This window comes from Glycine soja, chromosome 4, assembly GCF_004193775.1.
Source record: "Glycine soja cultivar W05 chromosome 4, ASM419377v2, whole genome shotgun sequence".
NCBI classification, from domain to species: Eukaryota; Viridiplantae; Streptophyta; class Magnoliopsida; order Fabales; family Fabaceae; genus Glycine; species Glycine soja.
In genome coordinates this window covers 10,205,801-10,277,889 of record NC_041005.1, presented here as the reverse complement: position 1 = coordinate 10,277,889, position 72,089 = coordinate 10,205,801, and the positions used below count along the sequence as shown (strand labels likewise).

Genomic DNA, 72,089 nt, shown 5'->3' with positions numbered 1-72,089 from the left:
CTCTCCAAATCCCTTTTCTTCAATTGGTACACAACCATCTTCCAGAAAATGTTCATAACTAATATTTTGCTTGCTCTCAAAAGGGATTTCAATCAAATTACAGATATTGAGTTATTGTAAGATAAAATTGATTTTGACTTCAAATCTCAATTTAACTAGTGACATTGTGCGTGTGCACGCGTCCGCGTGAGTGTGTGTGTAAAATAAATTGAGAAAATGGTGAAATATTATTTTCCTTTTCGGGCATGTCATGTCCCATAAAACCAATAAAAGGATGGATTTGACAATTAGATCCTTATTCATATTTTTTCAATGAAACAAGATTTCTTCATATGCTGTATTTATCTTGAAATTCGGGCTGCCGTCCCTTTTGCGTCAACCAAAGGGGGAAAATTACTTGTGTTAAGAATTTCAAACCTAGAAAATAGATGTGCCGATTTTAACATTGTAAACAAGAATACTCGTAAATAAGTTAAGAAAAATATGTGCGACTCAACATTAAAAAAATGTACAAATTTGGCGATCAAAATTGATAAAATGATAATGAGACGTCGGAATCCCTCTTCAGCATATCATGTCTCTCAATAGGGGGTAGCATTTTCACTATTGTCGTTGATAACAATATAAGAATAGTTAATATCGACATAAATTTCCCATCCTGAAAATCAACAAACTCAGAATACAAAAATAATCTTGTTTTTGTAAATAGAAATGAACTTGGTAAAGAGGTTGTGATACCATTGCTATAAGTTTTCCACCTTTCCCCTCTCAAGGAAAGTAAAAGATTTTAGATGCCTTTATAATTAAAAAAATATATATGCAAAAGTAAGAAGTGGTCAGAAGAACAAACAAATATAACTCCAATCAAGAGATACAGAAGGAGCTTACGAAAGATATTGCAATATTAAACATATGATTATGGGAGCTCAAGCTGCACAAAACTTTTACAATGAGAGTTTGGGGTGTGGAGTCCTTGAATCCTGTCCTTTATTTAAAACAAAATAATGCGCAAAATGACCACTAGTATAAAGGCTTAATCCAACTCCTATTGTGTTCATGTAACACTTTTTAGATATCAAATTAGAAAAGAAAGTGACTAAAAATATCCTAGCTTTAGTCACGTTACCTATAACGGTATAACCTGTATTGAAAAATATTATTCTGTTAATTGGGATTTCAACGTGGACTGAGACAAGTAGTTAAAAGTTTAATATGAGCTTATATTAATTTTATGGGTGTGTGTGTGTGAATTTCTCATAAATAAGTTAAGAAAATATGTGCGACTCAACACCAAAAAAATGTTCAAATGTGGCGATCAAAATTGATAAAATGATAATGAGACGTCGGAATCCCTTTTTGGCATATCATGTCTCTCAATAGGTGGGAGCGTTGTAACTATAGTTGTTGATAAGAAGATAAGAATAATTAATATGGACATAAATTTCAAACCCTGAAAATAAACACGCTCAGAAAATAAAAATACCCTTGCTTTTGTAAATAGAATTGAAGTTGGTAAAGAGGTTGTGTTACCAATACTGTAAGTTTTGCAGCTTTCCCCTCTCAATGAAAGTAAAACATTTTAGATGTCTTTATCAATAAAAAATATATATGAAGGCACGAAGTGATCAGAAGAACAAACAAATATAACTCCAATCAAGAGATATACGAACAATATAGGAATATTAACCTTATGACTATGGGAGCTCAAGCAATACCAAACTTATACGTTGAGAGTTTGGGGTGTGAAGTCCTTGAATCCTGTCCTGTATTTACAACACAATAATGCCAAAAACGACCAATAATCCAACTCATATTTTGTTCAAGGACTTCACACCAATCAAGAGATATACAAACAATATAGGAAAATTAAACTTACGACGATTGGAGCTCAAGCAGCACAAAACTTATACATTGAAAGTTTGAGGGTGTGAAGTCCTTGAATCCTGTCCTGTATTTAAAACAAAATAATGCGAAAAACAACCACTAGTATAAAGGCTTAATCCAACTAATTTTGTTCATGTAAGACTATTTAGATAGGAAATTAGGAAAGAAAGTGCATAAAAATATGCTAGCTTTAGTCACGTTACCTATAATGGCATAACTTGTATAAAAAATATTATTCTGTTAAATGGGATTTCAACGTGGATTGACACAAGTAGTTGAAAGTTTAATATGAGCTTATATTAATTTTATGGGTGTGTGTGTTAATTTCTCATAAATAAGTTAAGAAAAATATGAGCGACTCAACATTAAAAAAATGTAAAAATGTGGCGATCAAAATTGGTAAAATGATAATGAGACGTCAGAATCCTTTTTGAGCATATCATGTCTCTCAATAGGTGAGGGAGTTTTCACTATAGTCGTTGATATCAAGATAAGAATAATTAATATGGACATAAATTTCCAACCATGAAAATCAACAAACCCAGAAAATAAAAATAATCTTGCCTTTGTAAATTGAATTGAAGTTGGTAAAGAGGTTGTGATACCATTCCTATAAGTTTTCCAACTTTCCCCTCTCAATGAAAGTAAAACATTTTAGATGTCTTTATCAATAAAAAATATATATGAAGGTACAAAATGATCAGAAGAACAAACAAATATAACTCCAATCAAGAGATATACGACCAATATAGGAAAATTAAGCTTATGACTATGGGAGTTCAAGCTGCACAAAACTTATACAATGAGAGTTTGGGGTGTGATGTCTTGGAATCCTGTCCTCTATTTAAAACACAATAATGCGAAAAACGACCACTAATCCAACTCATATTTTGTTCAAGCACTTCACACCAATCATGAGATATTCGAACAATATAGGAAAATTAAACTTACAACTATGGGAGCTCAAGCTGCACAAAACTTATACGCTGAGAGTTTGGGGTGTGAAACCCTTGAATCCTGTCCTGTATTTAAAACAAAATAATGCGAAAAATGACCACTAGTATAAAGGCTTAATCCAACTCATATTTTGTTCATGTAAGACTGTTTAGTTAGGAAATTAGGAAAGAAAGTGCATAAATATAGGCTAGCTTTAGTCATGTTACCTATAAGGGTATAACTTGTAATAAAAAATATTATTCTGTTAAATGGGTTTCAACATGGATTGAGACAAGTAGTAAAAATTTAATATGAGCTGATATTAAATTTTATGGGTGTGTGTGTGAATTTCTCATAAATAAGTTAAGAAAAATATGTGCGACTCAACATTAAAAAAATGTACAAATGTGGCGATCAAAATTGATAAAATGATAATGAGAAGTCGGAATCCCTTTTGAGCATATCATGTCTCTCAATAGGGGGGAGCATTTTCACTATAGTCGTTGATAACAAGATAAGAATAATTAATATGGACATAAATTTCCAACCATGAAAATCAACAAACTCAGAAAATAAAAATAATCTTGCCTTTGTAAATAGAATTGAAGTTGGTAAAGAGGTTGTGATACCATTCCTGTAAGTTTTCCCCCTTTCCCCTCTCAATGAAAGTAAAACATTGTAGATGTCTTTATCAATAAAAAATATATATGAATGTACGAAGTGATCAGAAGAACAAACATATATACCTCCAATCAAGAGATATACGAACAATATTGAAAAATTTAGCTTATGACTATGGGACTTCAAGCTACACAAAACTTATACAATGAGAGTTTAGGGTGGGAAGTCCTTGAATCCTGTCCTGTATTTAAAACACTAATGCGAGAAACGACCACTAAACCAACTCATATTTTTTTCAAGGACTTCACACCAATGAAGAGATATACGAACAATATAGGAAAATTAAACTTACGACTATGGGAGCTCAAGCTGCACAAAACTTAAACGTTGAGAGTTTAGGGTGTGAAACCCTTGAATCCTGTCCGGAATTTAAAACAAAATAATGCAAAAAATGACCACTAGTATAAAGGCTTAATCCAACTCATATTTTGTTCATGTAAGACTGTTTAGTTAGGAAATTAGGAAAGAAAGTGCATAAATATAGGCTAGCTTTAGTCATGTTACCTATAAGGGTATAACTTGTAATAAAAAATATTATTCTGTTAAATGGGATTTCAACATGGATTGAGACAAGTAGTAAAAATTTAATATGAGCTGATATTAATTTTATGGGTGTGTGTGTGAATTTCTCATAAATATGTTAAGAAAAATATGTGCGACTTAACATTAAAAAAATGTAAAAATGTGGCGATCAAAATTGAGAAAATGATAATGAGACGTCGAATATCTTTTGAGCATATCATGTCTCTCAATAGGGGGGCGCATTTTAACTATAGTCATTGATAAGAAGATAAGAATAATTAATATGGACATAAATTTCCAACCATGAAAATCAACAAACCCAGAAAATAAAAATAATCTTGCCTTTGTAAATAGAATTGAAGTTGGTAAAGAGGTTGTGATACCATTCCTGTAAGTTTTCCACCTTTCCCCTCTCAATGAAAGTAAAACATTTTAGATGTCTTTATCAATAAAAAATATATATGAATGTACGAAGTGATCAGAAGAACAAACTTATATAACTCCAATCAAGAGATATAAGAACAATATAGGAAAATTAAGCTTGTGACGATGGGAGTTCAAGTTGCACAAAACTTATACAATGTTAGTTTGGGGTGTGAAGTCCTGGAATCCTGTCCTGTATTTAAAACACAATAATGCGAAAAACGACCACTAATCCAACACATATTTTGTTCAAGGACTTCACACCAATCAAGAGATATACGAACAATATAGGAAAATTTAACTTATGACTATGGGAGCTCAAGCTGCACAAAACTTAAACGTTGAGAGTTTGGGGTGTGAAGTCCTTGAATCCTGTCCTGTATTTAAAGAAAAATAATGCGAATAATGACCACAAGTATAAAGGCTTAATCCAACTCATATTTTGTTCATGTAAGACTATTTAGATAGGAAATTAGGAAATAAAGTGCATAAAAATATGCTAGCTTTAGTCACGTTACCAATAAGGGTATAACTTCTAATAAAAAATATTATTCTGTTAAATGGGATTTCAACGTGGATTGAGACAAGTAGTTAAAAATTTAATATGACCTTATATTAATTTTATGGGTGTGTGTGTGAATTTCTAATAAATAAGTAAAGAAAAATATGTGCGACTCAACATTAAAAAAATTTACAAATGTGGCGATCAAAATTGATAAAATGATAATGAGACATCGGAATCCCTTTTGAGCATATCATGTCTCTCAGTAGGGGGGAGCATTTTCACTATAGTCGTCGTTGATAAGAAGATAAGAATAATTAAAATGGACATAAATATCCAACCCTGAAAATCAACAAACTCTGTAAATAAAAATAATCTTGCCTTTGTCAATAGAATTGAACTTGGTAAAGAGGTTGTGATACCATTGCTGTAATTTTTCCACCTTTCCTCTCTCAATGAAAATAAAACATTTTAGATGTCTTTATCAATAAAAAAATATATACGAATGTACGAAGTGATAAGAAGAAGAAATATATATAACTCCAATCAAGAGATATACGAACAATATTGGAAAATTTAGCTTATGACTATGGGAGTTCAAGCTGCACAAAACTTATACAATGAGAATTTGGGGTGTGAAGTCCTTGAATTCTGTCGTGTATTTAAAACACAATAATGCAAAAAACGCCCACTAATCCAACTCATATTTTGTTCAAGGACTTCACACCAATCAAGAGATATACGAACAATATAGGAAAGTTAAACATATGAATATAGGAGCTCAAGCAGCACAAAACTTATACGTTGAGAGTTTGGGGTGTGAAGTCCTTGAATCCTGTCCTATATTTAAAACACAATAATGCGAAAAATGACCACTAGTATAAAGGCTTAATCCAACTCATATTTTGTTCATGTAAGACTATTTAGATAGGAAATTAGGAAAGAATGTGCATAAAAATATGCTAGCTTTAGTCACGTTACCAATAAGGGTATAACTTGTAATAAAAAATATTATTCTCTTAAATGGGATTTCAATGTGGATTGAGACAAGTAGTTAAAAATTTAATATGACCTTATATTAATTTTAAGGGTGTGTGTGTGAATTTCTAATAAATAAGTAAAGAAAAATATGTGCGACTCAACATTAAAAAAATGTACAAATGTGGTGATCAAAATTAATAAAATGATAATGTGACGTCGGAATCCCTTTTGAGCATGTCATGTCTCTAAATAGGGGGGAGCATTTTCACTATAGTTGTCGTTGATAAGAAGATAAGAATAATTAAAATGGACATAAATTTCCAACCCTGAAAATCAACAAACTCAGAAAATAAAAACAATCTTGCCTTTGTCAATAGAATTGAACTTGGTAAAGAGGTTGTGATACCATTGCTGTAAGTTTTCCACCTTTCCCCTCTCAAAGAAAATAAAACATTTTAGATGTCTTTATCAATAAAAAATATATACAAATGTACGTAGTGATAAGAAGAAGAAATATATATAACTCCTATCAAGAGATATACGAACAATATTGGAAAATTTAGCTTATGACTATGGGACTTCAAGCTACACAAAACTTATACAATGAGAGTTTGGGGTGGGAAGTCCTTGAATCCTGTCCTGTATTTAAAACACTAATGTGAAAAACGACCACTAATCCAACTCATATTTTATTCAAGGACTTCACACCAATCATGTGATATACGAACAATATAGGAAAATTAAACTTATGACTATGGGAGTTCAAGTTGCACAAAACTTATACAATGTGAGTTTGGGGTGTGAAGTCCTGGAATCCTATCCTGTATTTAAAACACAATAATGCGAAAAACGACCACTAAACCAACACATATTTTGTTCAAGGACTTCACACCAATCAAGAGATATACGAACAATGTTGGAAAATTAAACTTATGACTATCGGACTTCAAGCTGCACAAAACTTATACGTTGAGAGTTTGGGGTGTGAAGTCCTTGAATCCTGTCCTGTATTTAAAACAAAATAATGCGAAAAATGACCACTAGTATAAAGGCTTAATCCAACTCATATTTTGTTCATGTAAGACTATTTAGATAGGAAATTAGGAAAGAAAGTGCATAAAAATATGCTAGCTTTAGTCACGTTACACTACTAAAAAAAAGCTTTCAACATCGCCGAATTAACATCGATTATAGCTAAAACCGATGTTAACGAAAGCGCGGTGGCATTTTTGTAAATAAGTAGACTTAGTTAACATCGGTTTTTCCAAAACTGATGTTAACTACTCCATAGTAACATCATGTTACTATGGAGTAGTTAACATTGATTTTGGAAAAACCGATGTTAGTATGCCTTTGTTAACATCGGTTTTGTAAAAACCGATGTTATCGAGTCGATGTTAACATCGGTTTTATTATAACCGATGTTATGTAGTTTATGTTAACATCGGTTATTTTTAAAAAACCGATGTTGTTATCATTATATATTAAAGTTTTGAAATTGCACAACCCGCGCGCTTGAACCCTATCGTTCTTCTTCTTTCTCCTTGCGCTTGAACCCTATCGTTCTTCTTCTTTCTCCTTGCGCTTGAACCATATCGTTCTTCTTCTTTCTCCTTGTGTCGAAGTCGCCTGTGCTTCCGTGACCGCAACCACATTGTGGAGATCGTGTTTGTGGAGATCGTCTTTGGAACTTATCCATTGAGGTACATCCTTTCGTTTTAACATTAGGCGTTCGTCGTTTTAACATTAGGCGTTCGTCGTTTTAACCCAGGGCTTTATTGTTGTTTCTCCTTCTACCTGAGTTCGTGTTTGTTGCAAACTGGGCTGCGCTTCTGTGATTGCAACCACATTGTCGAGTTCGCGTTTGTGGAGTTCGTGTCTGCGCTTCCATCGAAGGTATGTCTCTGTTGTATTTTAATGATGAAAATCCATTGTTCAATGGTCTGTCTCTGTTGTGATGTTTCGAAACCCTAGTTAGGCACAAAGGGTTAATCGTAACTGAATGTGTAGTGATTTAGGACCATATGTAACTACCTTAAGCAGTTATTGTAGAATAAATTATGGAGTAACAACAGGGGGGTTAGGCAGTTTTTAGTGGGTTTTCAGGAAGGGAGACATGAGGCTGTCAAATTTACATAGCGGGTTTCAGGGACAAAGCTTTGATTTACACAGAGGGTTTCAGGGACAAAGCTTTGATTTACATATTGAATTTCATCCAAATTTTTGACAAGTCATTGTTACTTCCATGAATATTGATATTGTATCATGCTTAATTATATGCATTTGCTTATTCTGATCATTGTGTGTTGTGTGATTATTTCTTCCATGCAGGTACATGATTCGTATTTGTTGTGAGAGTGAAATGATGGGCATCAGCACCAACTGAGGTGAGTTTATATTTCCTTTTTTTTTGTCTTTATCTTCGTTAGTTTGTTATATAGTTTTTATTTTATATGTTTGAGTTTTAAATGTGTAAAAAATAGAAATAGAAAGGTCTGCTAATTGCTTAGGAATTCCTTGCTGTTTCAATGCATTCCTTTTGAACCTCAAAAGGTGCTTATGATGGCCTTTGGTTAAATTTCTGATTATATGTATTGGGGTCCTTGTGCTGGGTTATTGTTGGGTTTATTTTGCTTTTTGGAAGGTGGCACTTTTGTGTCTTGTATCTTTTATTTTCAGTACCTGTGGTACTGTTCTGTTTAATATTTTTTTTAACTGCAAAGATAATTTTTATTGATAATTAGTAGTGGTACTACAGATTACAAAGAGACATTTATTTTTGCACAGCAAAAATCAATATATTATATATGAAATTCAGTACTAGGTGTACTGAAGATACAAAGTTAAAAAGCAAGACAATTACAGTCTGCATCCCATTAGGAGAGACCGAATATAGCCCACAAAAATACAAACCCATCCCCTCTAAGAAAGAACATCCTTTAGATTGGTTGACCAGAAATTAAAGTGCATTTGGAAGTCCTTCTCCACACATTTTATCCAGGACCAGGTGTGGAACAAGGCATCATCCATGACCTTTTCAGGAGTGAACGGCTGGTTCTTGAATATCTTGGCATTTCTATGGTACCAAATGGAGAAGGACAGGGCTAGCCACAGAAATTCCCATCTTTTGTTGGTACTATCTTTGCTATTCCACTGGGTGAATTGTAAAAAATGATTCTTTGGATCTATGGAATAGGAACCCACTCTATTAACCCATCTCATTGTCTCCCACCAAAGACTCCTAGTCTTTTCACAGTTGATCTCCAATTCCAAACTGCAGATTTGATCTCCAATTCATTAAATCTGGACACAAGGCTTTCCTTTTTTTTTTTTTTGCACTGCAAAAATATGATTGTATTAATATACACTTCAGTACTAGATGTACTGAAGGTTAAGAATTACAAAGGTAGAATCTGCCAAACCCCAGCTACAAAAAGAATCACATAAGATAACAACCCTATCCTCACACATCCTAGGACAATTCTGCCTGTATCCTAGATGTACTGAAGGTTAAGAATTACAAATAGTGGGTTTTTTTTCTATTCACTCACTCACTCCACCTTTCTTCTTATTTTCTTCTGCCTCTCAAAACTCACTAACTCAGTGTCCTTTTTCTAGCTAAGGCTTAAACTAATTTCTTCCCAAGAGATGAGCTTGTATTGCAAATAGTACCAATGCATGTGAGTGCTTTATATACTCTATGACCTTGATGGAAGGAAACTAATGAGTTTTACCATCCTTCATCTGCCTAGCTAAGTCACCTAACTCTTTTCCTGCCTTTATAATTATGCAGTCAATGTGGAAACCAAAGTCAGCGAGTGAGTGAGTGAGTGAGAGAGAGAGAGAGAGAGGTTTCAGCGTTTCTCTCTCTTTTCCCTATGATGATGGGTCACGTGGCACCCTCTCACCAAAAAGTTAATAAAATTTAATTGAATCTTACTAAACAGATCCTTAAGACATTGATTAAAACATTAAAGAAAAAAAATATTGATTGTAAAAATCATAAATAATATAATTTTGTTCATTCTAATAAAAAAATTGTTTTAATCTCTTAACCAATAATCAAATTATAGTAAATATCATGACCAACTTAATAATTTGCTTGCTACCCTTTTCTTTAATTTCCCTTCATATCGTTAGCACACTAATCCATCACCCATGTTACATTTCTTACATGTAAAATTGGTCGACATCTAATAAATTGAGGTTCTAGAGAAGTGTATATTTTTTTCTTCTAATCTATTCTTTTGATTTGTTAAAATTGAAGTCAGTCACTATCCAAACATAAAATTCAAAGCAAACTTAATTATGGCATTAATGATTTTCCAACGAATAGATATTGATATATTTATTTTAATTTTCAATTACCCTCTGCAAAATTGAATGTATGATGGTACTGCCAAAATTTAGCGGACAACTAACAATAAATGAAATTTTCACAGAGAGGAACAGAAAATGTTGTAAGGATAGCCAGAGGGGTTAGAGATTTTGGTAAGGTTGTTGCTGGCTTTTGGGGGAATGTTGAGAGAATCTGAAACAAATGAATAATGATTTGTGGTTACTTGTCTGTTATATTGTGCAGGATTATAAATATTTAATTTGTACTTGTTAGATTGTAAAGATGATGATGAATTCAACTCCTGAATCAATAGTTATATATGCATATGAAAATGAAATTGTTATATATCATTATATCAAAGTCATGTGACATGTAACTATGTTCTATATGGTTCCATATGGAGCAATGCTTTTACTTTTGAGTGGTGTCAAATTTCAGCCTCTTGTGTCATCTTTTCGGCTTTTTTGGGCTGATGGGACTACTTTAGAGCAATGGAACGCAACATAATAATCAAAGGGTAGCTTGAAAAGTGGTTATTAGTAATGAAAAAAGGTTCGATTTTCTTTGAAGAAACATAGCTGGTTCATGATTTCATGAGAACTAACTTTCTTTTTCATGGTCTAATTATATTTTTTTTTGTGGGCTGTGATCTAATTATATTATTTGCAGAGAGAGAGAGAGAGAGAGAGAGAGAGTGAGTGAGTGAGTGTTTGCTTCTTTATGAGGAGCAGCGAGCAGTTCCTCTTAACCATGTGTCCAAGCTGTGCTATGTACTGAAATAGTGTGTTAGTACTTAGGTTCTGCCATCTATTGACCCAACTCATAGTCTCCCACCAAAGAGTCCTAGTTTTTATACATGAGTACAAGATATGACCAGTTATTTCCTCCTCCTCATCACACAGCGGGCAGTTATAGGAAGGCAGCTCCACATGTCTCCTCCTTAAGTTAACCTTGGTAGGGATTCAGTTCTTGAATAATCTCCAAGAAAAAGCACTTGCTCTAGGTGGAATTTTGAGATTCCAGATTGACTTGAAGTCACTATCTTCAGTAACCTGGCTGTCACCATCCTTCAAGAAGCTATAAGCTGCCTTTGTGGAATATGGTCCACCAGTATCAAGCCCCCATAGCAGAAGGTCCCTGCTTGTTGGTTGAATTTGAAACTCAGCAATGTCTGCCATAAAAGCTGCTGCCATATCAACTTCATGGTCAAAAAGGTTTCTCCTCCATTGAAACTTCCACTCCCATCTATTATCCACTAAGATACCCATTGAGTTGATTAAATGGTTCTGTTGAGTACTAACGTTGTACAAGCTTGGGTATTTATCCTTTAGGCTCAAGTCACCCTCCCTCCATTTATCTTTCCAAAACTTGGGTGTTGACCCATCACCCACCTTCCATCTGAAATTGTTAATGAGGCTATTGCTGTGATGTTGTTGAAAAACAGACCTCAAGTCCTTCCACCATTGAGAAAAATGAGCACTGTCCCTACCAGAACATAGGGTATTCCACCCTCCATATTTAGATAGCAAGACTCTAGCCCAATGCTGATTATGGTTGTTTGCCAATGCCCAACCCCATTTACCAAGCAAGGCTTCATTGAACTTGGTTAGGTCTTTAATCCCTAGCCCTCCTTTGCTCTTGGGAAGACACACAGTGTCCCAATTTACCCATGCAATCCTGGCTGCCTCAACACCCCCTCCCCATAGAAAATTCCTCTGGATAGATACTGCTTTTTGGACCACTTTTTTGGGAATTTTAAAGAAAGACAATAGATAAATAGGCATGGCTGATAGGACAGAATTGATAAGGGATATCCTGCCCCCCATAGATAAACATCTCTGCTTCCACTTAGCCAATCTAGATTCAAACTTGCTAATAAGAGGTTGCCAAACATTCCAGCTTTTAGAGGATGAACCCACTGGAATTCCAAGATAGGAAAAAGGAAAACCCAACTGGCCACAGTTAAGGTAATTAGCTGCTTCCCTACACCAACTCACAGATTTACCCAAGCACCCAAATTTGCTTTTAGCATAATTGATCTTGAGCCCTGAAGCCAGCTCAAAAATTCTGAGGATAGACTTCATAGCTCGAACATTGGCTGTAGTCGCAGTTCCAAAAAACAAGGTATCGTCTGCATATTGCAGTATGTTGATCTCTTCCTTGTGCCTCCCTACTTGATAACTGCTGAAAATGTTTTTTGAAACAGCTGTCCTCATCAAACCAGTAAGGCCCTCGGCTATTATGTCAAAGAGGAAAGGTGCAAGAGGGTCGCCTTGCCTAAGCCCCCTCTTAGGCACAAACTCTCTAGTAGGGCTGCCATTTATCAAGATTGATATAGTTGCACTAGACAAGCATCCATAGATCCACTTTCTCCATCTATCACAAAATCCCATCCTTTTCATCATGTAGTTTAGAAATCCCCAAGATACCGAGTCATAGGCTTTTTCAAAATCAACTTTGAAAATCATGCAAGGGTTATTGTTGCATTTGGCTTCAGCTAAGACTTCATTAGCAATCATCACACCATGGAGAATATGCATTCCTCTGCCCTTGATCAAGAGAATTAAACTGAATCCCATCCAGAGTTGGTCTGCACTGATTCTGTTCTGAAAATCTTTCTTTGAAGTGCTGAAAAACTGCAGACTTGACATTATCAGGCACTTCACACCTTCCTTGCTTGGCCGACACATCTGGTCAAGTCTTTAACACAGCAGGTACTTATTGTCCTTACTATATGTTTCTTCTTTTCAAATTAGGCTATTTAACTTTGTTTCACGAACAGGTAGCTGTGTCTCCGCCAAAACCACCTCCGAAGCCCGATCCGGAGGTCGATGATCCGCTTTATCTGATGACATTGACCATCCCAGAGCTTTTCTTGAGGCCTTATCAGGTTAGATGGGATGCCACCGTGTTCGGGGTCGTTAATCCAAATTTCCCCCTGTACATAAAGCACGAAGACCTCTCCGAAATCGCACACGGTGGTCAATGTCTCAGCATATCAGTGTTACAGTTGTGGATTCTGTAAATCTTTATATAAAAGGCTTTTATTTACCTAAGTTATGGCTTTCAATTCATAAATATTTAACTTTGACTTAACATAAACAGGCATCTCACTGAAACATGTATGCGAGCGGGGAATTCTGATATCTATGGATTCCTCGAGCCTCAGTCCATTCAAAGGTCTGGGCAATCGCAGTTTGAATCTGAAAGTTACATAAAGAGTTGGATGCAGAGTTCACAACGCGATGTGTATCTTGGAGCCTACCTAAATGGGTAAGTCACAAAATAACAAAATTTAATTAATGTATACTAATGTACTAACCCATTTTAGGTTCCACTGCAGCGGACACTGGCAGATGGTGGTCATCCTGCCCAAGGAACACTTAGTTGTCTGGTTTTGTTCATTGCATAAGAGGCTATACAACTACCTTAAGGGGATTATTAATAGGTTAGTGTTGTTTTCAATACATTTGCATTGTAATACCTCAACGTACAACACCAGTTTTTAATTGTTACTTATATGAAACTGTGCTATCAAGGATCTTGATGATGCTCCACAGCCTAAATCAAAGGCTCCTGCTAGGTGGATCGTCGTCAAGGTACGTCATTTACATAAAACTTCTACTTATATATATTTCTTTATGTGTCTGTACACTAGTTGTTTAATTAATATCCAAATTTCATTATGTATTTAGTGTAATAGACAAAAAGGAACTACTGAGTGCGGCTACTATGTCATGCACTGGATGTCCACCATCATTTTAGGAACTTTTACAAATAATTGGGAAGCGGTAAGTTTATTTCAAAGAAAATTGATTTATTTATAATTTGTATTACATTATTAACTTAATATGATTTATTTAATCATGCAGTATTTTAACGACCCTAGACCATTGGAGCCTGAGAGATTAAAAGCATTGTGGATCCAGTGGGCATAGTTTTATCTCCGAATTAGAGATCAGGCCTAGGATTTAGGGACATTTTTTACATTTTCTATGTAACATGAACATTCAACTCATTTGTTGATAGTTCTTTATAATATATAAATCAATTATTTGATGTTTATTATCATTAAAACTGCTTGAAAGCAGAATAAAATGTTTATTTGCTGTGAATTGGACCTTCTGAAATTGCATTTGACAGGTACAATTTTGGGTTTACTGTAAAAACAGAAAGTATATATAAAAAAAAATATTTGAAAACAACATCGGTTATTAACAAAAACCGATGTTAATATCATAACCAACATCGGTTATAATATAAAACCGATGTTAACGTTTGTATATTAACATCGGTTTTTTGTGTATAACCGATGTCAGCGTTTGTAATTTAACATCGGTTATCTGTAGAAAACCGATGTTAACTAGTGTACATTAACATCGGTTAATTATCAATAACCGATGTGAATATTTGAATATTAACATCGGTTATTTATAATTAACCGATGTTATACACAAAGAACTACACCAAATAAGTGTATGCATCATCAACGTTGACATCGGTTTTCTAGCAAAACCGATGTTAAGGGCATATGTTAACATCGGTTTTTCTAGAAAATCGATGTTAAACTAACATATTTACATCGGTTTTACTGGAAAACTGATGTCAACGTTCATCATGCATACACTTTTTTTGCTGTTGTTCATTGTGTTTAACATCGGGTATTTGGAGAACCGATGTTGTCATATGTATGTTAACATCAGTTCTCCAAAACCGATGTTAACATTCATACATTCAACATCTCCACTTTCAACATCGGTTTTAGAACCGATGTAGAATGTTCTAAATAACCGATGTTGAAAGTGTATTTTCTAGTTGTGTTACCAAGAAGGGTATAACTTGTAATAAAAAATGTTATACTGTTAAATGGGATTTTAATGTGGATTGAGACAAGTAGTGAAAAATTTAATATGAGCTTATATTAATTTTATGGGTGTGTGTGTGAATTTCTAATAAATAAGTTAAGAAAAATATGTGCGACTCAACATTAAAAAAATGTACAAATGTGGCGATCGAAATTGATAAAATGATAATGAGACGTCGGAATCCCTTTTGAGCATATCATGTCTCTCAATAGGGGGGAGCATTTTCACTATAGTCGTTAATAAGAAGATAAGAATAATTATTATGGACATAAATTTCCAACTCTGAAAATCAACAAACTCAGAAAATAAAAATAATCTTGCTTTTGTAAATAGAATTGATGTTGGTAAAGTGGTTGTTATACCATTACTGTAAGTTTTCCACCTTTCCCCTCTCAATGAAAGTAAAACATTTTAGATGTCTTAATCAATAAAAAATATATATGAAAGTACGAAGTGATCAGAAGAACATACAAATATACCTCCAATCAAGAGATATACGAACAATATAGGAAAATTAAGCTTGTTACACTACTACAATTTTTACATATAACAACGGACCTTTAACATCGGTTATTACCGATGTTAACAAAAGCACGGTGGCATTTTTGTAAATAAGTAGACTTAGTTAACATCTGTTTTGGAAAAACCGGTGTTAGTATGCCGTTGTTAACATCAGTTTTGTAAAAACCGATGTTATCGAGTAGATGTTAACATCAGTTTTATTATAACCAATGTTACGTAGTTGATGTTAACATCGGTTATTTTTAAAAAAACCGGTGTTGTTATCATTATATATTAAACTTATGAAATTGCACAACCCGCGCGCCTGAACGCTATCGTTCTTCTTCTTTCTCCTTCTGCCTGAGATCGTCTTTTTGTCAAACTGGCCTGCGCTTCCGTGACTACAACCACATTGTGGATATCGTGTTTGTGGACATCGCCTTTGCCACTTATCCATTGAGGTACGTCCTTTCATTTTAACATTAGGCGTTCGTCGTTTTAACATTTGCTCACTTTCGCATGTCAAAGAAAAGTAGGAAAGGAAAGAGTCCCGGAAAGGGTACTCCCAGGGCGTTATTGTTGTTTCTCCTTCTGTCTGAGTTCGTGTTTGTCGCAAACTGGGCTGCGCTTCTGTGATTGCAACCACATTGTCGAGTTCGCGTTTGTGGAGTTCGTGTCTGCGCTTCCATCGAAGGTATGTCTCTGTTGTATGTTAATGATGAAAATCCATTGTTCAATGGTCTGTCTCTGTTGTGATGTTTCGAAACCCTAGTTAGGCACAAAGGGTTAATCGTAACTGAATCTGTAGTGATTTAGGACCATATGTAACTGCCTTAAGCAGTTATTGCAGAATAAATTATGGAGTAACAGCAGGGGGGTTAGGCAGTTTTTAGTGGGTTTTCAGGAAGGGAGAGACGAGACTGTCAAATTTACATAGAGGGTTTTAGGGACATAGCTTTGATTTACACAGAGGGTTTTAGGGACAAAGCTTTGATTTACATATTGAATTTCATCCAAATTTTTGACAAGTCATTGTTACTACCATCAATATTGATATTGTATCATGCTTAATTATATGCATTTGCTTATTCTGATCATTGTGTGTTGTGTGATTATTTCTTTCATGCAGGTACATGATTCCTATTTGTTGTGAGAGTGAAATGATGGGCAGCAGCACCAACTGAGGTGAGTTTATATTTCCTTTTTTTTGTCTTTATCTTTGTTAGTTTGTTATATATTTTTTATTTTATATGTTTGAGTTTTAAATGTGTAAAAAATAGAAATAGAAAGGTCTGCTGATTGCTTAGGAATTCCTTTTTGTTTCATGGCATTCCTTTTGAACCTCAAAAGGTGTTGGATGATGCCTTAATTCTACCTTGGTCCTGGCTAAAATGTGGAGAAAAAGGTTTCAATACATCATTTAACCATTGGTCTACCAATCTTATGATGGCCTATGGTTAAATTTCTGATTATATGTATTGGGGTCCTTGTGCTGGGTTATTGATGGGCTTGTTTTGCTTTTTGGAAGGTGGCACTTTTGTGTCTTGTATGTTTTATTTTCAGTACCTCTGGTACTATTCTGTTTAATATTAATATACATATTTTTGCCTTCCAAAAAAAAAATATATAATCCAGTTGTCTGCAATGCAGGATAGTAGCTGCTTCCAGAGCCCAATTGACTCCACCACCTATAATCCCAAACTGACTTTTGCCAAAATTAATGTTTAGACCAGAAGCTAATTCAAATACTCTTAGTAAAGCCTTTAGAAGTAGAACTGATTTTAACATATCAAACTTTTTAAAAGTAGAACACATTCTCAAACTTAAATGAAATCAAAGGTTAAAAAGGAAAGACCAATAGAAAACATAATATAAATGGAAGCATGAGCTATACAAGCAAGCTGAAAAAAAAACCTGGACAAGGAAGCATTTCAAACTTTACAGTGACTGGGTAATTAGGTTAATGGGTGGACAGGCAGGTTGCGGTTTTACTAGTTCTGTTGCTATCCATGTGATGGTATTAAGATGGGCATGGTTATTGTCTATAATTGAAATATAGTATAATTGTTTTTTTTTCTTCTTAAAATTTGAACCGACGCTATCATTCTTTGAATGCCATCATCTACCTTTAATGATTCACATCTAAATTGCTGACGACGTTCATGCTAATCGAAATGATCATGATGAAAGAGAATTGATTAACATCGTCTAATGTAATTTTCTGCAGAGACAGAGGTCACCAAAGCAAGTAAGTGACAACTACATTTTTCTCTGATTGAGGCATCAGTTTTTTGTTTCAATTTGCCTCCTTAGGACTTCATCCAGCTGATGTTTGTCGCCAGTTTCATCATCCACCACCCTTTTAGTCTCTGTCTTCTCACGTTTATTGTTGTTAAACCCATATTTAAGCTTTCTTCCCTTCATGTCTTGTTTTATCACAACTTTAGCTGAATCTCCCATCTTCAGCATAGTTGAATCTCCTGTCTTATTCTCCAATGACACACTTTGATGGCCTGTATCTCTTTTCTTCGTATGTTCTAGTGCTTCAGTTTTAGAATGCATAGAGCAATCAGACTTTTCCAGTGATCACCAAAGGCTTCTGCATCATCATTGACACTCTCCACCCTCTTTGGTTTATGCTTCTGTGTTTTCTTTCGTGCCTCCTCGTTATAAATCTCAGCTTTATTCGAGGTTGCACTAGAACGATCAGCACCAATTTGTGCTTCTTCCTCGTCTACCAGGTCAATATCTTTCCTTTCAACTTTTGTTTTGTAAATTACAATGTAGTTTACAAAAGCAAAGGTGAAAGGAAAGATATTGAGCTAGTAGAGGAGGAATAGGCATGGATTGGTGCTGATCCTTCTAGTGAGACCTAAAATAAATCTGAGAATTATAAGGAGGAAGCACGGAAGAAAACACAGAAGCATAAACCAAAGAGGGTGGAGAGTGTCAATGCTGATGCAGAAGCCTTTGGTGATGACTGGAAAATTCTGATTGCTCTATGCATTCTAAAACTGAAGCACTAGAACATACGAAGAAAAGAGATACAGGCCATCAAAGTGTGTCATTGGAGAATAAGACAGGAGATTCAACTATGCTGAAGATGGGAGATTCAGCTAAAGTTGTGATAAAACAAGACATGAAGGGAATAAGGCATAAATATGGGTTTAACAACAATAAACGTGAGAAGGCACAAAAGAAAAGGGTGGTGGATGATGAAACTGGCGACAAACATCAGCTAGATGAAGTCTTATAAATATCCTCTTCCTTCTCAAAGAGGGGAACGAGCAACGATTTGAAGGTTGTACATTCAAGAACTAAAGAATTCAAAATAGCTAGTAATAAGAGGGATTTGTTTTTGGGATTTTCTGAGCAGCTAGAGCGCCTACGCAAGAAGCTTGCACTTGAGGAGGGAAGGATATTTGCAGCTAATGAACAACTATCTAAACTATTTGTCCTTAAGATTTTACTGTTTGTTTTTGCTAATATGTAAATATAAATGGTATAAGGGTATCGCGTAAAAACATGGTCTATATTTACTTCTAAGATTGTTAGGGGTAAAAATGACCATGTCCATAAGCCATAGCCTTATATTATTTATATTTACATATTAGAGAAAAGAACAGTAAAATCTGAAGGACAAATAGTTAAGAAAGTTGTTCATTAGCTGCAAATATCTTTCCCTCCTCAAGTGCAAGCTTTTTGCGTAGCCGCTGTTGGTGCTCAGAAAATCCCAAAAACAAATCCCTCATATTACTAGCTATTTTGAATTCTTTAGTTCCTGAATGTACAACCTTCAAATTGTTGCTCTTTCCCCTCTTTCTTTTCTACAAAAAAGAAAATCAATATCAAAGAAAACATGGATGAAGTCCTAAGGATGCCATGTACATGTGTATTTCTGAAGATATAGTATTTATATTCCATCAAACATACATTGACTGATGATTACATGTAATATACTTTTTAAAACATGGTTGCCCCAAATCACAATTAAAAAGCACAACTACCAATCTTTCAGAGTCCTTTGGTTAATTTGTCTTGTCTCCTTATGTGGTGGGGTTTTGGTTAATAATATTATAGTTTTGCCTTCCAAAAATAACTTATGACTGATCCTTGATCTTTTCATTAATCTTATTTTGTATGCTATTGTATAAAAGATCATGGGTTCTCCACCTGCCTCCACTCCTACTCCTCCTCCTTCTCCTCCTTCTCCTCCTTCTCCTCCTCCTCCTCCTACTTCGGACGCATTGGCTTCGACGTCTGCCGTGAAGCGGACACGCAAAGCCTCACGTCTACGATCGTTGTCCACTAGACCACCTGGTGTTGAGAGACCAGTGGTGCATGCTGATCCTGTTACCGGGAAGGCCGAAGGTCCCCATAGGAAGAAATTAAGAACATATTTGGGGATTGTGGCACGTGATAAGGTGGACATCACCTACGAGAACTGGAAGGAGGTTCCTACTGCTCAGAAGGACCTGATTTGGGAGGATATTCGGGTATTTCTCTTTTCTTATTTGATTTTGTGTAATTAATAGCCAAAAAATACATTATTGTAACAAATAAACTTTGTTTGATGTTGTCAGGAGGAATTTGATGTCCTAGAGAGGCTTCTGACAGTAGGACAAAAAGGAAGTTACTATAGACCGTGGGGGAGAGATGGAGGCAGTTTAAATCAGACCTCACGAAGAAATGGGCCCTTGCAGCCGATCAGGATGGTGTCGAGGACACTGTCTGTGACAAATACGACATCAGCAAGGAAAAGTGGGCCCAGTTTTGCCAGACTCGCAGAGACCCTTCTTGGGAGGTATGTTCCTTGCCATTTAAGTTGTTTTTCATATTAAACATGATGTTGTTATACTTCATTCTACCCATTTCAAACATTATTGTTTAATTTTTTCAGGATGTGCGCATCAAGGCAGAGGCCATCCAAAAGCAGAATACTGCCCCCCACGTTTTGTCTCGTGGGGGTTATGATTGTTTGAAGCAGAAGCTCCTGGCTGAGAAGACAAAGAAGAAGCTGCAGGAAGCTGCACAGTCAGGAAGCGTTGATGGCGTCATCGACCCTCCATCCCCGGTCAGATGCCACGTGAAGTGGAAGATGGCCCGCACGAAGAAGACAGGGGAGATGACGACTGAGGCCGCAAAGGAAATCGCTGAGAAAATTGTAAGTCATTTTCAACTAACCATTACGATTATGTTTGAATATTTTGAGAATTCCATGTATCACTGTGTGTTTTCTGTGCAGGATTCGTTTGAGGAGCAGGCCACACAGGGATCGTTCGTCCCCCATTGACATCAGGATGTTCTGGTCGCTGCTATTGGACGTCCAGAGCACCCTGGGCGTGTCCGTGCTGCTGGAGCCGGTGTCACCATCAAGCAACCATCTTCCAGATCCCTTTTCTTCAATTGGTACACAACCATCTTCCAGAAAATGTTCATAACTAATATTTTGCTTGCTCTCAAAAGGGATTGCAATCAAATTACAGATATTGAGTTATTGTAAGATAAAACTGATTTTGACTACAAATCTCAATTTAACTAGTGACATTGTGCGTGTGCACGCGTCCGCGTGAGTGTGTGTGTAAAATAAAGTGAGAAAATGGTGAAATATTATTTTCCTTTTCGGGCATGTCATATCCCATAAAACCAATAAAAGGATGGATTTGACAATTAGATCCTTATTCATATGTTTTTCAATGAAACAAGATTTCTTCATATGCTGTATTTATCTTGAAATTCGGGCTGCCGTCCCTTTTGCGTCAACCAAAGGGGAAAAATTACTTGTGTTAAGAATTTCAAACCTAGAAAATAGATGTGCCGATTTTAACATTGTAAACAAGAATACTCGTAAATAAGTTAAGAAAAATATGTGCGACTCAACATTAAAAAAATGTACAAATTTGGCGATCAAAATTGATAAAATGATAATGAGACGCGGAATCCCTCTTCAGCATATCATGTCTCTCAATAGGGGGTAGCATTTTCACTATTGTCGTTGATAACAATATAAGAATAATTAATATCGACATAAATTTCCCATCCTGAAAATCAACAAACTCAGAATACAAAAATAATCTTAATTTTGTAAATAGAAATGAAGTTGGTAAAGAGGTTTTGTGATACCATTGCTGTAAGTTTTCCACCTTTCCCCTCTCAAGGAAAGTAAAAGATTTTAGATGCCTTTATCAATAAAAAAAAATATATGCAAAAGTAAGAAGTGGTCAGAAGAACAAACAAATATAACTCCAATCAAGAGATACAGAAGGAGCTTACGAAAGATATTGCAATATTAAACTTATGATTATGGGAGCTCAAGCTGCACAAAACTTTTACAATGAGAGTTTGGGGTGTGGAGTCCTTGAATCCTGTCCTTTATTTAAAACAAAATAATGCGCAAAATGACCACTATTATAAAGGCTTAATCCAACTCCTATTGTGTTCATGTAACACTTTTTAGATAGCAAATTAGGAAAGAAAGTGACTAAAAATATGCTAGCTTTAGTCACGTTACCTATAACGGTATAACTTGTATTGAAAAATATTATTCTGTTAATTGGGATTTCAACGTGGACTGAGACAAGTAGTTAAAAGTTTAACATGAGCTTATATTAATTTTATGGGTGTGTGTGTGAATTTCTCATAAATAAGTTAAGAAAATATGTGCGACTCAACATTAAAAAAATGTACAAATGTGGCGATCAAAATTGATAAAATGATAATGAGACGTCGGAATCCCTTTTTGGCATATCATGTCTCTCAATAGGTGGGAGCGTTGTAACTATAGTTGTTGATAACAAGATAAGAAGAATTAATATGGCCATAAATTTCCAACCCTGAAAATCAACACACTCAGAAAATAAAAATACTCTTGCTTTTGTAAATAGAATTGAAGTTGGTAAAGAGGTTGTGTTACCAATACTGTAAGTTTTGCAGCTTTCCCCTCTCAATGAAAGTAAAACATTTTAGATGTCTTTATCAATAAAAAATATATATGAAGGTACGAAGTGATCAGAAGAACAAACAAATATAACTCCAATCAAGAGATATACGAACAATATAGGAAAATTAAGCTTATGACTATGGCAGTTCAAGCTGCACAAAACTTATACAATGAGAGTTTGGGGTGTGATGTCTTGGAATCCTGTCCTGTATTTAAAACACAATAATGCGAAAAATGACCACAAATCCAACTCATATTTTGTTCAAGCACTACACACCAATCATTAGATATACGAACAATATAGGAAAATTAAACTTATGACTGTGGGTGCACAAGCTGCACAAAACTTATACGTTCAGAGTTTGGGTTGTGAAGTCCTTGAATCCTGTCCTGTATTTAAAAAAAAATAATGCAAATAACGACCACTAGTATAAAGGCTTAATTCCACTCATATTTTTTTCATGTAAGACTATTTAGATAGGAAATTAGGAAAGAAAGTGCATAAAAATATGCTAGCTTTAGTCACGTTACCTATAACGGTACAACTTGTATTAAAAAATATTATTCTGTTAAATGGGATTTCAACGTGGATGGAGGCAAGAAGTTAAAAGTTTAATATGAGCTTATATTAATTTTATGTGTGTGTGTGTGTGAATTTCTCATAAATAATTTAAGAAAAATATGTGCGACTCAACATTAAAAAAATATAAAAATGTGGCGATCAAAATTGATAAAAGGATAATGAGACATTGGAATACCTTTTGAGCATATCATGTCTCTCAATACGGGGGGAGCGTTTTCACTAGTCGTTGATAACAAGATAAGAATAATTAATATGGACATAAATTTCCAACACTGAAAATAACCAAACTCAGAAAATAAAAATACTCTGTCTTTTGTAAATAGAATTGAAGTTGTTAAAGAGGTTGTGATACCAATACTGTAAGTTTTGCAGCTTTCCCCTCTCAATGAAAGTAAAACATTTTAGATGTCTTTATCAATAAAAAATATATATGAAGGTACGAAGTGATCAGAAGAACAAACAAATATAACTCCAATCAAGAGATATACGAACAATATAGGAAAATTAACCTTATGACTATGGGAGCTCAAGCAATACTAAACATATACGTTGAGAGTTTGGGGTGTGAAGTCCTTGAATCCTGTCCTGTATTTACAACACAATAATGCAAAAAACGACCAATAATCCAACTCATATTTTGTTCAAGGACTTCACACCAATCAAGAGATATGAAAACAATATAGGAAAATTAAACTTACGACGATGGGAGCTCAAGCAGCACAAGACTTATACATTGAGAGTTTGGGGGTGTGAAGTCCTTGAATCCTGTCCTGTATTTAAAACAAAATAATGCGAAAAACAACCACTAGTATAAAGGCTTAATCCAACTCATATTTTGTTCATGTAAGACTATTTAGATAGGAAATTAGGAAAGAAAGTGCATAAAAATAGGCTAGCTTTAGTCACGTTACCTATAACGGTATAACTTGTATTAAAAAATATTATTCTGTTAAATGGGATTTCAACGTGGATTGAGACAAGTAGTAAAAAATTTAACATGAGCTGATATTAATTTTATGGGTGTGTGTGTGAATTTCTAATAAATAAGTAAAGAAAAATATGTGCGACTCAACAATAAAAAAATGTACAAATGTGGCGATCAAAATTGATAAAATGATAATGTGACGTCGGAATCCCTTTTGAGCATATCATGTCTCTCAATAGGGGGGAGCATTTTCACTATAGTCGTCGTTGATAAGAAGATAAGAATAATTAAAATGGACATATATTTCCAACCCTGAAAATCAACAAACTCAGTAAATAAAAGTAATCTTGCCTTTGTCAATTGAATTGAACTTGGTAAAGAGGTTGTGATATCATTGCTGTAATTTTTCCACCTTTCCCCTCTCAATGAAAATAAAACATTTTAGATGTCTTTATCAATAAAAAATATATATCAAGGTACGAAGTGATCAGAAGAACAAACAAATATAACTCCAATCAAGAGATATACGAACAATATAGGAAAATTAAGCTTATGACTATGGCAGTTCAAGCTGCACAAAACTTATACAACGAGAGTTTGGGGTGTGATGTCTTAGAATCTTGTCCTGTATTTAAAACACAATAATGCGAAAAACGACCACAAATACAACTCATATTTTGTTCAAGCACTTCACAGCAATCATTAGATATACGAACAATATAGGAAAATTAAACTTATGACTGTGGGTGCACAAGCTGCACAAAACTTATATGTTGAGAGTTTGGGTTGTGAAGTCCTTGAATCCTGTCCTGTATTTAAAACAAAATAATGCGAATGACGACCACTAGTATAAAGGCTTAATCCCACTCATATTTTTTTCATGTAAGACTATTTAGATAGGAAATTAGGGAAGAAAGTGCATAAAAATATGCTAGCTTTAGTCACGTTACCAATAAGGGTATAACTTGTAATAAAAATTATTATCCAGTTAAATGGGATTTCAACGTGGATTGAGACAAGTAGTTTAAAGTTATGAGGTTATATTAATTTTATGGGTGTGTGTGTGAATTTCTCATATATAAGTTAAGAAAAATATGTGCGACTCAACATTAAAAAAATGTACAAATGTGGCGATCAAAATTGATAAAATGATAATCAGACGTCGGAATCCCTTTTGAGCATATCATATCTCTCAATAGGGGGGAGCATTTTCACTATAGGCGTTGATAAGAAGATAAGAATAATTAATATGGACACAAATTTCCAACCATGAAAATCAACAAACTCAGAAAATAAAAATAATCTTGCCTTTGTGAACAGAATTGAACTTGGTAAAGAGGTTGTGGTAGCATTGCTGTAAGTTTTCCACCTTTCCCCTCTCAATGAAAATAAAACATTATAGATGTCTTTATCAATAAAAAATATATACGAATGTACGAAGTGATAAGAAGAACAAATATATATAACTCCAATCAAGAGATATACGAACAATATTGGAATATTTAGCTTATGACTATGGGACTTCAAGCTACACAAAACTTATACAATGAGAGTTTGGGGTGGGAAGTCCGTGAATCTTGTCCTGTATTTAAAACACTAATGCGAAAAACGACCACTAATCCAACTCATATTTTATTCAAGGACTTCACACCAATCAAGTGATATACGAACAATATAGGAAAATTAAACTTATGACTATGGGAGCTCAAGCTGCACAAAACTTATACGTTGAGAGTTTGGGGTGTGAAGCCCTTGAATCCTGTCTTGTATTTAAAACAAAATAATGCGAAAAATGACCACTAGTATAAAGGCTTAATCCAACTCATATTTTGTTCATGTAAGACTATTTAGATAGGAAATTAAGAAAGAAAGTGCATAAAATAGGCTAGCTTTAGTGATGTTACCTATAAGGGTATAACTTGTAATAAAAATATTATTCTGTTAAATGGGATTTCAACGTGGATTGAGACAAGTAGTAAAAAATTTAACATGAGCTGATATTAATTTTATGGGTGTGTGTGTGAATATCTCATAAATAAGTTAAGAAAAATATGTGCGACTCAACATTAAAAAAATGTACAAATGTGGCGATCAAAATTGATAAAATGATAATGAGACGTCGGAATCCCTTTTGAGCATATCATGTCTCTCAATTGGGTGGGAGCATTTTCACTATAGTCATTGATAAGAAGATAAGAATAATTAATATGGACATAAATTTCCAACCATGAAAATCAACAAACTCAGAAAATAAAAATAATCTTGCCTTTGTAAATAGAATTGAAGTTGGTAAAGAGGTTGTGATACCATTCCTGTAAGTTTTCCACCTTTCCCGACTCAATGAAAATAAAACATTTTATATGTCTTTATCAATAAAAAATATATACGAATGTACGAAGTGATAAGAAGAACAAATATATATAACTCCAATCAAGAGATATACGAACAATATTGGAAAATTTAGCTTATGACTATGGGACTTCAAGCTACACAAAACTTATACAATGAGAGTTTGGGGTGGGAAGTCCTTGAATCCTGTCCTGTATTTAAAACACTAATGCGAAAAACAACCACTAATCCAACTCATATTTTATTCAAGGACTTAACACCAATCAAGTGATATACGAACAATATAGTAAAATTAAACTTATGACTATGGGAGCTCAAGCTGCACAAAACTTATACGTTGAGAGTTTGGGGTGTGAAGCCCTTGAATCCTGTCTTGTATTTAAAACAAAATAATGCGAAAAATGACCACTAGTATAAAGGCTTAATCCAACTCATATTTTGTTCATGTAAGACTATTTAGATAGGAAATTAAGAAAGAAAGTGCATAAAAATAGGCTAGCTTTAGTCATGTTACCTATAAGGGTATAACTTGTAATAAAAAATATTATTCTGTTAAATGGGATTTCAACGTGGATTGAGACATGTAGTAAAAAATTTAACATGAGCTGATATTAATTTTATGGGTGTGTGTGTGAATTTCTCATAAATAAGTTAAGAAAAATATGTGCGACTCAACATTAAAAAAATGTACAAATGTGGCGATCAAAATTGATAAAATGATAATGAGACGTCGGAATCCCTTTTGAGCATATCATGTCTCTCAATAGGGGGGGAGCATTTTCACTATAGTCGTTGATAAGAAGATAAGAATAATTAATATGGACATAAATTTCCAACCATGAAAATCAACAAACTCAGAAAATAAAAATAATCTTGCCTTTGTCAATAGAATTGAACTTGGTAAAGAGGTTGTGGTAGCATTGCTGTAAGTTTTCCACCTTTCCCCTCTCAATGAAAATAAAACATTTTAGATGTCTTTATCAATAAAAAATATATATGAATGTACGAAGTGATCAGAAGAACAAACATATATACCTCCAATCAAGTGATATAAGAACAATATAGGAAAATTAAGCTTGTGACAATGGGAGTTCAAGTTGCACAAAACTTATACAATGTGAGTTTGGGGTGTGAAGTCCTGGAATCCTGTCCTGTATTTAAAACACAATAATGCGAAAAACGACCACTAATCCAACCCATATTTTGTTCAAGGACTTCACCCCAATCAAGAGATATACGAACAATATAGGAAAATTAAACTTATGACTATCGGAGCTCAAGCTGCACAAAACGTAAACATTGAGAGTTTGGGGTGTGAAGTCCTTCAATCCTGTCCTGTATTTAAAACAAAATAATGCGAATAATGACCACAAGTATAAAGGCTTAATCCAACTCAAATTTTGTTCATGTAAGACTATTTAGATAGGAAATTAGGAAATAAAGTGCATAAAAATATGCTAGCTTTAGTCACGTTACAAATAAGGATATAACTTGTAATAAAAAATATTATTCTGTTAAATGGGATTTCAACGTGGATTGAGACAAGTAGTTAAAAATTTAATATGACCTTATATTAATTTCATGGGTGTGTGTGTGAATTTCTAATAAATAAGTAAAGAAAAATATGTGCGACTCAACATTAAAAAAATGTACAAATGTGGCGATCAAAATTGATAAAATGATAATGTGACGTCGGAATTCCTTTTGAGCATATCATGTCTCTCAATAGGGGGGAGCATTTTCACTATAGTCGTCGTTGATAAGAAGATAAGAATAATTAAAATGGACATAAATTTCCAACCCTGAAAATCAACAAACTCAGTAAATAAAAATAATCTTGCCTTTGTCAATAGAATTGAACTTGGTAAAGAGGTTGTGATATCATTGCTGTAATTTTTCCGCCTTTCCCCTTTCAATGAAAATAAAACATTTTAGATGTCTTTATCAATAAAAAATATATACGAATGTACGAAGTGATCTGAAGAACATACAAATATACCTCCAATCAAGAGATATACGAACAATATAGGAAAATTAAGCTTGTTACACTACTACAATTTTTACATTTAACATCGGACCTTTAACATCGGTTATTCACATAACCGATGTTAACAAAAGCGCGGTGACATTTTTGTAAATAAGTAGACTTGGTTAACATCGGTTTTGGAAAAACCGGTGTTAGTATGCCGTTGTTAACATCGGTTTTGTAAAAACCGATGTTATCGAGTAGATGTTAACATCGGTTTTATTATAACCAATGTTACGTAGTTGATGTTAACATCGGTTATTTTAAAAAACCGATGTTGTTATCATTATATATTAAACTTATGAAATTGCACAACCCGCGCGCTTGAACCCTATCGTTCTTCTTCTTTCTCCTTCTGCCTGAGATCGTCTTTGTGTCAAACTGGCCTGCGCTTCCGTGACTGCAACCACATTATGGATATCGTGTTTGTGGAGATCGCCTTTGCCACTTATCCATTGAGGTACGTCCTTTCATTTTAACATTAGGCGTTCGTCGTTTTAACATTTGCTCACTTTCGCAGGTCGAAGAAAAGTAGGAAAGGAAAGAGTCCCGGAAAGGGTACTCCCAGGGCGTTATTGTTGTTTCTCCTTCTGCCTGAGTTCGTGTTTGTCGCAAACTGGGCTGCGCTTCCATGACTGCAACCACATTGTCCAGTTCGCGTTTGTGGAGTTCGTGTCTGCGCTTCCATCGAAGGTATGTCTCTGTTGTATGTTAATGATGAAAATCCATTGTTCAATGGTCTGTCTCTGTTGTGATGTTTCGAAACCCTAGTTAGGCACAAAGGGTTAATCGTAACTGAATCTGTAGTTATTTAGGACCATATGTAACTGCCTTAAGCAGTTATTGAAGAATTAATTATGGAGTAACAACAGGGGGGTTAGGCAGTTTTTAGTGGGTTTTCAGGAAGGGAGAGACGAGGCTGTCAAATTTACATAGAGGGTTTCAGGGACATAGCTTTGATTTACACAGAGGGTTTTAGGGACAAAGCTTTGATTTACATATTGAATTTCATCCAAATTTTTGACAAGTCATTGTTACTTCCATCAATATTGATATTGTATCATGCTTAATTATATGCATTTGCTTATTCTGATCATTGTGTGTTGTGTGATTATTTCTTTCATGCAGGTACATGATTCCTATTTGTTGTGAGAGTGAAATGATGGGCAGCAGCACCAACTAAGGTGAGTTTATATTTCCTTTTTTTTGTCTTTATCTTTGTTAGTTTGTTATATATTTTTTATTTTATATGTTTGAGTTTTAAATGTGTAAAAAATAGAAATAGAAAGGTCTACTGATTGCTTAGGAATTCCTTGCTGTTTCATGGCATTCCTTTTGAACCTCAAAAGGTGTTGGATGATGCCTTAATTCTACCTTGGTCCTGGCTAAAATGTGGAGAGAAAGGTTTCAATACATCATTTAACCATTGGTCTACCAATCTTATGATGACCTTTGGTTAAATTTCTGATTATATGTATTGGGGTCCTTGTGCTGGGTTATTGTTGGGTTTGTTTTGCTTTTTGGAAGGTGGCACTTTTGTGTCTTGTATCTTTTATTTTCAGTACCTCTGGTACTGTTCTGTTTAATATTAATATACATATTTTTGCCTTCCAAAAAAAAAAAGATAATCCAGTTGTCTGCAATGCAGGATAGTAGCTGCTTCCAGAGCCCAATTGACTCCACCACCTATAATCCCAAACTGACTTTTGCCAAAATTAATGTTTAGACCAGAAGCTAATTCAAATCCTCTTAGTAAAGCCTTTAGAAGTAGAACAGATTTTAACATATCAAACTTTTTAAAAGTAGAACACATTCTCAAACTTAAATGAAATCAAAAGGTTAAAAAGGAAAGACCAATAGAAAACATAATATAAATGGAAGCATGAGCTATATAAGCAAGCTGAAAAAAAAACCTGGACAAGGAACCATTTCAAACTTTACAGTGACTGGGTAATTAGGTTAATGGGTGGACAGGCAGGTTGCAGTTTTACTAGTTCTGTTGCTATCCATGTGGTGGTATTAAGATGGGCAGTGTTATTGTCTATAATTGAAATATAGTATAATTGTTTTTTTTTCTTCTTAAAATTTGAACCGACGCTATCATTCTTTGAATGCCATCATCTACCTTTAATGATTCACATCTAAATTGGTCCCTGTTTAATTAAATTAATTAGTTATTGCTTTAGTTTGACTGGATAGAAGTATGATATGTATTCTTAAAAAATTGTCCATGAGCTGTTTGATAGAATGACTGAAAAAGGCTTTAAATACACTCTCAGTATAATGTCTTTTGAGAGTCAATGTATCACCATGAAGTGAGAGTCATATTGTTGATAAAAGGCTTTGAGTACACTGTGGCTCATTTCTGTATGGTTTTTTTTAGGGTTATCATTTACTACTGCTAATTGGCGTTGCTGTGGAAGCACTTTGATTATATCTTTGATTCGAAAACTAATTTGAAATTGTTGTTGTATGCATTACTGGTATATTTGTAACTTATGCTATGCCTGTCTACATGACCTTTCTTTCATTGGACTGATATGTTCATGCCTCTCTACATGACCTTTCTTTCATTGGACTGATATCTTTGAAGTATTTACTGTGATTTAAACTCTCAGAACTTGTTCATTGTTAGTGTTGAATGTTTTTGTAATTTTATCTGCTGCCCTTCTCTATATATATGTTGTGACTGCCACAGCCCTTCTCTCTTTCTTGTATTATCTTTTTTTTTATCAGCAAAATTATAATTTGTATTAATAACTATGAGTACCAGAGGTACTAAATATACAAGGTAGAAACCAGCAGACTACCAGAACCATAGGTCCTACGAATTAGGTGCCAATCTAAATAGAATACAATAACCCTACACTGCTACCCTAATCAAAAAATGTTGTTTATAAATTACTAGACCAATAGTTGTAGGGCTGGGCAAAGCCTTTCTCCAGCTGTCTTCTCCGTAAATTCCCTTTAGTTGGGATTGTATCTTTGGTCAATCACCAAGCAAATGTTGTTGGTTTTAAAGGGATTTTGAGCTGCCATAGGTCCTCTAATTTTTCAGACCATCTATGAGCTATATAACGAAGCAATACTGAGACTATGAACTCTACAGATTATCAACCCATTCCATTCGCTGCAAGAGTTCCAATATGCTTCCAGCTTTTATCTTAGCTCTATCAGTTCCATTTTCTGACAACTCCTGCAGTGCTACTTCTGAACCAAGTTTTTTCGCTAGTTTTAATTGCAGTGGATCTCCGGTGCATAGTGACCACAAGACAGCAGCAGCAGCATTCTCTCGATTGCGTGGAGAGCTGGTTCGTATAACCTCAACAAGAATATGAATTGGCTTGGTCTGACCGATCGCTACCCTGCCTTCTTGGTGGCTTGCAAGGATTGCCATAATAGCTAGTGCTTCATCTACCATTCCACCCCCAGTATCCTTCAAAAATTGTATCAGTGGGGCTACTATACCAGCTTTTACAGCTCTTGCTTTATTTCCCTGATAAATAGATAGGTTGAAGATAGCAGTAGCAGCATCCTTCTTACCTGTAGGAGTACCTTCACAAAGTAACTTTATTAGAGCAATAGCAGCATCCTTTGAAAGACAGCTGCCACCATATTTCTTTGTTCTACAGTTTCGTTGCCTCTTTGGTAGCTCAATACCGTTGCTTTCACACCACAAAGCAATCAAACTCTTCAAAACATAGTTAGGGGTAAGGGCTGTATGCACAAGTGTCTGTTGTGTCTTGGGGCAGGTTCTTCAACACACACACAGAAACACACACACATACATACATAGACACACACACACACACACAGAAACACACACATACACAACCACACAACCACAAACACACACAACCACACACATACACACACACACACACACAGAAACACACACACACACACACACACAGCCACACACCCACACACACACACACACACAGAGAAACACACACACACACAGAAACACAGACACACACACATACACACACACACACAAACACACACCCACACACACATCCACACACCCACACAGCCACACAGCCACACACACACACACACAGAAAGACACACACACACACACACAGAGAAAGACACACACACACACACACACGGAAACACACACACACACACCCACATAGCCAAACACACACACACACACACACAGAAATACACACACACAGAGATAGAAACACATGCACACACACACACACACACACACACACAGACAGAAACACACAGCCACACACACACAACCATACACACACACACACACACAGAAACACACACACACACACACACAGGCACACACACACACACAGACCCTCATTAGCCCTGTCAGTCCTTCAGCCACTATGTCAAAGAGTAATGGAGCCAAAGGGTCTCCTTGTCTCAACCCTCATGATACACACAGACCCTCATGATACACACACACACACACACACATATACCCAACTACAATATTAAAGCATAAGCACCCTTGAAACCCAGCATTTGAAATTAGTTACATAAATAACTGTTGATATCTATATTTGTCTATAATTGAATTTGACCTTTTGTATGTTCTTGTATGTGATCAGTGTAATTTGCTATATAAACAATTGTTGTTCATGGTGAGTGAACCTTAGATTCCCATTTGAGACTGAATGCAATGACTCTTGCGGACAGTTTGCATTAGTCATTGTATTTAGCCTTGAATTGTCCATTTGGACAGTTTGGGGAGACTGGTATTTTAATGTTAGATTCATTCACGAAGGTTATTATTATTTTCATTAATTTGATTAAATTTCGGTTCAATGCATTTCAAGTTGTTCTCCGAGTGCATACTTGATTATCGGGAAATTCATTTGATCGATGTCATGTCGTGTACTTGGAGACCAATGCGAAATGCTGCCGAAATTTAGTCAAATTTTTGTAAATAATGGTAACCCTGACGTTTGAAGCTAACATAAAAGACAGTTTTCCTAAATGGGATAGGGCCACACCTATAAATAAAAAAGTGAGATTTTCATGCATGGAATTGCTTAGATGGATCGAAGTTGGATGAATGAAAGTCGCATGAGCCCAGAATATGAGGATGGCGTCGAACAATTCTTGCAATTTGCTTCAGAAAGAGGTCGACCGAATGAAGAAGGAAAATATTATTGTCCTTGCATCAACTGTTTGAATGGAAGACGACAATTACTCGATGACATACGGGACCATCTATTGTGTGATGGGATTAAGAAGAATTACACAACGTGGATATGGCATGGTGAAGTGACAGACATGCAGAGTGGGTCCCAATCTGAACTTTTTGATGTAGAAATGGGAGATCGGTTAGAGGACATGATTCGTGACCTTGGACAAGAGTCTTTCCAGTAAGCACACGCCCCTGTGTATGAAGAATTGCAGAGTGATCTAAGAAGCCTTTGTATGCAGGGTGCAAGAATTCCTTAACCCTGTTGTCTACTGTGTTAAGTCTGGTTAATGTGAAGGCCAAGTATGGGTGGAGTGACAAAAGTTTCACCTCACTGCTTGAGGTAGTGCACAATCTGCTTCTAGAGGACAACACATTGCGTAAAAGTTACTATAAGGCGAAAAAGATATTGTGTCCGATGGGTATGGAGTATCAGAAGATTCATGCTTACCCCAATGGTTGCATACTGTACAAGCATGAATTCCAAGAAATGTCCAAATGCCTTATCTGTGGGACTTCACGGTACAAAGTGAAGGATGAAGAAGAAAGTAGTTCTGATGAAAACTCCAACAAAGGGCCCCCAGCAAAGGTTTTGTGGTATCTTCCAATCATTCCAAGGTTTAAGCGTCTTTTTGCTAACGGGGACGATGCAAAAGACCTTACATGGCATGCAAATGGAAGGATTTCTGATGGAATGGTCCGTCATCCGGCTGATTGCTCCCAGTGGAAGAAGATTGATGGTTTGTATCCGAATTTCGAGAATGAGCCAAGAAATCTTAGACTTGGACTAGCCAGTGATGGAATGAATCCATATGGCACCTTAAGCACTCAACACAGTTCATGGCCAGTTCTGCTAGTAATTTACAATTTGCCTCTTTGGTTGTGCATGAAGCGAAAATACATGATGTTGTCTATGATGATATCGGGCCCAAGACATCCAGGAAATGACATTGATGTTTATCTAAGTCCGTTGGTTGAAGATCTGAGAAAGTTGTGGGATGAGGGGGTTGTAGTGTTTGATGCTTTCGCAAGGAGACCTTTGAAATGCGTGCAATGCTTTTTTGTACCATTAATGACTTTCCAGCATATGGGAATCTCAGCGGTTACAGTGTTAAGGGTCATCATGCATGCCCCATCTGTGAAGAAAATACAAGTTACATACAACTTAAACATGGGAGAAAAAAGTCTACAGTAGGCATCGCCGCTTTCTAACACCTAATCATCCTTACAGACGAGTGAAAAAAGATTTTAATGGAAGTCAATAGCGTGATATTGCGTCAATACCGTTGAGTGGTGAGCAGGTATATCAGCGGGTTCAACACCTAAATACTGTATTTGGGAAGATCCAAAAGAAGGATAAAAGTCAGAGTTGCATATGGAAAAAAAGGTCCATTTTCTTTGATCTTCCGTACTGGTGTGATCTTGACGTTAGACATTGTATTGATGTTATGCATGTGGAGAAAAATGTTTGTGACAGTGTGATTGAGACACTCTTTAACATTCAAGGCAAGACGAAGGATGACTTGAATACCCATCAAGATCTAGCTTATATGGGTATACGATCACAGTTGCATCCAAGGTCTGATGGGAAGAAAATTTACTTGCCCCCAGCCTGCCATACTTTGTCCAAGAAAAAGAAGATAAGTTTTTGTCAGTGTCTTCGTCGGGTGAAGGTTCCACAAGGATACTCTTCAAATATTAAGAGCCTTGTGCAGTTGAAGGAGCTTAAGCTTGTAAGGTTAAAGTCTCACGATTGTCACGTGCTCATGCAACAATTGTTAGCCGTGGCTATACGAGACATCTTGCCAAACAAAGTTAGGTTAACGATAACTCGCCTGTGCTTTTTCTTCCATGCTATATGTAGCAAAGTCATTGATCCAGTCATGTTTGCGGAGTTGGAAAATGAGGCCGCAATTATACTGTGCCAGTTGGAGATGTATTTTCCCCCTGCTTTCTTTGACATCATGATTCACTTGATTGTGCATCTGGTCTGAGAAATCAAATGTTGTGGTCCTGTTTATCTACGGTGCATGTACCCGGTTGAGCGATACATGAAGATCTTAAAAGGGTATACAAAGAATCTATATCGTCCAGAAGCATCTATTGTTGAGAGGTACATTGCAGAAGAAGCCATTGAATTTTGTTCAGAATACTTAGAGAAGGCTAAACCTGTTGGGCTTCCTGAGTCTCGGCATGATGACAGAGTGGGTGGTAAGGGTTCAAGAGGACTGCAGGTGATCACTCCAAGTGTAGAATATTTGTTACAAGCTCACTTGTATGTCTTGAACAACAGTAATGAAGTTTTGCCATACATTGTTAAGCATGAAGCTTTAGTCAAACAGAATAATCTAAAAATGTCAAAGAATTGGGTGTTGAAAAAGCATAACAAGACTTTCTGTGATTGGTTTAAAGATACAATCTTTGCATATGAGAATGCTTCAGAAATATTAAGAAAGCTAGCAGATGGGCCTAAAATAAATGTTATAACCTGGCAAGGATACGACATAAACAGGTATTCATTTTACACAAAAGCACAAGATGACAAAAGTACAATGCAGAACAGCAGGGTCACCCTAAGGGCTGAATCTCAACACTTTGCAAGTGTCAATGACGCCAATCCCTGTGTAGCTTCCATCCCTTACTTTGGGTTCATTGATGAAATTTGGGAGCTTAATTATGTGAAATTTATAGTATGTGTTTTCAAATGTAAATGGGTTGACAGCAACACCGTGTGCACACCGATGATATAGGATTTACGCTAGTAGATCTAAAGAAACTTGGTTACCACAATGACCCTTTCATCATGGCAAAACAAGCTAGACAAGTATTTTACGTGCAAGACCCTTGTGATGAAACGTGGTGTGTGGTTCTGCAGGGCAAAACAGTTGGTGTTAATGTAGAAGATGATGATTCATACATGGACACCTATGTTAGTCCTTTGACCGCTCAAATCACTCATAACGTTTTCGGAGAAGAAGAAGCTGACGACGTTCATGCTAATCGACATGATCATGATGAAAGAGAATTGATTAACATCGTCTAATGTAATTTTCTGCAGAGACAGAGGTCACCAAAGCAAGTAAGTGACAACTACATTTTTCTCTGATTGAGGCATCAATTTTTTGTTTCAATTTGCCTCCTTAGGACTTCATCCAGCTGATGTTTGTCGCCAGTTTCATCATCCACCACCCTTTTATTCTCTGTCTTCTCACGTTTATTGTTGTTAAACCCATATTTATGCTTTCTTCCCTTCATGTCTTGTTTCATCACAACTTTAGCTGAATCTCCCATCTTCAGCATAGTTGAATCTCCTGTCTTATTCTCCAATGACACACTTTGATGGCCTGTATCTCTTTTCTTTGTATGTTCTAGTGCTTCAGCTTCAGAATGCATAAAGCAATCGGAATTTTCCAGTGATCACCAAAGGCTTCTGCATCATCATTGACACTCTCCACCCTCTTTGGTTTATGCTTCTGTGTTTTCTTTCGTGCCTCCTCGTTATAAATCTCAGCTTTATTCGAGGTTGCACTAGAACGATCAGCACCAATTTGTGCTTCTTCCTCGTCTACCAGGTCAATATCTTTCCTTTCAACTTTTGTTTTGTAAATTACAGTGCAGTTTACAAAAGCAAAGGTGAAAGGAAAGATATTGAGCTAGTAGAGGAGGAATAGGCATGGATTGGTGCTGATCCTTCTAGTGAGACCTCCAATAAATCTGAGAATTATAAGGAGGAAGCACGGAAGAAAACACAGAAGCATAAACCAAAGAGGGTGGAGAGTGTCAACGCTGATGCAGAAGCCTTTGGTGATGACTGGAAAATTCTGATTGCTCTATGCATTCTGAAGCTGAAGCACTTGAACATACGAAGAAAAGAGATATAGGCCATCAAAGTGTGTCATTGGAGAATAAGACAGGAGATTCAACTTTTCTGAAGATGGGAGATTCAGCTAAAGTTGTGATAAAACAAGACATGAAGGGAAGAAGGCATAAATATGGGTTTAACAACAACAAACGTGAGAAGGCACAAAAGAAAAGGGTGGTGGATGATGAAACTGGCGACAAACATCAGCTAGATGAAGTCTTATGAAGATCCTCCTCATTCTCAAAGAGGGGAACGAGCAACAATTTGAAGGTTGTACATTCTGGAACTAAAGAATTCAAAATAGCTAGTAATAAGAGCGCCTACGCACGAAGCTTGCACTTGAGGAGGGAAGGATATTTGTAGCTAATGAACAACTATCTTAATTATTTGTCCTTAAGATTTTACTGTTTGTTTTTGCTAATATGTAAATATAAACGGTATAAGGGTATCGCGTAAAAACATGGTCTATATTTACTTCTAAGATTGTTAGGGGTAAAAATGACCATGTCCATAAGCCATAGCCTTATATTATTTATATTTACATATTAGAGAAAAGAACAGTAAAATCTGAAGGACAAATAGTTAAGAAAGTTGTTCATTAGTTGCAAATATCTTTCCCTCCTCAAGTGCAAGCTTTTTGCGTAGCCGCTGTTGGTGCTCAAAAAATCCCAAAAACAAATCCCTCTTATTACTAGCTATTTTGAATTCTTTAGTTCCTAAATGTACAACCTTCAAATTGTTGCTCGTTCCCCTCTTTCTTTTCTACAAAAAAGAAAATCAATATCAAAGAAAACATGGATGAAGTCATAAGGATGCCATGTACATGTGTATTTCTGAAGATATAGTATTTATATTCCATCAAACATACATTGACTGTTGATTACATGTAATATACTTTTTATAACATGGTTGCCCCAAATCACAATTAAAAAGCACAACTACCAATCTTTCAGAGAGAGTCCTTTGGTTAATTTGTCTTGTCTCCTTATATGGTGGGGTTTTGTTTAATAATATTATAGTTTTGCCTTCCAAAAATAACTTATGATTGATCCTCGATCTTTTCATTAATCCTATTTTGTATGTTATTGAATAAAAGATCATGGGTTCTCCACCTGCCTCCACTCCTACTCCTCCTCCTCCTCCTCCTCCTCCTTCTCCTCCTCCTCCTCCTCCTACTTCGGACGCATTGGCTTCGACGTCTGCCGTGAAGTGGACACACAAAACCTCACGTCTACGATCATTGTCCACTAGACCACCTGGTGTTGAGAGACCAGTGGTGCATGCTGATCCTGCTACTGGGAAGGCCGACGGTCCCCACGGGAAGAAATTAAGAACATATTTGGGGATTGTGGCACGTGATAAGGTGGACATCACCTACGAGAACTGGAAGGAGGTTCCTACTGCTCAGAAGGACCTAATTTGGGAGGATATTCGGGTATTTCTCTTTTCTTATTTGATTTTGTGTAATTAATAGCCAAAAAATACATTATTGTAACAAATAAACTTTGTTTGATGTTGTCAGGAGGAATTTGATGTCCTAGAGAGGCTTCTGACAGTAGGACGAAAAGGAAGTTACTACAGACCGTAGGGGAGAGATGGAGGCAGTTTAAATCAGACCTCACGAAGAAATGGGCCCTTGCAGCCGATTAGGATGGTGTCGAGGACACTGTCTGTGACAAATACGGCATCAGCAAGGAAAAGTGGGCCCAGTTTTGCCAGACTCGCAGAGACCCTTCTTGGGAGGTATGTTCCTTGCCATTTAAGTTGTTTTTCATATTAAACATGATGTTGTTATACTTCATTCTACCCATTTCAAACATTATTGTTTAATTTTTTCAGGATGTGCGCATCAAGGCACAGGCCATCCAGAAGCAGAATACTGTCCCCCACGTTTTGTCTCGTGGGGGTTATGATTATTTGAAACAGAAGCTCCTGACTGAGAAGACAAAGAAGAAGCTGCAGTAAGCTACACAGTCAGGAAGCGTTGATGGCGTCATCGACCCTCCATCCCCGGTCAGATGCCACGTGAAGTGGAAGATGGCCCGCACGAAGAAGACAGGGGAGATGACGACTGAGGCCGCAAAGGAAATCGCTGAGAAGATTGTAAGTCATTTTCAACTAACCATTACGATTATGTTTGAATATTTTTAGAATGCCATGTACCACTATGTGTTTTCTGTGCAGGATTCGTTTGAGGAGCAGGCCACACAAGGATCGTTCGTCCCCCATGGACATCAGGATGTTCTAGCCGCTGCTATTGGACGTCCAGAGCACCCTGGACGTGTCCGTGCTGCTGGAGCCGGTGTCACCATCAAGAAATACTTTGGATCGGCTCCACGGACGTCCCGCAGCGCTTCCTCCCTGCCTCTTGATGAATTACAGCAGCTGACCCAGCAGATCAGGGACCAGCTAGAGGAGTCCATCACAGAGAAAGTGACGAGGCAGGTCATGGCATCCTTCAGCCAGCTTCAGTCGCAGATGCAATCTCAGGAACTTCCAGTGCCTCCTGAGCCTCTGGTTGGTCCTGGTCCCTTTGGTCCTCGAGTGAGCACAAAGGGGAGTTGTGTTGATCCCTCAGGAAACGATCCTGAGATGGGTGACTCTGACAGGTGCGGCTTGTACATAGAAGCAGATCCTGCTCACCTGGTTGCCATGGGGAGAGTTTATGAGGGATCCGCTCTTGTTCATAACACTCCTTTGTTGTCTGGCCAAGTAAAGGTGAGTGTGGAGGAGGTTACAGATGCAGATGCTCCAGTTCCTGTACCCACTGATGAGGTTTCCTTAGTGGGGCAGGCACTTCACACCTTTGCTTGGCCGACACATCTGGTCAAGTCTTTATCACAACAGGTACTTATTGTCCTTACTATATGTTTCTTCTTTTTAAATTAATTCATTAAGCGTGCCTCAAATTTGGCAATTTAACTTTGTTTCATGAAAAGGTAGCTGTGTCTCCGCCAAAACCACCTCCAAAGCCCCATCCGGAGGTCGATGATCCGCTGTATCTGATAACATTGACCATCCCAGAGCTTTTCTTGAGGCCTTATCAGGTTAGATGGGATGCCACCATGTTCGGGGCCGTTAATCCAGATTTCCCCCTGTACATAAAGCACGAAGACCTCTCCGAAATCGCACACGGTGGTCAATGTCTCAGCATATCAGTGTTACAGTTGTGGAGTCTTTATATAAAAGGCTTTTAATTACCTAAGTTATGGCTTTCAATTCATAAATATTTAACTTTTACTTAACATAAACAGGCATCTCACTGAAACATGTATGCAAGTGGGGAATTCTGATATCTATGGATTCCTTGAGCCATAGTCCATTCAGAGGTCTGGGCAATCGCAGTTTGAATCTGAAAGTTACATAAAGAGTTAGATGCAGAGTTCACAACACGATGTGTATCTTGGAGCCTACCTAAATGGGTAAGTCACAAAATAACAAAATTTAATTAATGTTTACTAATGTACTAACCCATTTTAGGTTCCACTGCAGCGGACACTGGCAGATGGTGGTCATCCTGCCCAAAGAACACTTAGTTGTCTGGTTTTGTTCATTGCATAGCAGGCCAGACAACTACCTTAAGGGGATTATTAATAGGTTAGCGTTCTTTTCAATACATTTGCATTGTAATACCTCAACGTACAACACCAGTTTTTAGTTGTTACTCATATGGAACAGTGCTATCAAGGGTCTTGATGATGCTCCACAGCCTAAATCAAAGGCTTTTGCTAGGTGGATTGTCGTCAAGGTATGTCATTTACATAAAACTTCCACTTATATATATTTCTTTATGTGTCTGTACACTAGTTGTTTAATTAATATCCAAATTTCATTATGTATTTAGTGTAATAGACAAAAAGGAAGTACTGAGTGCGGCTACTATGTGATGCACTGGATGTCCACCATCATTTTAGGAACTTTTAGAAATAATTGGGAAGCGGTAAGTTTATTTCAAAGAAAATCGATTTATTTATAATTTGTATTACATTATTAACTTATTAGGATTCATTTCATCGTGCAATATTTTAACGATCCTAGACCATTGGAGCCACAGAGATTAAAAGCATTGCGGATCCAGTGGGCACAATTTTATCTCCGAGTTAGAGATCAGGCCTAGGATTTAGGGACATTTTTTTACATTTCTTACATTTTCTATGTAACATGAACATTGAATTCATTTGGTGATTGTTCTTTGTAATAAATCAATTATTTGATGTTTATTATCATTAAAACTGCTTGAAAGCAGAATAAAATGTTTATTTGCTGTGAATTGGGCCTCCTAAAATTGCATTTGACAGGTACAATTTTGGGTTTATTGTAAAAACAGAAAGTATATATAAAAAAAATACTTGAAAACAACATCGGTTATTAACAAAAACCGATGTTAACGTTTGTATATTAACATAGGTTATTTGTGTATAACCGATGTCAGCGTTTGTATTTTAACATCGGTTATTTGTAGATAACCGATGTCAACTATTGTACATTAACATCGGTTAATTATAAATAACCGATGTGAATATTTCAATATTAACATCGGTTATGTACATAACCGATGTTATACACAAAGAACTACACCAAATAAGTGTATGCATCATCAACATTGACATCGGTTTTCTAGCAAAACCAATGTTAAGGGCATACATTAACATCGGTTTTTTTAGAAAAAAAAAAAAAAAAAAAAAAAACATGGTTTTTTTAGAAAACCGATGTTAAACTAACATATTAACATCGGTTTTACTGGAAAACCGATGTCAACGTTCATCATGCGTACACCTTTTTTGCTGTTGTTCATTGTGTTTAACATCGGGTATTTAGAGAACCGATGTTTTTTTATGTTAATTGGTTTCAAACCGATGTTAACAATAAACAAAAAATGTACATGATGTTGATCGTTTTAGTAACGATGTTCTAATATTTTTTTATCGTTGTTCATTTTTTTTTTTTTGTTCATTGTGTTTAACATCGGGTATTTAGAGAACCAATGTTGTTATATGTATGTTAACATCGGTTCTCCAAAACCGATGTTAACATTCAAACATTCAACATCGTCACTTTCAACATCGGTTTTAGAACCGATGTAGAATGTTCTAAATAACCGATGTTGAAAATATATTTTCTAAGAGTGTGACTATGGGAGTTCAAGCTACACCAAACTTATACAATCTGAGTTTGGGGTGTGAAGTCCTGGAATCCTGTCCTGTATTTTAAACACAATATTGGGAAAAACGACCACTAATCCAACTCATATTTTGTTCAAGGACTACACACCAATCAAGAGATATACGAACAATATAGGAAAATTAAACTTATGACTATGGGAGCTCAAGCTATACAAAACTTATACGTTGAGAGTTTGGGGTGTGAAGTCCTTGAATCTTGTCCTGTATTTAAAACAAAATAATGCGAACAATGACAACTAATATAAAGGCTTAATCCAACTCATATTTTGTTCATGTAAGACTATTATGATAGGCTTAATCCAACTCATATTTTGTGCATAAAAATATGCTAGCTTTAGTCACGTTACTTGTAAGGGTATAACTTGTAATAAAAAATATTATTCTGTTAAATGGGATTTCAACGTGGATTGAGACAAGTAGTTAAAAATTTAATATGAGCTTATATTAATTTTATGGGTGTGTGTGTGAATTTCTAATAAATAAGTTAAGAAAAACATGTGTGACTCAACATTAAAAAAATGTACAAATGTGGCGATCAAAATTGATAAAATAATAATGAGATGTCGGAATCCCTTTTGAGCATATCATCACTCTCAATAGGGGGGTGCGTTTTCACTAGAGTCGTTGATAACAAGATAAGAATAATTAATAAGGACATAAATTACCATCCCTGAAAATCAACAAACTCAGAAAATAAAAATAATATTGCCTTTGTCAATAGAATTGAAGTTGGAAAAGAGGTTGTGATACCATTACTGTAAGTTTTCCACCTTTCCCCTCTCAATGAAAGTAAAACATTTTAGATGTCATTATCAATAAAAAATATATATGAATGTACGAAGTGATCAGAAGAACAAACATATATAACTCCAATCAAGAGATATACGAACAATATTGGAAAATTAAGCTTGTGACTATGGGAGTTCAAGCTGCACAAAACTTATACAATGAGTTTGGGGTGGGAAGTCCTTGAATCCTGGCCTGTATTTAAAACACAATAATTCGAAAAACGACCACTAATCCAACTCATATTTTGTTCAAGGACTTCACACCAATCAAGAAATATACGAACAATATAGGAAAATTAAACTTATGACTATGGGAGCTCAAGCTGTACAAAATTTATACGTTGAGAGTTTGGGGTGTGAAGTCCTTGAATCCTGGCCTGTATTTAAAACACAATAATTCGAAAAACGACCACTAATCCAACTCATATTTTGTTCAAGGACTTCACACCAATCAAGAAATATACGAACAATATAGGAAAATTAAACTTATGACTATGGGAGCTCAAGCTGTACAAAATTTATACGTTGAGAGTTTGGGGTGTGAAGTCCTTGAATCCTGTCCTGTATTTAAAACAAAATAATGCGAAAAACGACCACTAGTATAAAGGCTTAATCCAACTCATATTTTGTTCTTCTAAGACTATTTAGATAGGAAATTAGGAAAGAAAGTGCATAAAAATATGCTAGCTTTAGTCACGTTACCAATAAGGGTATAACTTGTAATAAAAAATATTATTCTGTTAAATGGGATTTCAACGTGGATTACGACAAGTTGTTAAAAATTTAATATGAGCTTATATAAATTTTATGGGTGTGTGTTTGAATTTCTAATAAATAAGTTAAGAAAAATATGTGCGACTCAACATTAAAAAAATGTACAAATGTGGCGATCAAAATTGATAAAATGATAATGAGACGTCGGAATCCCTTTTGAGCATATCATGTCTCTCAATAGGGGGGAGCATTTTCACTATTGTCGTTGATAAGAAGATAAGAATAATTAATATGGACATAGATTACCATTCCTGAAAATCAACAAACTAAGAAAATAAAAATATTCTTGTCTTTGTAAATAGAATTGAAGTTGGTACAATGGTTGTTATACCATTACTGTAAGATTTCCACCTTTCCCCTCTCAATGAGAGTAAAACATTTTAAATGTCTTTATCAATAAAAAATATATATGAAAGTACGAAGTGATCAGAAGAACATAGAAATATACCTCCAATCAAGAGATATACGAACAATATAGGATAATTAAGCTTGTGACTATGGCAGTTCAAGCTTCACAAAACTTATACAATGAGAGTTTGGGGTGGGAAGTCCTTGAATCATGACCTGTATTTAAAACCCTATAATTCGAAAAACGACCACTAATCCAACTCATATTTTGTTCAAGGACTTCACACCAATCAAGAAATATACGAACAATATACGAAAATTAAACTTATGACTATGGGAGCTCAAGCTGCACAAAACTTATACGTTGAGAGTTTGGGGTGTGAAGTCCTTGAATCCTGTCCTGTATTTAAAACAAAATAATGCGAAAAATGACCTCTAGTATAAAGGCTTAATCCAACTCATATTTTGTTCATGTAAGACTATTTAGATAGGAAATTAGGAAAGAAATTGCAAAAACATATGCTAGCTATAGTCAAGTTACCTATAAGGGTATAACTTCCAATAAAAAATATTATTCTGTTAAATGGGATTTCAACGTGGATTGAGACAAGTAGTTAAAAATTTAATATGAGCTTATTTTAATTTTATGAGTGTGTATGTGAATTTCTCATAAATAAGTTAAGAAAAATATGTGCGACTCAACATTAAAAAAATGTACAAATGTGGCGATCAAAATTGATAAAATGATAATGAGACGTCGGAATCCCTTTTGAGCATATCATCACTCTCAATAGGGGGGTGCGTTTTCACTAGAGTCGTTGATAACAAGATAAGAATAATTAATAAGGACATAAATTACCATCCCTGAAAATCAACAAACTCAGAAAATAAAAATAATATTGCCTTTGTCAATAGAATTGAAGTTGGTAAAGAGGTTGTGATACCATTACTGTAAGTTTTCCACCTTTCCCCTCTCAATGAAAGTAAAACATTTTAGATGTCTTTATCAATAAAAAATATATATGAATGTACGAAGTGATCAGAAGAACAAACATATATAACTCCAATCAAGAGATATACGAACAATATTGGAAAATTAAGCTTATGACTATGGGACTTGAAGCATCACAAAACTTATACAATGTGAGTTTGGGGTGTGAAGTCCTGGAATCCGGTCCTGTATTTAAAATACAATAATGCAAAAAATGACCACTAATCCACCACATATTATGCTCAAGGACTTCACACCAATCAAGGGATGTACGAACAATATAGGAAAATTAAACTTATGACTATGGGAGCTCAAGCTGCACAAAACTTATACGTTGAGAGTTTGGGGTGTGAAGCCCTTGAATCCTGTCCTGTATTTAAAACAAAATAATGCGAAAAATGACCACTAGTATAAAGGCTTAATCCAACTCATATTTTGTTCATGAAAGACTATTTAGATAGGAAATTAGGAAAGAAAGTGCAAAAAAAATATGCTAGCTTTAGTCACGTTACCTATAAGGGTATAACTTGTAATAAAAAATATTATTCTGTTCAATGGGATTTCAACGTGGATTGAGACAAGAAGTTAAAAATTTAACATGAGCTTATATTAATTTTATGGGTGTGTGTGTGAATTTCTCATAAATAAGTTAAGAAAAATATGGGTGACTCAACATTAAAAAAATGTATAAATGTGGCGATCAAAATTGATACAATGATAATGAGACCTCAGAATCCCTTTTGAGCATATCATCACACTCAATAGGGGGGAGCATTTTTGTTGGAAAAATAAAATAAAAATGAAGGAAAATAAATACGAAGAAGATGCACAGTCTTGAATTAAATAACAAAATAACAGTAGCAAAATAAATTTAATTGGCATCACATAAATAATGCATTATATCATACAATGAGCACAATGAAAAATTAAATCAAGTGAAAGAATTAAATAGCCTGGGTTGAAGCGCGTAAACGCTATCCTTAGAGAGAAAACACCCCCACTGCACGGGTAAGACATTCTGAATGCGCTCCTCTCCCAAGATACAACAACCTGTTGGTTCCGATCGTGTGCAGCGAAAGGATCCCCAAACCTTATGAACACCAATGCTCTTACTCTCAAGAAATAAATTATTTTATAAGAAAAGAAATAGAAAATTTTGTGAAAAGGGATGAGACTGTAGCTCTGTCATGTTTTTAGAAAGGAGGAAAGAGAATATATTGACCCAGATAACCTAAAGCAACAAACAAAATACGACTGTTGGAAACTAACCTACAGTTGTCAAAACAAATCTAACAAACTAGTTGACTCATTAAAACAAAATCTTAAGAAAATCTAAAATAAATATTTTATTTTATAAAATGGAATTAATATATATTTATAAATTTTAAATTAAAACACAAATATTTACCAACATTCCCCCACATAATTTAAAATTTTAAAATATATTTTCTAAAAGATAATTTGCATAAAAACATAAGAGAAAGAGCATGTGATATTGTATTTCGGTATAAGGAACCTTCCGGGTTTGAGCCTTATACCTAGTGTTTATGAACTTCCATCCGAGAAAAATGTAGTGACTTGATTGTCTTGAACTACATATTCTTTAACCGGACTTTAGTACACAACCCCTACAATATTGGCGTTCAATTAGGTTCTAATCAATCGTAGCGTGTTACACTGCCTTGCGCTTGTATCTTGTTTCGTGAGTGTCACTTAGAGATTAGCCCATATCTCACAGTGGTGGCCCCACCACCACACTCACTAGGTGAATCCTCAAAGAGTGGGTTGTGACCCCCACCCCTACAATAATTATCATCGGATTCATTAAGAGGTATTTTTTTTTTTTACCAAAAATACACATATATAAATACCTCAACCTTAATATTGCCACAATTTATAATACACCTCGTCATAGGAATGAGAAACGGAATAGCTCCACCAAATTTCATTTTGGTGTACTTTAGTCAACAAACAATTTCGTTGTTACCCGTTGAACTCCATTCATGGGATCACCAATCACACGGAGACGGGTGTCCATTGTTGTAACTAAATAATGAGCTTTAATCTCATTCCCCTCGACGACTCAAATACTTGTTGACATGTCAACCTTTTTGTAAGCGGATCCGCAATATTATTTTCTAACCTGACAAAGTCAAGAGAAATGACACCATGAGAAATCAAATTTCTAATAGACTTATGTCTCACTCTTAAGTGTCTTCTTTTTTCATTAAAATTTTGCTTGTCACTTTATAGATATAGCAATTTGACTATCACAATGCATTGGAATTGGAGGTATACGCTTATTTAACAATGACAAATCACATAATACATTTTTAAGAAATTCAGCCTCACTAGTAGTAGTATTTAAAGCAATAAATTTTGCTTTCATGTGAAATAATAATTTGTCTGATAGATTTTCATGATACTGCACAACCAGCTAAAGCAAAAACATAACCACTTGTCAATTTTATTTCATCACAATCAGAACTTCAAGTTTGTATCACTAAATTCCTCAATTACTTTTCAATCTACCAACTGCATATGCAATGTCAAGCCTAGAGAAGTTTGTCAAATGTAACATAGAACCAATAATTTGAGAATATTCATGTAAAAAAAAATTAGTTTACTCAAACTTTTTTTTTTAACTCAATAGTTGAGTCATAAGGAGCAGAAACATGTTTCACATCAAAATGATTAAACTTCTTTAATATATAGCTTTTCAACATAATAAGATTGGATAAAAAATCATACCATCATTTTTCTCTATAAGCTTAATACCCAAAATCACATCTACACAACCAAGGTCTTTCATATCAAAATTTCTAGACAAGAAAAACTTCACATCATTTATGAAATTCATTTACTACCAAATATCAATAGGTTATTCAGATACAAACATAAAATGACACGTTCATTATTCTTAAATTGTTTCACATACACACATTTATCACTATCATTAATTTGAAAATCATACAAAAGAATAACTTAATCAAATTTTTGTGTCAATGCTTTGGAGCTTGTTTCAAACCATACAAAGATTTAACAATTTATTTTTCAAGAAAAAATATTTTCAAAGAAAGTCACATCTCTAGACTCCATAATAGTACCATTAGAAATTTCAGATACTTCTGAATTAATAACTAAGAATCTATAAGTAGTATTATGTAAAAAATATCCAACAAAATATAATTAATATTTTTTTTTTCAATTTTCCTTTTCTTATTAATAGGGATATTAACCTTTACTAGACACCCCCACACTTTAAGATATTTCAGATTTGATTCTCTTTTTCTCCATAGCTCATAAAGATTTTTTTAAATTTTTTTTATAAGGTACTCTATTAAGAATACGACAAACAAAATATAAAACTTCACCAAAGTGTTTATTTTAATGTTTTTGTGTGTTATATTTTCACAGGCTTATCTTTTATCAATGAGTTATATATAAAGAAACAATCAGTCAACATGTAGCAACAAAATACTTGTCGTAGTAATAATAACGTTAAACAATAAAAATTAAAAACCAAACAACAAATGTCCTGATTTTAAAGACTTGTGTTCACAGGATCATTTGACCAAGTAAAAGATAGTTTTCTAATCATATAGGAATGAAATTAGAAGTATGCTTTTAGTTTTTCACATAAACTAATTCTAAAAGCATTTTCTCTTCAAAACCATCATTAATGAAGAAAATATATTTTAAATTTCAAATTATAAGAAAATATTTTTCAACAATCTCTCACTAATGTAAAATTTAAGGAAATGAAATAATATAATAACACATTTTTAATAAAGCATAATACATTGTGTCTTCATCCATTAATTTTTCAGACTTACTAAAAGGGGAGTCAATCATATTCATGACTGATATTTTGGTAAAATAAAATGCTACTGCAAAAAAGACTATGCAAGAAGAAAGTGATAACTAATTTTTCTCTCTAAGACTGTTGGAAAAATAAAATAAAAATGAAGGAAAATAAATACGAAGAAGATGCACAGTCTTGAATTAAATAATAAAATAACAGTAGCAAAATAAATTTAATTGACGTCACATAAATAATGCATTATATCATACAATGAGCACAATGAAAAATTAAATCAAGGAAAAGAATTAAATAGCCTGGGTGGAAGCACGTAAATGCTATCCTTAGAGAGAAAACGCCCACACTGCATGGGTAAGACATTCTGATTGCGCTTCTCTCCCAAGATACGACAACCCGTTGGTTCCGATCGTGTGCAGCGAAAGGATCCCCAAACCTTTTGAACACCAATGCTCTTACTCTCAAGAAATAAATTATTTTATAAGAAAAGAAATAGAAAATTTTGTGAAAAGGGATGAGACTATAGCTCTGTCATGCTTTTAGAAAGGAGGAAAGAGAATATATAGACACAGATCACCTTAAGCAACAAACAAAATATGACCGTTGGAAATATGACCGTTGGAAACTAACCTACAGTTGTCAAAACAAATCTAACAAACTAATTGACGCATTAAAACAAAATCTTAAGAAAATCTCAAACAAATATTTTATTTTATAAAATGGAATTAGTATATATTTATAAATTTAAATTAAAAAACAAATATTTACCAACAATTTTCACAATAGTTTTTGATAACAAGATAAGAATAATTAATATGGACATAAATTTCCAACCCTGAAAATCAACAAACTCAGAAAATAAAAATAATCTTGCTTTTGTAAATAGAATTGAAGTTGGTAAAGTGGTTGTTATACCATGACTGTAACTTTTCCACCTTTCCCCTCTCAATGAAAGTAAAACATTTTAGATGTCTTTATCAATAAAAAATATATATGAAAGTACGAAGTGATCAGAAGAACAAACAAATATACCTCCAATCAAGAGATATACAAACAATATAGGAAAATAAAGCTTGTGACTATGGGAGTTAAAGCTGCACAAAACTTATACAATGAGAGTTTGGGGTGTGAAGTCCTTGAATCATGTCGTGTATTTAAAACACAACAATGCGAAAAATGATCACAAATCCAACTCATATCTTGTTCAAGGACTTCACACCAATTAAGAGATATACGAGCAATATAGAAAAATTAAACTTATGACTATGGGAGCTCAAGCTGCACAAAACTTATACGTTGAGAGTTTGGGGTATGAAGTCCTTGAATCCTGTCCTGTATTTAAAACAAAATAATGCGAAAAATCACCACTAGTATAAAGGCTTAATCCAACTCATATTTTGTTCATGTAAGACTATTTAGATAGGATATTAGGAAAGAAAGTGCATAAAAATATGCTAGCTTTAGTCACGTTACCAATAAGGGTATAACTTGTAATAAAAAATATTATTCTGTTAAATGAGATTTCAACGTGGATTGAGACACGTAGTTAAAAATTTAACATGAGCTTACATTAATTTTATGGGTGTGTGTGTGAATTTATAATAAATAAGTTAAGAAAAATATGTGCGACTCAACATTAAAAAAATGTACAAATGTGGTAATCTAAATTGATAAAATAATAATGAGATGTCGGAATCACTTTTGAGCATATCATGTCTCTCAATAGGGGGAGCAGTTTCACTATAGTCGCTGATAAGAAGATAACAATAATTAATATGGACATAAATTTCCAACCCTGAAAATCAACAAACTCAGAAAATAAAAATAATCTTGCCTTTGTCAATAGAATTGAAGTTGGTAAAGAGGTTGTGATACCATTGCTGTAAGTTTTCCACCTTTCCCCTCTCAATGAAAGTAAAACATTTTAGATGTCTTTATCATTAAAAAATATATAAGCGAAAGTAAGAAATGGTCAGAAGAACAAACAAATATAACTCCAATCAACAGATAGAGAAGCAGCTTACAAAAGATATAGGAAAATTGAACTTATGACTATGAGAGCTCAAGCTGCGCAAAATTTATACAATGAGAGTTTGGGGTGGGAAGTCCTTGAATCCTGTGCTGTATTTAAAACAAAATAATGCGAAAAATGACCACTAGTATAAAGGCTTAATCCAACTCATATTTTGTTCATGTAAGACAATTTAGATAGGAAATTAGGAAAGAAATTCCATAAAAATATGCTAGCATTAGCCATGTTACCTATAAGAGTATAACTTGTAATAAAAAAAATATTATTCTATTAAATGGCATTTCATCGTGGATTGAGACAAGTAGTTAAAATTTTAAATGAGCTTATATTAATTTTATGGGTGTCTGTGTGTGTGAATTTCTCATAAATAAGTTAAGAAAAATATGTGCGACTCAAAATTAAAAAAAAGTACAAATGTGGCGATCAAAATTGGTAAAATGATAATGAGACGTCGGAATCCCTTTTGAGCATATCATGTCTCTCAATAGGGGGGAGCGTTTTCACTATAGTCGTTGATAGCAAGAAAAGAATAATTAATATGGACATAAATTTCCAACCCTGAAAATCAACAAACTCAGAAAATAAAAATAATCTTGCCTTTGTCAATAGAATTGAAGTTGGTAAAGAGGTTGTGATACCATTGCTGTAAGTTTTCCACCTTTCCCCTCTCAATGAAAGTAAAACATTTTAGATGTCTTTATCAATAAAAAATATATATGCGAAAATAAGAAATGGTCAGAAGAACAAACAAATATAACTCCAATCAACAGATAGAGAAGCAGCTTACAAAAGATATAGGAAAATTGAACTTATGACTATGAGAGCTCAAGCTGCACAAAATTTATACAATGAGAGTTTGGGGTGGGAAGTCCTTGAATCCTGTGCTGTATTTAAAACAAAATAATGCGAAAAATGACCACTAGTATAAAGGCTTAATCCAACTCATATTTTGTTCATGTAAGACAATTTAGATAGGAAATTAGGAAAGAAATTCCATAAAAATATGCTAGTATTAGCCATGTTACCTATAAGAGTATAACTTGTAATAAAAAAAATATTATTCTATTAAATGGAATTTCATCATGGATTGAGACAAGTAGTTAAAATTTTAAATGAGCTTATATTAATTTTATGGGTGTCTGTGTGTGTGAATTTCTCATAAATAAGTTAAGAAAAATATGTGCGACTCAAAATTAAAAAAAGTACAAATGTGGTGATCAAAATTGGTAAAATGATAATGAGACGTCGGAATCCCTTTTGAGCATATCATGTCTCTCAATAGGGGGGAGCGTTTTCACTATAGTCGTTGATAGCAAGAAAAGAATAATTAATATGGACATAAATTTCCAACCCTGAAAATCGACAAACTCTGAAAATAATAATAATCTTGCTTTTGTAAATAGAATTGAAGTTGGTAAAGAGATTTTGCTACCATTGCTGTAAGTTTTCCACCTTCCCCCTCTCAATGAAAGTAAAAGATTTTAGTTGTCTTTATCAATAAAAAAATATATATGTGAAAGTAAGAAGTGGCAGAAGAACAAACAAATATAACTCCAATCAACGGATATAGAAGGAGCTTACGAAAGATATAGGGAAATTGAACTTATGACTATGAGAGCTCAAGCTTCGAAAAAGTTATACAATGAGAGTTTGGGGTGTGAAGTCCTTGAATCCTGTCCTGTATTTAAAACAAAATAATGCGCAAAATGACTAGTAGTATAAAGGCTTAATCCAACTCATATTTTGTTCATGTAAGACTATTTTGATAGAAAATTAGCAAAGTATAAAAATAAGCTAGCTTTGGTCACGTTACCTGTAATAGTATAAGTTGAAACAAAAAATAGTATTCTCTTAAATAGTATTCACATGGTACACAACCATCTATGAGAAAATGTTCAGAACTAATATTTTGCTTCCTGTCAATAGGGATTTCAATCAAATTACAGATATTGATTTATTGTAAGATAAAACTGATTTGGACTACAAATCTCAATTTAACTGGTGACGTTGTGCGTGTGCACGCGTCCGCGTGAGTGTGTGTAAAATAAATTGAGAAAATGGTGAAATAATGTTTTCCTTTTCGGGCATGTCGTATCCTACAAAATCAAAAATAGATGTGGATTTTACATTTGAATCCTTATTCATATGTTTTTCAATTCAACAAGATTTTTTCATATGCTGTATTTATCATGAAATTCGAGATTCCGAACCTTTCGTTTCAACCAAAGGAGAAATATTACTTGTGTTGAGAATTTCTAACCTAGAAAATAGATGTCCCAATTTTAACATTGCAAACAAGAATACTCGTAAATAACTTAAGAAAAATATGTGCAACTCAACATTAAAAAAATGTACAAATGTGGCGACCAAAATTGATAAAATGATAATTAGACGTCAGAATCCCTTTTGAGCATATCATGTCTCTCAATAGGGGGGGAGGGTTTTCACTATAGTCGTGGATAACAAGATAAAAATAACTAACATGGACATAAATTTCCCACCCTGAAAATCAACATACTCAGAAAACAAAAACAATCTTGCTTTAGTAAATAGAATTGAAGTTGGTAAAGAGGTTGTGCTACCATTGCTGTCAGTTTTCCACCTTCCCCCTCTCAATGAAAGTAAAAGATTTTAGTTGTCTTTATCAATAAAAAAAATATATATGTGAAAGTAAGAAGTGGTGAGAAGAACAAACAAATATAACTCCAATCAACAGATACAGAAGGAGCTTACAAAAGATATAGGAAAATTAAACTTATGACTATGGGAGCTCAAGCTGCGCAAAACTTATACAATGAGAGTTTGGTGTGTGAAGTCCTTGAATTGAAAACAAAATAATGCGCAAAATGACCACTAGTATAAAGGCTAAATTCAACTCATATTTTGTTCGTGTAACGCTTTTTAGATAGCAAATTAGGAAAGAAATTGCAAAAAAATAAGCTAGCTTTAGTCACGTTAGCTGTAAGAGTATAAGTTGAAATAAAAATATTATTCTCTTAAATGGGAATTCAACGTGGATTGACACAAGTTGCTAAAGATTTAATATGAACTTACATTTATTTTATGGGTGTGTATGTGAATCTCTCCAAATCCCCTTTCTTCACTTGGTACACAACCATCTTCAAGAAAATGTTCAGAACTAATATTTTGCCTGCTGTCAAATGTGATTTCAATAAAATTACAGATGTTGAGTTATTGTAAGATAAAATTGATTTTGACTACAAATCTCAATAACTAGTGACATTGTGCGTGTGCATGCGTCCGTGTAAGTGTGTCTATCAAATAAATTGAGAAAATGGTGGAATAAAGTTTTCCTTTTCAGGAATGTCGTATCCCTTAAAAGAAAAAAAGATAGATTTGACAATTAGATCCTTATTCATATGTTTTTCAATGCAACAAGAATTTTTCCTATGCGGTATTTATCATGAAATTCGGGCTGCCATCCCCTTCGTGTTAAACAATGGGGAAAAAATTACTTGTGTTAAGAATTTCTAGCTTAGAAAATAGATGTTCCGATTTTAATATTGCAAACAAGAATACTCGTAGATAAGTTAAGAACAATATGTGATACTCAGCATTAAAAAAATGTACAACTGTGGCAATCAAAATTGATAAAATTATAATGAGACGTCGGAATCCCTTTTGAGTATATCATGCTTCTCAAGGGGGGGGAACATTTTCACTATAGTTGTTGATAACAAGATAAGAATAATTAATATGGACAATAATTTCCCACCCTGAAAATAAAAAAAATCAGGAAAAAAAAATAATCTTGTTTTTGTCAATAGAATTGAAGTTGGTAAAGAGGTTGTGACAACAATTGCTGTAAGTTTTCCACCTCTCCCATCTCAATGAAAGTAAAGGATTTTATATGTCTTTATCAATAAAAAGATATATATGTGAAAGTAAGAGGTGATTTGAAGAACAAACAAATCTAACTCCAATCAAGAGATACAGAAGGAGCTTACGAAAGATATAGAAAAATTCAACTTATGACTATGAGAGCTCAAGCTGTGCAAAACTTATACAATGAGAGTTTGGTGTGTGAAGTCCTTGAATCCTGTCCTTTATTAAAAACAAAATAATGCAAAAAATGACCACCTTAATCCAACTCATATTTTGTTCATGTAACACTTTATTGATAGCAAATTAGGAAAGAAGTTGCATAAAAATAAGCTAGCTTTAGTCACGTTACCTATAAGAGTATAAGTTGAAACAAAAAATATGATTCTCTTAAATGGGAATTCAACGTGGATTGACACAAGTAGCTACATATTCAATATGAACTTACATTTATTTTATGTGTGTGTGTGAATCTCTCCAAATCCCTTTTCTTCAATTGGTACACAACCATCTTCCAGAAAATGTTCATAACTAATATTTTGCTTGCTGTCAAAAGGGATTTCAATCAAATTACAGATATTGAGTTATTCTAAGATAAAACTGATTTTAACTTCAAATCTCAATTTAACTAGTGACATTGTGTGTGTGCACGCGTCCGCGTGAGTGTGTGTGTAAAATAAATTGACAAAACGGTGAAATAATGTTTTGCTTTTCGGGCATGTCGTATCCCATAAAACCAAAAAAAGAGATGGATTTTACAATTAGATCCTTATTCATATGTTTTTCAATGCAACAATATTTTTTCATATGTTGTATTTATCATGAAATTCGGGCTGTTGAGCCTTTTGTGTCAACCAAAGGGGAAAAATTACTTGTGTTAAGAATTTCTAACCTTGAAAATAGATGTGCCAATTTTAACATTGCAAACAACAATATTCGTAAATAAGTTAAAAAAAATATGTGCGACTCAACATTAAAAAATTGTACAAATGTGGCGATCAAAATTGATAAAATGATAATGAGAAGTCGGAATCCATTTCGAGCATTTCATGTCTCTCAATAAGGGGGGCATTTTCACAATAGTCATTGATAACAAGGTAAGAATAACTAACACGGACATAATCTTCCCACTCTGAAAATCAACATACTCAGAAAACAAAAATAATCTTGCTTTAGTAAATTGAATTGAAGTTGGTAAAGAGGTTGAGCTACCATTGCTGTAAGTTTTCCACCTTTCCCCTCTCAACGAAAGTAAAAGATTTTAGTTGTCTTTATCAATAAAAAATATATATGCAAAAGTAAGAAGTGGTCAAAAGAACAAACAAATATAACTCCAATCAACAGATACAGAAGGAGCTTACGAAAGATATACGAAAATTAAACCTATGACTATGGGAGCTCAAGCTGCGCAAAACTTATACAATGAGAGTTTGGGGTGTGAAGTACTTGAATCCTGTCCTTTATTTAAAATAAAAAAATACGCAAAATGACCACTAGTATAAAGGCTTAATTCAACTCAAATTTTGTTCATGTAACACTTTTTAGATAGCGAATTAGGAAAGAAGTTGCATAAAAATATGCTAGCTTTAGTCACGTAACCTGTAAGAGTATAAGTTGAAACAAAAAATATTTTTCTCTTAAATGGGAATTCAACATGGATTAACACACGTAGCTAAAGATTTAATATGAACTTTAATTTATTTTATGGGTGTGTGTGTGAATCTCTCCAAATCCGCTTTCTTCACTTGGTACATAACCATCTACGAGAAAATGTTCAGAACTAATATTTTGCTTGTTGTAAAATGGGATTTCTATAAAATTACAGATATTGAGTTATTGTAAGATAAAACTGATTCTGACTACAAATCTCAATTTAACTAGTGATATTGGGCGTGTGCACGCGTCCGCGTGAGTGTGTCTCTAAAATAAATTGAGAAAATGGTGAAATATTATTTTCCTTTTCGGGCATGTCGTATCCCATAAAACCAATAAAAGGATGGATTTGACAATTAGATCCTTATTCATATGTTTTTCAATGAAACAAGATTTCTTCGTATGCTGTATTTATCTTGAAATTCGGGCTGCCGTCCCTTTCACGTCAACGAAAGGGGAAAAATTAATTGTGTTAAGAATTTCAAACCTAGAAAATAGATGTGCCGATTTTAATATTGTAAACAAGAATACTCGTAAATAAGTTAAGAAAAATATGTGCGACTCAACATTAAAAAAATGTACAAATTTGGCGATCAAAATTGACAAAATGATAATGAGACGTCGGAATCCCTTTTCAGCATATCATGTCTCTCAATAGGGGGTAGCATTTTCACTATAGTCGTTGATAACAATATAAGAATAATTAATATCGACATAAATTTCCCATCCTGAAAATCAACAAACTCAGAATACAAAAATAATCTGGCCTTTGTCAATAGAATTGAAGTTGGTAAAGAGGTTGTGATACCATTGCTGTAAGTTTTCCACCTTTCCCCTCTCAATGAAAGTAAAACATTTTAGATGTCTTTATCAATAAAAAATATATATGCGAAAGTAAGAAGTGGTCAGAAGAACAAACAAATATAACTCCAATCAACAGATAGAGAAGCAGCTTACGAAAGATATAGGAAAATTGAACTTATGACTATGAGAGCTCAAGCTGTGCAAAATTTATATAATGAGAGTTTGGGGTGGGAAGTCCTTGAAACCTGTCCTGTATTTAAAACACAATAATGTGAAAAACGAACACTAATCCAACTCATATTTTGTTCAAGGACTTCACACCAATCAAGAGATATACGAACAATATAGGAAAATTAAGCTTGTGACTATGGGAGTTCAAGCTGCACAAAACTTATACAATGAGAATTTGGGGTGTGAAGTCCTTGAATCCTGTCGTGTATTTAAAACACAATAATGCGAAAAATGACCACTAATCCAACTCATATTTTGTTCAAGGATTTCACACCTATCAAGAGTTATACGAACAATATAGGAAAATTAAACTTATCACTATGGGAGCTCAGGCGGCACAAAACTTATACGTTGAGAGCTTGGGATGTGAAGTCCTTGAATCCTGTCCTGTATTTAAAACCAAATAATGCGAAAAACGACGACTAGTATAAAGGCTTAATCCAACTCATATTTTGTTCATGTAAGACTATTTAGATAGGAAATTAGGAAAGAAATTGCATAAAAATATACTAGCTTTAGCCACGTTACCTATAAGAGTATAACTTGTAATAAAAAAATATTATTCTATTAAATGGCATTTCATCGTGGATTGAGACAAGTAGTTAAAATTTTAAATGAGCTTATATTAATTTTATGGGTGTGTGTGTGTGTGAATTTCTGATAAATAAGTTAAGAAAAATATGTGCGACTCAGCATTAGAAAAATGTACAAATGTGGCGATCAAAATTGATAAAATGATAATGAGACGTCGGAATCCCTTTTGAGCATATCATGTCTCTCAATAGGGGGGAGCGTTTTCACTATAGTCGTTGATAGCAAGAAAAGAATAATTAATATCGACATAAATTTCCCATCCTGAAAATCAACAAACTCTGAAAATAAAAATAATCTTGCTTTTGTAAATAGAATTGAAGTTGGTAAAGAGGTTTTGCTACCATTGCTGTAAGTTTTCCACCTTCCCCCTCTCAATGAAAGTAAAAGATTTTAGTTGTCTTTATCAATAAAAAAATATATATGTGAAAGTAAGAAGTGGTCAGAAGAACAAACAAATATAATTCCAATCTACGGATATAGAAGGAGCTTACGAAAGCTATAGGAAAATTGAACTATGACTATGAGAGCTGAAGCTGCGCAAAATTTATACAATGAGAGTTTGGGGTGTGAAGTCCTTGAAACCTGTCCTGTATTTAAATCAAAATAATGCGCAAAATGACTAGTAGTATAAAGGCTCAATCCAACTCATATTTTGTTAATGTAAGACTATTTTGATAGAAAATTAGCAAAGAAATTTCATAAAAATAAGCTAGCTTTGGTAACGTTACCTGTAATAGTATAAGTTGAAACAAAAAATAGTATTCTCTTAAACGCGAATTCAATGGGGATTGACACAAATAGCTAAAGATTTAATATGAACTTACATTTATTTTATGGGTTTGTACGTGTGTGAATCTCTCCAAATCCTCTTTCTTCACATGGTACACAACCATCTTTGAGAAAATGTTCAGAAATAATATTTTGCTTGCTGTCAATAGGGATTTCAATCAAATTACAGATATTGATTTGTTGTAAGATAAAACTGATTTGGACTACAAATCTCAATTTAACTTGTGACGTTGTGCGTGTGCACGCATCCGCGTGAGTGTGTGTAAAATAAATTGAGAAAATGGTGAAATAATGTTTTGCTTTTCGGGCATGTCGTATCCTACAAAACCAAAAATAGAGATGGATTTTACAATTAAATCCTTATTCATATGTTTTTCAATTCAACAAGATTTTTTCATATGCTGTATTTTTCATGAAATTCGGGCTTCCGAACCTTTCGTTTCAACCAAAGAAGAAATATTACTTGTCTTGACAATTTCTAACCTAGAAAATAGATGTCCCAATTTTAACATTGCAAACAAGAATACTCGTAAATAAGTTAAGAAAAATATGTGCGACTCAACATTAAAAAAATGTACAAATGTGGCGATCAAAATTGATAAAATGATAATTAGAGGTCGGAATCCCTTTTGAGCATATCATGTCTCTCAATAGGGGGGGAGCGTTTTCACTATAGACATTGATAACAAGATAAGAATAACTAACATGGACATAAATTTTCCACCCTGAAAATCAACATACTCAGAAAACAAAAACAATCTTGCTTTAGTAAATAGAATTGAAGTTGGTAAAGAGGTTGTGCTACCATTGCTGTAAGTTTTCCACCTTCCCCCTCTCAATGAAAGTAAAAGATTTTAGTTGTCTTTATCAATAAAAAAATATATATGCGAAAGTAAGAAGTGGTGAGAAGAACAAACAAATATAATCCTATCAACAGATACAGAAGGAGCTTACGAAAGATATAGGAAAATTAAACTTATGACTATGGGAGCTTAAGCTGCCCAAAACTTATACAATGAGAGTTTGGTGTGTGAAGTCCTTGAATTGAAAACAAAATAATGCGCAAAATGACCACTAGTATAAAGGCTTAATTCAACTCATATTTTGTTCATGTAACGCTTTTTAGATAGCAAATTAGGAAAGAAATTGCATAAAAATAAGCTAGCTTTAGTCACGTTAGCTGTAAGAGTATAAGTTGAAATAAAAATATTATTCTCTTAAATGGGAATTCAACGTGGATTGACACAAGTTGCAAAAGATTTAATATGAACTTACATTTATTTTATGGGTGTGTATGTGAATCTTTCCAAATCCCCTTTCTTCACTTGGTACACACCATCTTCAACAAAATGTTCAGAACTAATATTTTGCCTACTGTCAAATGCGATTTCAATAAAATTACAGATGTTGAGTTATTGTAAGATAAAATTGATTTTGACTACAAATCTCAATAACTAGTGACATTGTGCGTGTGCATGCGTCCGCGTGAGTGTGTCTGTCAAATAAATTGAGAAAATAGTGGAATAAAGTTGTCCTTTTCAGGAATGTTGTATCCCTTAAAAGAAAAAATGATAGATTTGACAATTAGATCCTTATTCATATGTTTTTCAATGCAACAAGAATTTTTCCTATGCGGTATTTATCATGAAATTCGGGCTGCCATCCCTTTCGTGTTAAACAATGGGGAAAAAATTACTTGTGTTAAGAATTTCTAGCTTAGAAAATAGATGTTCCGATTTTAATATTGCAAACAAGAATACTCGTAGATAAGTAAGAACAATATGTGAGACTCAGCATTAAAAAAATGTACAAATGTGGCAATCAAAATTGATAAAATGATAATGAGACCTCGGAATCCCTTTTGAGCATATCATGCTTCTCAAGAGGGGGGAACGCTTTCACTATAGTTGTTGATAACAAGATAAGAATAATTAATATGGACATTAGTTTCCCACCCTGAAAATCAACAAAATCAGGAAAAAAAAATAATCTTGTTTTTGTCAATAGAATTGAAGTTGGTAAAGAGGTTGTGACAACAATTGCTGTAAGTTTTCCACCTTTCCCCTCTCAATGAAAGTAAAGGATTTTATATGTCTTTATCAATAAAAAAAATATATACGTGAAAGTAAGAGGTGATTTGAAGAACAAACAAATCTAACTCCAATCAAGAGATACAGAAGGAGCTTACGAAAGATATAGAAAAATTAAACTTATAACTATGAGAGCTCAAGCTGCGCAAAACATATACAATGAGAGTTTGGGGTGTGAAGTCCTTGAATCCTATCCTTTATTAAAAACAAAATAATGCGCAAAATGACCACCTTAATCCAACTCATATTTTGTTCATGTAACACTTTTTAGATAGCAAACTAGGAAAGAAGTTGCATAAAAATAAGCTAGCTTTAGTCATGTTACCTATAAGAGTATAAGTTGAAACAAAAAATATGATTCTCTTAAATGGGAATTCAATGTGGATTGACACAAGTAGCTAAAGATTAAATATGAACTTACATTTATTTAATGGGTGTGTGTTTGAATCTCTCCAAATCCCCTTTCTTCACTTGGTACACAACCATCTTCGAGAAAATGTTCAGAACTAATTTTTTGCTTGCTGTCAAAAGGGATTTCAATAAAATTACAGATATTGAGTTATTTTAAGATAAAACTGATTTTGACTACAAATCTCAATTTAACTAGTGATATTGTGCTTGCGCACACGTTCGCGTGAGTGTGTGTAAAATATATTGAGAAAATGGTGAAATAATGTCTTCCTTTTCGAGCATGCCGTATCCCATAAAACACAAAAAAAAATGATGGATTTGACAATTAGATCCTTATTCAAATGTTTTTCAGTGCAACAAGATTTCTTCATATGCTATATTTATCATAAATTCGAGCTGCCGTCCCTTTTGTGTCAACCAAAGGGAAAAAATTACTTGTCTTAGGAATTTCTAACCTAGAAAATAGATGTGCCGATTTTAACATTGCAAACATGAATACTCGTACATACGTTAAGAAAAATATGTGCGACTCAACATTAAAAAAATGTACAAATGTGGCGATCAAAATTGATAAAATGATAATGAGACGTCGGAATCCCTTTCGAGCATATAATGTCTCTCAATAGGGGGCAAGCATTTTCACTATAGTCGTTGATAACAAGAATAGTTAATATGGACATAAATTTGCAACCCTGAAAATCAACAAACTCAGAAAATAAAAATAATGTTGCTTTTGTAAATCGAATTGAAGTTGGTCAAGAGGTAGTGATACCATTGCTGTAAGTTTTCCACTTTTCCCCTCTCAAGGAAAGTAAAAGATTTTAGATGTCTTTATCAATAAAAAGATATATATGCGAAAGTAAGAAGAGGTCAGAAGAACAAACAAAAATAACTCAAATCTACAGATACAGAAGAAGCTTACGAAAGATAGAGGAAAATTAAACTTATGACTATGGGAGCTCAAGCTGCGCAAAACTTATACAATGAGAGTTTGGGGTGTGAAGTCCTTGAATCATGTCCTTTATTCAAAACACAATAATGCGCAAAATGAACACTAGTATAAAGGCTTAATTCAACTCATATTTTGTTCATGCAACACTTTTTTGATAGCAAATTAGGAAAGAAGTTGCATAAAAATAAGCTAGCTTTAATCACGTTACCTATAAGAGTATAATTGAAACAAAAATTATAATTTTCTTAAATGTGAATTCAACGTGGATTGACATAAGTAGCTACATATTCAATATGAACTTACATTTATTTTATGTGTGTGTGTGAATCTCTCCAAATCCCTTTTCTTCAATTGGTACACAACCATCTTCCAGAAAATGTTCATAACTAATATTTTGCTTGCTCTCAAAAGGGATTTCAATCAAATTACAGATATTGAGTTATTGTAAGATAAAACTGATTTTGACTACAAATCTCAATTTGACTAGTGACATTGTGCGTGTGCACGCGTCTGCGTGAGTGTGTGTGTAAAATAAATTGAGAAAATGGTGAAATATTATTTTCCTTTTCGGGCATGTCATATCCCATAAAACCAATAAAAGGATGGATTTGACAATTAGATCCTTATTCATATGTTTTTCAATGAAACAAGATTTCTTCATATGCTGTATTTATCTTGAAATTCGGGCTGCCGTCCCTTTTGCGTCAACCAAAGGGGAAAAATTACTTGTGTTAAGAATTTCAAACCTAGAAAATAGATGTGCCGATTTTAACATTGTAAACAAGAATACTCGTAAATAAGTTAAGAAAAATATGTGCGACTCAACATTAAAAAAATGTACAAATTTGGCGATCAAAATTGATAAAATGATAATGAGACGTCGGAATCCCTCTTCAGCATATCATGTCTCTCAATAGGGGGTAGCATTTTCACTATTGTCGTTGATAACAATATAAGAATAATTAATATCGGCATAAATTTCCCATCCTGAAAATCAACAAACTCAGAATACAAAAATAATCTTGTTTTTGTAAATAGAAATGAACTTGGTAAAGAGGCTGTGATACCATTGCTGTAAGTTTTCCACCTTTCCCCTCTCAAGGAAAGTAAAAGATTTTAGATGCCTTTATCAATAAAAAAATATATATGCAAAAGTAAGAAGTGGTCAGAAGAACAAACAAATATAACTCCAATCAAGAGATACAGAAGGAGCTTACGAAAGATATTGCAATATTAAACTTATGATTATGGGAGCTCAAGCTGCACAAAACTTTTACAATGAGAGTTTGGGGTGTGGAGTCCTTGAATCCTGTCCTTTATTTAAAACAAAATAATGCGCAAAATGACCACTAGTATAAAGGCTTAATCCAACTCCTATTGTGTTCATGTAACACTTTTTAGATAGCAAATTAGGAAAGAAAGTGACTAAAAATATGCTAGCTTTAGTCACGTTACCTATAACGGTATAACTTGTATTGAAAAATATTATTCTGTTAATTGGGATTTCAACGTGGACTGAGACAAGTAGTTAAAAGTTTAATATGAGCTTATATTAATTTTATGGGTGTGTGTGTGAATTTCTCATAAATAAGTTAAGAAAATATGTGCGACTCAACATTAAAAAAATGTACAAATGTGGCGATCAAAATTGATAAAATGATAATGAGACGTCGGAATCCCTTTTTGGCATATCATGTCTCTCAATAGGTGGGAGCGTTGTAACTATAGTTGTTGATAACAAGATAAGAAGAATTAATATGGACATACATTTCCAACCCTGAAAATCAACACACTCAGAAAATAAAAATACTCTTGCTTTTGTAAATAGAATTGAAGTTGGTAAAGAGGTTGTGTTACCAATACTGTAAGTTTTGCAGCTTTCCCCTCTCAATGAAAGTAAAACATTTTAGATGTCTTTATCAATAAAAAATATATATGAAGGTACGAAGTGATCAGAAGAACAAACAAATATAACTCCAATCAAGAGATATACGAACAATATAGGAAAATTAAGCTTATGTCTATGGCAGTTCAAGCTGCACAAAACTTATACAATGAGAGATTGGGGTGTGATGTCTTGGAATCCTGTCCTGTATTTAAAACACAATAATGCGAAAAACGACCACAAATCCAACTCATTTTTTTTTCAAGCACTTCACACCAATCATTAGCAATACGAACAACATAGGATAATTAAACTTATGACTGTGGGTGCACAAGCTGCGCAAAACTTATATGTTGAGAGTTTGGGTTGTGAAGTCCTTGAATCCTGTCCTGTATTTAAAACAAAATAATGCGAATAACGACCACTAGTATAAAGGCTTAATCCCACTCATATTTTTTTTATGTAAGACTATTTAGATAGGAAATTAGGAAAGAAAGTACATAAAAAATATGCTAGCTTTAATTACGTTACCTATAACGGTATAACTTGTTTTAAAAAATATTATTCTGTTAAATGGGATTTCAACGTTGATGGAGACAAGAAGTTAAAAGTTTAATATGAACTTATATTAATTTTATGTGTGTGTGTGTGTGTGAATTTCTCATAAATAATTTAAGAAAAATATGTGCGACTCAACATTAAAAAAATGTAAAAATGTGGCGATCAAAATTGATAAAGGGATAATGAGACATCGGAATACCTTTTGAGCATATCATGTCTCTTAATACAGGGGGAGCGTTTTCACTAGTCGTTGATAACAAGATAAGAATAATTAATATGGACATAAATTTCCAACACTGAAAATCAACAAACTCGGAAAATAAAAATACTCTTGCTTTTGTAAATAGAATTGAAGTTGGTAAAGAGGTTGTGATACCAATACTGTAAGTTTTGCAGCTTTCCCCTCTCAATGAAAGTAAAACATTTTAGATGTCTTTATCCATAAAAAATATATATAAAGGTACGAAGTGATCAGAAGAACAAACAAATATAACTCCAATCAAGAGATATACGAACAATATAGGAAAATTAACCTTATGACTATGGGAGCTCAAGCAATACCAAACTTATACGTTGAGAGTTTGGGGTGTGAAGTCCTTGAATCCTGTCCTGTATTTACAACACAATAATGCAAAAAACGACCACTAATCCAACTCATATTTTGTTCAAGGACTTCACTCCAATCAAGAGATATACGAAAATTATAGGAAAATTAAACTTATGACACTGGGAGCTCAAGCTGCACAAAACTTATATGTTTAGAGTTTGGGTTGTGATGTCCTTGAATCCTGTCCTGTATTTATAACAAAATAATCCGAAAAACAACCACTAGTATAAAGGCTTAATCCAACTCATATTTTGTTCATGTAAGACTATTTAGATAGGAAATTAGGAAAGAAAGTGCATAAAAATATGCTAGCTTTAGTCACGTTACCTATAACGGTATAACTTGTATTAAAAAATATTATTCTGTTAAATGGGATTTCAACGTGGATTGAGACAAGTAGTTGAAAGTTTAATATGAGCTTATATTAATTTTATAGGTGTGTGTGTTAATTTCTCATAAATAAGTTAAGAAAAATATGAGCGACTCGACATTAAAAAAATGTATAAATGTGGCGATCAAAATTGGTAAAATGATAATAAGACGTCGGAATCCATTTTGAGCATATCATGTCTCTCAATAGGTGAGAGAGTTTTCACTATAGTCGTTGATATCAAGATAAGAATAATTAATATGGACATAAATTTCCAACCCTGAAAATCAACAAACTCAGAAAATAAAAATACTCTTGCTTTTGTAAATGAAATTGAAGTTGGTAAAGAGGTTGTGTTACCAATACCGTAAGTTTTGCAGCTTTCCCCTCACAATGAAAGTAAAACATTTTAGATGTCTTTATCAATAAAAAATATATATGAAGGTACAAAATGATCAGAAGAACAAACAAATATAACTCCAATCAAGAGATATACGAACAATATAGGAAAATTAAGCTTATGACTATGGGAGTTCAAGCTGCACAAAACTTATACAATGAGAGTTTGGGGTGTGATGTCTTGGAATCCTGTCCTGTATTTAAAACACAATAATGCGGAAACGACCACTAATCCAACTCATATTTTGTTCAAGCACTTCACACCAATCATAAGATATACGAACAATATAGGAAAATTAAACTTATGACTGTGGGTGCACAAGCTGCACAAAACTTATACATTGAGAGTTTGGGTTGTGAAGTCCCTTAATCCTGTCCTGTATTTAAAACAAAATAATGCGAAAAACGACCACTAGTATAAAGGCGTAATCCCACTCATATTTTGTTCATGTAAGACTATTTAGATAGGAAATTAGGAAAGAAAGTGCATAAAAATATGCTAGCTTTAGTCACGTTACCTATAACGGTATAACTTGTATTAAAAAATATTATTCTGTTAAATGGGATTTCAATGTGGATGGAGACAAGTATTTAAAAATTTAATATGAGCTTATATTAATTTCATTGGGTGTGTGTGTGAATTTCTCATAAATAAGTTAAGAAAAAAATGTGCGACTCAACATTAAAAAAATGTACAAATGTGGCGATCAAAATTGATAAAATGATAATGAGAAGTCGGAATCCCTTTTGAGCCTAACATGTCTCTCAATAGGGGGGAGCATTTTCACTATAGTCGTTGATAACAAGATAAGAATAATTAATATGGACATAAATTTCCAACCATGAAAATCAACAAACTCAGAAAATAAAAATAATCTTGCCTTTGTAAATAGAATTGAAGTTGGTAAAGAGGTTGTGATACCATTCCTGTAAGTTTTCCCCCTTTCCCCTCTCAATGAAAGTAAAACATTTTAGATGTCTTTATCAATAAAAAATATATATGAATGTACGAAGTGATCAGAAGAACAAACATATATACCTCCAATCAAGAGATATAAGAACAATATAGGAAAATTTAGCTTGTGACTATTGGAGTTCAAGATGCACAAAACTTAATCAATGTGATTTTGGGGTGTGAAGTCCTGGAATCCTGTCGTGTAATTAAAACACAATAATGCAAAAAACGACCACTAATCCAACTCATATTTTGTTCAAGGACTTCACACCAATCAAGAGATATACGAACAGTAAAGGAAAATTAAACTTATGACTATCGGAGCTCAAGCTGCACAAAACTTATACGTTGAGAGTTTGGGGTGTGAAGTCCTTGAATCCTGTCCTGTATTTAAAACAAAATAATGATAAAAATGACCACAAGTATAAAGGCTTAATCCAACTCATATTTTGTTCATGTAAGACTATTTGGATAGGAAATTAGGAAAGAAAGTGCATAAAAATATGCTAGCTTTAGTCACGTTACCAATAAGGGTATAACTTGTAATAAAAAATATTATTCTGTTAAATGGGATTTCAACGTGGATTGAGACAAGTAGTAAAAAATTTAACATGAGCTGATATTAATTTTATGCGTGTGTGTGTGAATTTCTCATAAATAAGTTAAGAAAAATATGTGCGACTCAACATTAAAAAAATGTACAAATGTGGCGATCAAAATTGATAAAATGATAAAGAGACGTCAGAATCCCTTTTGAGCATATCATGTCTCTCAATAAGGGGGAGAATTCTCACTATAGTCGTTGATAAGAAGATAAGAATAATTAATATGGACATAAATTTCCAACCATGAAAATCAACAAACTCAGAAAATAAAAATAATCTTGCCTTTGTAAATAGAATTGAAGTTGGTAAAGAGGTTGTGATACCATTCCTGTAAGTTTCCCACCTTTCCCCTCTCAATGATAGTAAAACATTTTAGATGTCTTTATCAATAAAAAATATATATGAATGTACGAAGTGATCAGAAGAATAAACATATATACCTCCAATCAAGAGATATAAGAACAATATAGGAAAATTAAGCTTGTGACTATGGGAGTTCAAGTTGCACAAAACTTATACTATGTGAGTTTGGGGTGTGAAGTCCTGGAATCCTGTCCTGTATTTAAAACACAATAATGCAAAAAACGACCACTAATCCAACACATATTTTGTTCAAGGACTTCACACCAATCAAGAGATATACGAACAATGTAGGAAAATTAAACTTATGACTATCGGACTTCAAGCTGCACAAAACTTATACGTTGAGAGTTTGGGGTGTGAAGTCCTTGAATCCTGTCCTGTATTTAAAACAAAATAATGTGAAAAATGACCACTAGTATAAAGGCTTAATCCAACTCATATTTTGTTCATGTAAGACTATTTAGATAGGAAATTAGGAAAGAAAGTGCATAAAAATATGCTAGCTTTAGTCACGTTACCAAGAAGGGTATAACTTGTAATAAAAAATATTATTCTGTTAAATGGGATTTTAACGTGGATTGAGACAAGTAGTGAAAAATTTAATATGAGCTTATATTAATTTTATGGGTGTGTGTGTGAATTTCTAATAAATAAGTTAAGAAAAATATGTGCGACTCAACATTAAAAAAATGTACAAATGTGGCGATCAAAATTGATAAAATGATAATGAGATGTCGGAATCCCTTTTGAGCATATCATGTCTCTCAATAGGGGGGAACATTTTCACTATAGTCGTTAATAAGAAGATAAGAATAATTAATATGGACATAAATTTCCAACCCTGAAAATCAACAAACTCAGAAAATAAAAATAATCTTGCTTTTGTAAATAGAATTGATGTTGGTAAAGTGGTTGTTATACCATTACTGTAAGTTTTCCACCTTTCCCCTCTCAATGAAAGTAAAACATTTTAGATGTCTTAATCAATAAAAAATATATATGAAAGTACGAAGTGATCAGAAGAACATACAAATATATCTCCAATCAAGAGATATACGAACAATATAGGAAAATTAAGCTTGTTACACTACTACAATTTTTACATATAACATCGGACCTTTAACATCGGTTATTCACATAACCGATGTTAACAAAAGCGCGATGGCATTTTTGTAAATAAGTAGACTTAGTTAACATCGGTTTTGGAAAAACCGGTGTTAGTATGCCGTTGTTAACATCGGTTTTGTAAAAACCGATGTTATCGAGTAGATGTTAACATCGGTTTTATTATAACCAATGTTACGTAGTTGATGTTAACATCGGTTTTATTATAACCAATGTTACGTAGTTGATGTTAACATCGGTTATTTTTTAAAAAACCGATGTTGTTATCATTATATATTTAACTTATGAAATTGCACAACCCGCGCGCTTGAACCTTATCGTTCTTCTTCTTTCTCCTTCTGCCTGAGATCGTCTTTGTGTCAAACTGGCCTGCGCTTCCGTGACTGCAACCACATTGTGGAGATCGTGTTTGTGGAGATCGCCTTTGCCACTTATCCATTGAGGTACGTCCTTTCATTTTAACATTAGGCATTCGTCGTTTTAACATTTGCTCACTTTCGCAGGTCGAAGAAAAGTAGGAAAGGAAAGAGTCCTGGAAAGGGTACTCCCAGGGCGTTATTGTTGTTTCTCCTTCTGCCTTAGTTCGTGTTTGTCGCAAACTGGGCTGCGCTTCCGTGACTGCAACCACATTGTCGAGTTCGCGTTTGTGGAGTTCGTGTCTGCGCTTCCATCGAAGGTATGTCTCTGTTGTATGTTAATGATGAAAATTCATTGTTCAATGGTCTGTCTCTGTTGTGATGTTTCGAAACCCTAGTTAGGCACAAAGGGTTAATCGTAACTGAATCTGTAGTGATTTAGGACCATATGTAACTGCCTTAAGCAGTTATTGCAGAATAAACTATGGAGTAACAGCAGGGGGGTTAGGCAGTTTTTAGTGGGTTTTCAGGAAGGGAGAGACGAGGCTGTCAAATTTACATAGAGGGTTTCAGGGACATAGCTTTGATTTACACAGAGGGTTTCAGGGACAAAGCTTTGATTTACATATTGAATTTCATCCAAATTTTTGACAAGTCATTGTTACTACCATCAATATTGATATTGTATCATGCTTAATTATATGCATTTGCTTATTCTGATCATTGTGTGTTGTGTGATTATTTCTTTCATGCAGGTACATGATTCCTATTTGTTGTGAGAGTGAAATGATGGGCAGCAGCACCAACTAAGGTGAGTTTATATTTCCTTTTTTTTTGTCTTTATCTTTGTTAGTTTGTTATATATTTTTTATTTTATATGTTTGAGTTTTAAATGTGTAAAAAATAGAAATAGAAAGGTCTGTTGATTGCTTAGGAATTCCTTGCTGTTTCATGGCATTCCTTTTGAACCTCAAAAGGTGCTGGATGATGCCTTAATTCTACCTTGGTCCTGGCTAAAATGTGGAGAGAAAGGTTTCAATACATCATTTAACCATTGGTCTACCAATCTTATGATGGCCTTTGGTTAAATTTCTGATTATATGTATTGGGGTCCTTGTGCTGGGTTATTGTTGGGTTTGTTTTGCTTTTTGGAAGGTGACACTTTTGTGTCTTGTATCTTTTATTTTCAGTACCTCTGGTACTGTTCTGTTTAATATTAATATACATATTTTTGCCTTCCAAAAAAAAAAGATAATCCAGTTGTCTGCAATGCAGAATGGTAGCTACTTCCAGAGCCCAATTGACTCCACCACCTATAATCCCAAACTGACTTTTGCCAAAATTAATGTTTAGACCAGAAGCTAATTCAAATCCTCTTAGTAAAGCCTTTAGAAGTAGAACATATTTTAACATATCAAACTTTTTAAAAGTAGAACACATTCTCAAACTTAAATGAAATCAAAAGGTTAAAAAGGAAAGACCAATAGAAAACATAATATAAATGGAAGCATGAGCTATATAAGCAAGCTGAAAAAAAAACCTGGACAAGGAAGCATTTCAAACTTTACAGTGACTGGGTAATTAGGTTAATGGGTGGACAGGCAGGTTGCAATTTTACTAGTTCTGTTGCTATCCATGTGGTGGTATTAAGATGGGCACTGTTATTGTCTATAATTGAAATATAGTATAATTGTTTTTTTTTCTTCTTAAAATTTGAACCGACGCTATCATTCTTTGAATGCCATCATCTACCTTTAATGATTCACATCTAAATTGGTCCCTGTTTAATTAAATTAATTAGTTATTGCTTTAGTTTGACTAGATAGAAGTATGATATGTATTCTTAAAAAATTGTCCATGAGCTGTTTGATAGAATGACTGAAAAAGGCTTTAAATACACTCTCAGTATAATGTCTTTTGAGAGTCAATGTATCACCATGAAGTGAGAGTCATATTGTTGATAAAAGGCTTTAAATACACTGTGGCTCATTTCTGTATGGTTTTTTTTAGGGTTATCATTTACTACTGCTAATTGGCGTTGTTGTGGAAGCACTTTGATTAT

General features: G+C 34.1%; 1 long non-coding RNA gene across 1 annotated transcript; it reads left to right on the top strand.

The window, feature by feature from the left end:
- The first annotated feature begins 16,261 nt into the window (after window positions 1-16,261).
- LOC114408106 lies at window positions 16,262-70,821 on the top strand. Its single transcript, XR_003665814.1, has 4 exons — window positions 16,262-16,328; window positions 16,764-16,819; window positions 29,586-29,641; window positions 70,783-70,821. It is a non-coding gene; the product is annotated as an uncharacterized LOC114408106 (long non-coding RNA).
- Window positions 70,822-72,089: the final 1,268 nt, after the last annotated feature.